Source organism: Trachemys scripta, chromosome 8 (assembly GCF_013100865.1).
Source record: "Trachemys scripta elegans isolate TJP31775 chromosome 8, CAS_Tse_1.0, whole genome shotgun sequence".
NCBI classification, from domain to species: Eukaryota; Metazoa; Chordata; order Testudines; family Emydidae; genus Trachemys; species Trachemys scripta.
The window spans coordinates 90,500,328-90,572,416 of NC_048305.1; the positions used below are offsets into that span (position 1 = coordinate 90,500,328).

General features: G+C 40.1%; 1 protein-coding gene across 3 annotated transcripts; it reads right to left on the reverse strand.

Annotated features, from left to right (window-relative positions):
• Window positions 1-598: 598 nt before the first annotated feature.
• LEPR (leptin receptor) lies at window positions 599-59,937 on the reverse strand. Of its 3 annotated transcripts, none has more exons than XM_034779827.1 (20): window positions 59,648-59,937; window positions 57,686-57,725; window positions 50,249-50,307; window positions 44,698-45,006; window positions 43,302-43,425; window positions 35,337-35,542; window positions 31,175-31,320; window positions 30,277-30,421; window positions 25,741-26,034; window positions 25,440-25,557; window positions 18,647-18,846; window positions 14,062-14,210; window positions 13,619-13,778; window positions 13,446-13,528; window positions 10,937-11,153; window positions 9,144-9,326; window positions 8,097-8,192; window positions 7,295-7,397; window positions 6,236-6,311; window positions 599-1,779 (listed from the first exon to the last, which is right to left on the reverse strand). In XM_034779827.1, exons 2-20 carry the CDS (start codon window positions 57,697-57,699, stop codon window positions 958-960), a joined length of 3,504 nt encoding a protein of 1,167 aa, XP_034635718.1. In that variant the 5' UTR covers window positions 57,700-57,725; window positions 59,648-59,937; the 3' UTR covers window positions 599-957. The 3 variants fall into 3 exon arrangements, with proteins under 3 accessions (XP_034635718.1, XP_034635719.1, XP_034635720.1); XM_034779829.1 differs by lacking the exon at window positions 599-1,779 and adding an exon at window positions 4,014-5,261; XM_034779828.1 differs by lacking the exon at window positions 57,686-57,725.
• Between the last annotated feature and the right edge of the window lie 12,152 nt (window positions 59,938-72,089).

Genomic DNA, 72,089 nt, shown 5'->3' on the forward strand with positions numbered 1-72,089 from the left:
CTCTACTGAGAGTTGTGGTTCCATTGCCAGATGGGTCCTTTGGCCCTGTGTGCTGGGACTGCTGTCTGCTGGGGTGTGGTGTTGGGCAGGCACTACTTCTTCAGTGCCATCACCCAGTTCCTCAGTTGCAATGGGCTCCCCTCTCCCAGAAGGGGAGGGGCTTGGTAGCCATGCACATTTGATGGAATCACCAGTGGTCCAGGACTGCTATAAAGCTGCCAAAAGCCTGTCCCAAGAAAGGCCTTAGACTAGGATCTGGCCTAACAAAGATAAGTTTAAATAAAATGCCACCTTTGGAATCCTTGTCATAAGACCTTTCAAGACCAATTTTCTCATTTGAGTGTCTGCAACAGGACATAGTCTGAGGGTAGGTCTACACTTACCCAGTAGTTCGGCGGCGAGCGATCGAACTTCTGGGTTCGACTTATCGCGTCTTGTCTGGACGAGATAAGTCGAACCCGGAAGTGCTCGCCGTCGACTGCGGTACTCCAGCTAGACGAGAGGAGTACCACGGAGTCGACGGGAGAGCCTGCCTGCCGCGTGTGGACCGAGGTAAGTTCGAACTAAGGTATTTCGAAATTCAGCTACGTTATTCATGTAGCTGAAGTTGCGTACCTTAGTTCGAATTAGGGTTAGTGTAGACCTGGCCTAAGAAACATGTAGAGTAGGCACCACAAATAGCTAATTAAGTACCAAATACTTGAAACAACGAAACGAGGAACTGAAAGCCCTAATCTGAGGTTTTTAAATTAGGCCAATACGTGGAATTCTGTGGAGCCAAAGTGCTGATTTATGTCAGTCAAATGTAGGAGCAGGCATCCAACTTCAAAATGTGGGCATTACATGTTCACTATGCTTGAGAGTTTCCTGTGGGGTGGGTGGGGAAGATATTGACCCTTCTAAAAAAAATACTAACAGTAGCAATCAGGTAGAAATATGGGACTATGCTGTGATGACTTAAGTTTTGGTCTCTGTTGTCTCTTGTACTTTAATGGTGGTGGCCTGAAATTGTGGCATGTATGGTACAAAGGTTTTAACAGAGTTTTCATATTTAAGGCTATTTTTGATAAAGGGATTTAAATCGGAAGAAATATCCTGAAGAAACCCCATGTCTTTGAATAAACCATTTGTGTGAAGATGACACATCACTCTAGAATTTTCTGTTAAAAAAATATCATTTTCATTTTTTTTAATTGATGTTAGCCCTAAGTAATAGAGGCTCCTCTCAGGACTGTCTCCATCACTGAAAGTGTCATCATGGTCTGAAGGTTCTGAAAAGCCCTCAGAAGAAACAACAGAAAGGGATATCGTTTTGCTAGCTTGGCTCGGATGTTGATCAGGTAATATTAGAAATGCCTGATTTCCCACCTCCCATGATCTAGAGAAAGGATCTGTAACTAAGGAATCTTCACCCAGGAAGCATCCATTAAATGAACCACTTAGATTCTTTTGCTCTTCATAAAGCCCACTTGATTTCAAGTTACTGATAATTGTAGCGTACTTAATATTGGACTGTCTCGTAATTCCTTCACTGACTTTGTCATCATGGGAACTCTCAGAAAGGCTGTTACTGAAATGGCTGCTAGAACAAGCTGAGTCATGCTCAGAGTCTTGAATCGTTGTGAACATTGAATCAACTGCTAATAAATCTTGCTTGTCTTCACTTTTCAATGCTTTAGCAACATTGATGTCTTCCAAAACTATTTCTGGCTCCAGAAGAAGAGGCCCAAATGATATTGCTTCAGGATGCTTGATAAAAAGATGCTCAAAAGTTTCAGGCTAGAAGAAAAGATATATTTTAATGCTCATCTATCATTGAATAGCTTTATTTCAATATGAAGTTACTGTACTTAAGAGCCACAGATGAAAACTAGCATATTTTAATATAAAAAGTACATTGATGAAAAACAAACAAAACCTAAGTCTGCTATGTGGCAGGGTATCGAAGGGGGGAATTGGGGATAAAGAAAGCAAACACATGCCTGTGTCTTATGTATGCAGGGAAGGGTTGATCCTGAAAGGTGCTGAGCATTCTGGCTTAATGCAGCAAACTCCATTAATTTCAATGGCACTATTCATGTCCTTAAAATTAAGCTAGTACTTTAGTGCTTTGCAGGATAAAGCCTTATATGCTACAGGATTTTTTGGCATTTTATTTCAATTGCATGAACAATTTGGCATATTAGAAATGAATCAAAATAATTTACAAACAACTGAAATGACTCTGCCTGTTATGATTATACTGTACTATCTAGAGTCAAATCCTACCATCCAATAATTTTTTTAGGCTCTTCACCTGTAAGTAAGGACTGCATGTTTGAAATTCACACCTACCCACCCACCCACTTATTTTAGGGCAATGCGTCCTATCCTACATCATAAAGGATGGGAAATATATATAAACATTTCAAATATACCACAGTATAAATTGTTAATAGGAAACTGGCTTTCCTATTTACTACTAAGAAAAGTTCACTTTAAAGTGTATACCCACTGATGAGTTTAATTAAGACAAATAAAAAACAATTAGTTAAAAACAACAGATTGTATTTATGTTAATAAACCATACAGATATTATATCACAGCAGGAAACCTTCCAAAGTAATGAGGAATATTTCATAATGCTTAGACCGGTGTACATTATAAGAAGGTATGGTACTATTTTATCTATCTTAGGCTAGTGGGTGTTTGTTTAACCTAGAATAGCCATCACCATAGCATTTAAGGCCCTGATTTAGCAAGGTATTTAAGCATGTTTTTAAACTACTCACATATTTAAATGTCAACACTTGCTTTGGTACCTTGCTGAATTGTAGCCTAAATGCTGATTTGGGATAGCTTCTGCATTGCTTGCATGCTCAGAACTCCCATGGACTTCAAAAGTACTGTAAATATGACATTTAAAATTAGCAAACTGATTACTGAAATGAGCTGCAGACAGTTGCTACAATGCATATACCAAGAAATGTCTTTAATTCATATTGAACGTCCCTTGCTGAAATGTATCCTTCCCTAAGACAGATCACCTATGAATCCAGGTAGGAATGTAGGAACTGTTGTAATGAATCAGACCAATGGTCCATCTAGACCAGTATTCTCTCATCAACAGTGGCCCGTATAAGATACTTCAGAGCAGAAACCCCACAGTAGGCAGCTGTGGACCTCTCAGCAAACATGTTTCTTACTGACCACCAATAACTAGAGGTTGACTTAGGCCCTGAAGCATGAGCATAACTCTGGATATGAGTTCTACAGGATCACATTAAGAATACTGCCTATCACGTTTTATCAAATATCAAAAATTAAATGATCAAATACCACTTTTTAAAATAGATTTCAATTAGTAAATGTCACTTTCTGCTGAATCAAACATGTCACCAAGTAAAATATATTAGATGAATATACAAATACAATGAATATACAATCTCCTGAGAAAGATGCAATACAATAATATAATGTAAATAATGACAGAGTAATATGTGTAAATATTGCTGTAAAATATGTTCTCAACATGTGTGTCATATGATTTGTGCAAAAATATCTTATAGCAGTTAACATAATTCTATGAAACCAAAAGGAAATACTCATGGCCTCAAGTGGCACAGACTAAAATTTAATTCACACTCATTTGCCAGACACAAGGAGACTACAAAATATGCTCCCTTCATGATCCTGCAGTCTTTAGGTCCTGCTTAACTTTACTCACTGGGAATAATCATTGAGGTCAATGGGACTACTCACACTACGGGTACGTCTTCACTACCCACCGTATCGGCGGGTAGCAATCGATTTATCTGGGATCGATATATCGCGTCTCATTAAGACGCGATATATCGATCCCCGAACGCGCTCACCGTCGACTCCGGAACTCCACCAGAGCGAGCGGCGGTAGCGCAGTCGACGGGGGAGCCGCGTCCGTCGATACCGCGCCGTGTGGACCCCAGGTAATTCGATCCAAGATACTCCGACTTCAGCTACGCTATTCACGTAGCTGAAGTTGCGTATCTTGGATCGATCCCCCCCCCCCCCGCCCCCAGTGTAGACCAGCCCTATGTAAAGTTAAACATGTGCATACATCTTTTCAGGGATAGTGCCATAGTCATTACTCAGCCATATCTCCCTTGGAAATCATTTGGAGCTTTAGATAAGTAAGGTCTGCAGGATTAGACCCTATGACCCAATCCTGCAAACACTTATTCACATCCTTATCCTTAAGTACAAGAGTCATTTCACTGGAAAATCAGTGGGATCACCCATGATCTTAACATTAAGCACATGTGTACATTTTGCAAGATTGCAGTACAGACGCAGGATTTACTCATCCTATACCGTACTGCATTAATGGTTAAAAATGATAATATTTTGTTAAACTAATACTCCATAAATACAGCCTTGCAGTATCAATCACAGAACAGATATAACTTAGAGAATTTTTTTTCACCCCTAATGTCAGACACTATTATTAAAGTGGCTGTGGGAATAGCTATGTGTTTAAATTATAGTGAGTGAAGTACCTGTCTACACAAAATAACATGGACAATGGTTTTTGTCAGAGAAAACTAAGGCACAATGAACATTTCTAAATTATTTCTGCAAATTCTTTGGACTAAATTCTGCACTCAGATGCATGTGATCAGCTCCCATTGACCTTAATGGGAGTGCTGTGCACATCCAGAGGCTGGGTTTGGTCTCCTCAACATGCCTGAAGTCTGTGGAAATTCCCAAAGCTGTTCAGCATCAAAATCAGGCTAGTTCTTGAATAAACTACCAATAACTCTGTTAAAAAAATATTTTAAGTTGATAACTGGGCAAGTCTTGCACTTAACTAGCTGAATCTCAGACCATTCTGATATTTCTGCTTCTATGGCTCCATCCTCATAGGTGCTGGGCATTCTCAACTCTTATTGAAGTCTAGGAGATGAAAGTGTTCAGCCCTTTGCAAGTCAGAGCCTTAATAAACAGGTCACTAAACAAAGGTTAAAAATGTGATTTCAAGCAAGATTTTTGCCTACATGTGTAGCAAACCCTGCTCTAGGCTGCAATATGGCAATTGTCCCTGATTTTGCATGGGCATCTTAAGTATTGAACAAAACTATTTCCAGGACTATCTTTAAATCAATCATCATGTATTGTATCTGTGTTTCCTGTCTTCTGAATGTAAACAGAAAAATCTTCTAACAATTCTGTATATGAAGTCTGGGAGCTGGCACAATGGTTCAGCAGGAAGTGATCATGATTAGACTTCAAACAATGTCCATTCTCTGTTTAAATGAAATGAAATAAAATAAAAGATGAGAAAAGAAAACTTCATTGGGAATGAAAATTAAATATCTGAAAAAAATCTAAACAGTCGTGGGTCCATTAGATGCATTTTCTTTTTGAAATAATAATCCTGAATTTTTAAGTTACTGTCTCAATGATTACACAATAAGTGTCAAATTCTGGAACTGAGGGACAAATTCTCAGCTAGTCTGAACTGGTGCAAGTCCATTTAAGTCTGTAAATTGGCACAGCACAACTGTAGCTGATCCGGTTTGCACCAGCAAAGAATTTGGCCCTGGGTATGCACATGTGCCCTCCCCACCCCCCAACTTCAAAGGGTGTCATACAACTAATCATCTGGTGGCAGGATTTAGCTCTACTTCACACTAAGCCTGGACTTTGACTCAACTTTGAGTCCTAGCCCCCACTTCCATCTACACAAAAATCAGTTTGACTCAGGTCAGCAAACATACAGGACCTGTGTCCTGGCACGCTGCTGGAGGAGTGGATCAGAGCCCAAGTCCTGCTCTGACTCGAGACCAAGCCCTATCTTTTTGCAGTGTGGACGCAGCTCATGCCGCAGACCAGAGACAGAAGGTCCGCATAAAGCAGTGTGAAGGTATTAACATGGCTGTGAGACCTGGGTCCAGCAACTGTAAGCCCAAGTTTACAATCCCGTGTGGATGCTCAAGTACAGGCTTGGAAACACTGGGTCCACAGACCCAGGTTTACAATGCATACCCTAAGATTGCCCATGAATTTCAAAATAGATCTTGATCCGAGGTTCTGGCCCACATCCAACTGTCAGCTTTCTACAGCTGAAGAAAACTGCATTTTGCCATTCTCAGTGGCTTCAAGATCTTGTGTTTGATTATTTGGATAATTCTTAACAGTTTAACACTTTAAACTGAATGTAAGAGTGTGAAACACATAAACCATATTAAAAAAACGTATCACTATGGAAACCCCATACCTTTTGAAAATTAACTCCTTGTGCCCAGGAGCAGTTCTTGGGGTTTGGAACATCCTCCCAGAACAGTTTCTTCATTCTGAAATGTTTAGACAAAGTATTGATTTAGTACTGAATATACACATTGTATATATGGCCGCGCTCAAGACAGAAATATAGAACTGCTCACTGTCATGGTAGCACAAGGACATAAGCAGAGACACGTTAATGGCCTGAATTTCAAAGGTACTGAACATAGGCATTCAGAAATTTCTAGTTCCCAGTGCTGTGTTCAATCCACTAAACCAGATGTTCTCAAATTGGGGGTTTTATTGTGGGGGGAGGCATGAGGAGCTTTGGGGTGAGGGGGAAGCTTGCTGTGCTCATTTTACCCACAGCAATGAATAACTAACAAAGCTGATTCCTCCAGACATATCAGTCCGCAGACAGTGCTGCGCATTTGACTCTTGATGGCGCTCTGCATTGTGACGGATTTCTGCTAAGCTTGCCTAGCAAATGTATACAAAGTCGTTGCCATCTGTACGTTAATCCGTTTGCTACAATGCGGCCTGCACATTTAATTGTGAGCATCGACCATGATCGCAGTTTTGCTTTTGCTTTTATTACAATGGGTTACTGGCTCATTCGTGCAATTCATGGAATTGCTCTGCTTCAAAAAACAGGCACACCCATCACACTAGTAACAACGGTGTGATGCCAGTAAGCAGGATCTCACTTAAAGGTGACATTACTCTATACTTAAATGGCTCTGTTTGAATCAATGCCTTATAGTTTTTAATATGTAGTGAGAGTTGCATGTTGATTATTTTTTTATCGGTATATCTACTTGTCTAGTGCGGGGGGGATAAACTACTGCAGACACAAAGAAGGGGGGCGCAATCAAATACGTTTGAGAACCATCACACTAGACTATGCTGCCTTTCAGATAATGTACATCTCAAATACATAAATGGTGCCAAAAGCAAACTAGGTATGAGTGTTTCTATAGGCACACACTTTTTAAGCTGCAGTATCTTCTTATAAGCACATTTAGGGAATCATATGTGAAAATAAACAACATGCCTTTGTTGCGAGATCAGCAAAGTTCCAAGCAACAAAACGAAGGATGAAATAACTATTGGTAGAATCACATAGAGGCCTGCATCATTCCGTTTTTCACTCCGATCTGAAAACGAAAGGAATCTGTTTCACACTATTTGCAATATTTTTCCAGTCATCGGTCCTAACTTTATTGCAATTAAAAATATCTATAAATAGAACCGTTTAGATAATGATCAGTATGCATACAAATCAGAAACAAATTATTCGACTGTACATTAGTAGGTTATACATGCCCTTAAGTAAGTTGTACTGTGTCACTCCTGACGTGTGGACAAATACACAGGAGGTGAAATTACTCTAAAAACTCAGTGGCTCCCATGTCTCTGTGGGATTGTCCATTGTTCCCGTTACTCAGAATCATCACCAAGTCAAACAAAGCAAAGGGAGTAGCCCATACACAGAAGAACCATGGGAATATAGGACCTCAGAAACCCCTTGGGACTGTCCCAACATATGTCCCTTCCCTACAGAACACTGTCCCTTTTGAAAATGTGGGTGAAATCTTGAAATGCATTATGGTATTAAATTAAATGTACAGACAGTACCAGGAGAAGTTGGTGGGGGTACTCCACTGACTTCAACTAAGCTATGCCAATTTATACCAACTTGACTAGGGTCCGTTATACTTCAATCACTGTGTTTTCACCACTGTTTTCTTGATGTTTCTCATAAAAACATGAGCAAGAGTCCATTCCATATCCAAATGGAACTTTTACTAACCAGCTGCTGCTTAATAAAAAATAATTAAGATCATATTGGTCACCTTTGATGAATTCATCAGTCGTTTTGGGGTTGCCTACTCCTTCAGGGGATATTGGGTACAGGCTAAACTGGTACTTCTCAATAAGAATAAAATGATCTGGAAAGAAGAAATCAGGCTTTTGATTTAAATTCCAATTTAGTAATACTATAAAATACTAGCCTCTACAGAGGCTTTGATCTCATGCAACAGAGGCTCAAGGCAAGCTAACAGGAAAAAAGAACTATTTCCTCTAGTTTAAAACTTTTAATTTTGGATTCAAATGTAGACCCAACAATCTATTTTGGATATATTAGCAATTTATTCTGATGGAATTATTAGCTTTTGATGAAAAGGTTATAAATATTAAAACCACAGAGCACATATAGTAAAATCTGGATAAATAGTAGATATATGTAATATTTATATTTAACATACATTCAGCATATATTGGTGTTAGCATAACATATATAACTGAGCTTTCCTCTTTATCACTTCCTCACTAGCCAAATACAAACCCACACATGTACAGGATGTAACAAAGATGAAGCATACTTTTTCTCAAGTTCAATATGGTAATGATGATCCTTAAATGGATGTAAATCAGGAGCAACTCCATTCAGATCAAGGCAGTTATATCAGCATGAAGCAGGTGCAAATGAAAGGAGGGTCAGGCCCAGAGTGAGTATACTATATGGAGATTTGCGCAGATCTGAACCGACTAGGCTGTAGTGCCTTTGTGTGCAGCAACTAAGGTGCGCATGGCCTTGTGGACCAATGCCCATGTGACACAAGGTGATATAGGACCAGGGCCTGGGTTTTTAACAGCAATAAGGACCAGTTGGCAATTCTGTATCAGCCCGGCTCATTAGCTCTATAGTTGACCCTCAACTGACAAGTAAGATTCAGTACAGCCAAGAGCAATCTTTAACACTCAAACTATTCTTTCATTAAAAAAGAGAAGGATACAGCAAAGAGGCTGGATTCACGTATCCAGAAAGTACAACCTTTCACCGCACTGTAATACAGGTAAAAAATACCATGTGTGTTTATTTTAAAGTACAAACTCACCATAAATATAGTATTTGCTAATATTTGGAGCAACTCGTATCCATTTCATTTGTTCTTCCTCATTAAGGTTTTTCCATTCGATAACAAAAGACGTTATCACATACATTTGAGGTAAAAGTGTCCAGGTCAGAATTACACAACTGCTGTTTACTGGATAAGCACTGAGTGACTGCACGATATTCACTGATAAAACAGTAAAAAGCATGATTAAAATGAGATCAGCTATACCAAATCAGAGTTGGGATACACATGCTGCATCTCAGATCCAAAGAAAAAGACTATAATGGTTTAGGTTCTCTGTTGTTTATTTTTGCATGTACACTTGTCAATGAAGTGACATTGTTTTACACCAGCATCGGACTTGTCTTCACAGTGGGGTAATGCGCTCTACAGAGGTGTGATTTCTAAAGCACACCAACATGTTGCACATTAATTGTTCCATTCAGATTCTGCCAGTGCACACTGAAGGTACCCTAGTGTGTTTTAACGTAGTTCTGTTTGAAACAGCACTACATTAAAGCACACCAGCAGCATCTACATGGACCGATTAATGTGAAAATTGTTAGTGCACTTGAGAAATCACACCCCTGTAGAGCACATTAGCCCACCGTGTAGACAAGCCCAGAGTATCTGGCTCCAGGTGTTAAACGGATCAAATCTGTGGCTTGTGTTCCCACCACATTTTGCATCGAGTTCTCTCCTTAAGCAATATTCCTGTTTTGAGCAATATTCCTGGTTCTTACCTCGATCTTTCAAATCTTCACTCCTTAGTTAAGACATACCGTAATAGCTAAAACCCATCAAAATGTAGCTAGCAAAACAGAGAATACATCTATGGCTCAAGTGCTGTTACACTCTTCTATGGAACAGGGATAAGAACGTAGGTGGCCAATTTCCATCGCGAGCTCCTGCTGCTAGTTGCAGCCTTTCTGAGGTATGTTCATGCACACCATCAACCAGACTTTGACCCATAAAAAGCACATGCTTTTAACTACTATTTTACAAAATTTCAGCTCTGCCTATAGGTTGCAGTAATGCTTCCCACAACATTTAAATACAGGCTACCGCCTAACAAGGTAGAGTCTGGGTGAATCAACAAAGAGGGCGCTCCTATGAAGTGTAAAGTCAATAATGAGTAAGTGAGCTGTCAGAAAATGCTGAGTCAATGGAAATCAAAATGTTCCACAGGAATGCGTTGATTTCACCAAAAGTCTTGACAGAAGAAGCAGGCCGGCCGGCGAGCCTGCCTGCCTGATTTCCTTCCAGCCCACCTAGCTCCCTAGTTCTCCCACTGCTCATCTGCCGCGGGTTCTCAGAAAGCTGGGGCACGTCAAGCTGCTCAATTTCCTGGGATCTCCAGTTCCCCTGCAGTCCACAGGGTAGGCTGCCAGGCTATCCAGTTCTCTGGGTCCCCCATACTCACACAGCAGGCTGCCAGGGAAATGAATCCCCAGCTGGCTAGGCAGTTGGCAGCCAAGGGAGCCAAGCAGTCCCCGAGGTGAGCAGCCAGGGGTCCTGGGATGCATATTTCATTTCAGAACCACCAAAACGTTCCCGCAGTGGGAATGTTTTGGCGTTGCCGAAACAAAATATTGGGAAATGTCAGTTGTTAAAAATGTGGCATTTCAAGCTTTTCATTCCTATAATAGCAGAGAAAGTCATCATAAGATGTACATTTTCCTTGTTAATAAAGATTTCTTTGTTAAAAGAAAACTGCCAAAAGGCAAGTAGGCATTCCGAATTTTAAACATCTTCTGAATGCATCAGTGTTATTACTAACCTGTTATTCTTACCTGTGCTCATGTGCTGTGACAGAGTTAAATTAAAATTCATTGAGGAAGCTCCAACTGAGTTAACAGCTAGAATTGTAATGGTGTCTGCATCCTCTATCCATGGATATGTATAGGTAGTGCCATTGGTGACATATTCCGTCCAAGTGATGTTTTCTGAAGTGTGATGCTTTACAATATATCCGCACACACTGCATAATGAGTAATTCTTCATCAATGGCTGCAGGAAACATCAGTATATTTTAGTTGGCTGGGTTTGATTTTCTCTGGGCAGTAGAGAACAGCCTTCTAGTTCTGAGAGAGCAGGACCCTAAATGATACCCATCAGTGAGACTACTTTCCTTATACCTAAAATATTGTTGTCCATTTAAACAGGCTAAAGTTTTTCCATAATCACTGATGCCTGACATCTCTACTTACCATAGCTCCTAAGACAAGTGTGATCAAGGAAATGCAAACCTTCAATTTGCTCTGGTAACTCATTGTTTTATCTTATTATTTTTAAAGGATGCAGAGCCAGAAGGAATTGCCATGATCCTAAATTGGGGACGTATTTTCTGTAAAGGAGGCTCAAGACCAGATGCAATAATGCATGCGAGGCTGCAGGCACAGTTACCATGACTACATGTGCAAATAAGGGTAGTCAGTCAATCACCTAACTTATCATTTGCATGTGCAATTACACAGTTTGCATGTAGAGTCATAGCAATTGTACAGGGGATGGTTTACAGGTGCTAGAACAATTCTGCACACAGACCTTGGGCCTCCTTTTCTGAGAATCTGGTAAATGGACACTAACATCTTTCAATATAACTTGCATTCATTGTTTTTAAAGACTCCAAGTCATAGAGTTTAAGGCCAGAAGGGCCTCACAACCAAAATAAGCCCAAAGGAGACTAGATTCTGTGCCACAGGCAAAGAATAAGAGGGACTGAGGTGCAACAATGCCCGAGGGTCCTGCAATGGCAGGGAAATGAATAAGTGAGGTATATCCAGATAATCCTGGAAAGCGAACCACATTCTGCAGAGGAAGGTGAAAATCCCCAAGGTTACTGCCAATCTGACCTGGGGGAAATTCCTTCCTGATGCCACATGTGGTGATCAGTTAGATTCTGAGCATATGAGCAAGAACCAGCCAGCCAAGCCTTGGAAAGAGAGAATTCTCAGTGTCATCTCAGAGCTCTGGCCTACCCTGTCCATGGTCCCATCTCCAACTGTGGCCATCTAGATGCTTCAGAGGAAGGAGACAAAAAACATCACACCAGAATACATGGGGGGGGGGGGAAATGAGGGGACTGGAGATCCCTTCCTGACCCATGCAGGTAGCCAGCTGAAGCCTTTGTTTTTTTGGCACATGTAGCCAAGCATCAGACTCAAGTGCAATATTTACAATAAATAAATAAATAAATAAACAAACAAACAAACAAACAAACAAACAAACAGTACATCTTTGCAATTATATTTTATAGTGTATTGCCTGGTCAAGTCTTAAGACATCATGATTTGATTTATACATATGATATTGGAGCTTCTATTCCTCCAAACTGCTGTGAATCAGTGCAGCCCAGGTGGCAAGATTTGTCCCAACAGGAAGGAGGGTGAGTGCTTTACTCTCTGGATAAAATACTGTCCTTCCTATCCTGGGTGCTGAGAGGCTGGGAAGAGGAGCTGGCCATGCAGTGATTCTTTAGCAGAGCAAAAGGACTTGTTTGCTTTGAGAGGTGGGGATTATGTGCATATGGGCTGTGTGGGTGATGAACGAATACGAGCAGCACATACCCCATCCAGCCTGTGCTACTGATTGCCCCAGGTAACTGCGCTTAGGGTAGAGTCAGATCCTATTCACCCAAGATGGGCCTCTGGTGTGACAACCAGGGCAGTTAGCTGGGACACCACCAAGTGTTCTGCTGAACTGTAAATCTGGAATCCTGCCCTGCTGCTGAATAAAAACGTCTGCTGACTGACTGAGTGAACGGAGAGTCACTGTGTCCTCATAACCATCCAGAGCAACCACACAGCAAAGGGAAGGATTCTGTCCTATTAATAGAATACTATGTCTTATTGGTGAGTAGGGAAGAAAAACAGCTCTGCCAGCTCATGGTAGAAAAGATTTCAGTGTATAAGGAAAAGGGAGAGAGAACTGCAGACAGAAGTAAGGAGAAGAGAGAAAGATATGGGAGGAAAAGAGATAAGAACTGTATTCTGATTATATTGCAGTACGGCCACCAATGTTTTTTAGGAACCTCTATTACCTGACAGCGCTGCTTAGTGAGAGGTGGTAAAATTAATGAAGCTGTGTCCTAACTATTCTGTCTATAAAAGGACCATGAATAATGAATGTTTGAGTCTGTCATTCAGGACCCCACGTGTTTGCTCGATGCCCACCTCCAATAACTCCACCAACACTTTTGAATCATGCATCCCACAAAGCCATCAAACTGTGGCATCATCCATATCATGAGTGAGAAACAGAGACAGTGAGAGACAGAAGCTGAAATACAATTCTTCATACCTTCCAAACTAAAGTAACATTTTTCTGCTTCCTTATGGGATCTTCATTAATAACTCTCCAAAATTCAGGACCTCTCAGGGGAGCTGCAAAATTACATCCATTTTAAGAAGGAGAACAATGTCACACACGCATAAAACTATAATCTTCAGAGTGTATTTATAAACTACACGCACCTTGAATATCCTGTACAATGGTATACGCTGGTTTACTCCAATCACTCCAGTAACCTAATCCATCTAGTCCACTGCAGCGCACCTGAACAATATATACAACACAAAGGTCCAGTACCTTTATCATGACTGATCTTGTTGGTGCATTTGAAACCTCAAATATCTGCAAAAGAATTAAAAATACTTAGAATCGGAACACCACACAGTTTTCTAGGCATCTGATTGAGATCTTAACTTCTCGAACTGGTAAATTCAGACCTCTTGCCCCTAAGTCCAATGAAAGACTGCTCACTAATATAATTTTGCCACAGAAAATAAATTCTAATGAAACTAAAATACTTTATCATATAGAATGAATTCAACATACATTGGTTGATTGACATGGACTTTGCATGCACAAACACTGCAAGGATGAAAACATTATTTTGTATTAAGTATAATCGTACCTCCCATAATATTTCTTCCCTGTTCACAGAGTACCGAATCTGAAACTTAAGATCGCTGTTCGGAAATGCTGGGTTTGTCCAGCTCACATTCAGCAGCCCAACATTCTTGGTGATTTCTGCCTTAACGTTAGAGGGAGGAAACGGCTTCACTAGAAAATTGAAGAGAAAAAGCCACTGAAATGTAGACTCTGAAATTTCTAATTGAAGCCAATGATACTTAATATTCTATTTTTCCCCTCTACATTGGACTGCATTGTGATCTTAGCTACAGCAATGCAAATTCTTCTCTGATATCAGGGGTTATTCCAAGATTTTCTCTGGCTTATCAAATCAAAATCTTCTCAGTTTAACATCTAGTACACCATACAGGTTCGCTTACTCATGCACTACAGATGTAACTAAATTGTAATTGACAAATTGAATATCTGTCCCTGGGATTTTGCCCCAAATCAGGACAAAAAGTTGAAATATCAAAACTTTTCACAGAATGAAAAATTCAGAAAAATGTCAATTCAGAAATGTCAAAACATTTCATTTTGGTTTATCATTGTTTCATGTGGGGACAAGTCAACATTGGTGTCTGCATCCATTTCAGGTGCCATGCTACCTCCTGGAGACTCTACTACAGGGAGCTTGCAGTGGGGCATCATGGAAGATGAAGCAGGGCTAGGGACTGGGGGCCCAAAGGGGAAAATGGGGGCACGAGTAACCCAGAATTACAACTCCCATGATGCACCACAGTGGCTCAGGCAGAAGCAGAAACTAATATGGAGTCAACCTAAAATTCAATGTTTTGATTTTCCAAATGGAAACCTCTGCCAAAATTGCTCTTTTCCTATGAAAAATTTCGATTTCAACAAAGCCCCATTTTGCAACAAGAGAACGTTTTGTTCAAAGTTCTTTGAGCAACCCTACTAAAAAGCAAGAAAAAAAGCTGAAGAAAACAACAGGGTAAGGAGAACTAGAATGACCACTTTGTTAGTAGCACGGTGCAGAGCGTGTTTCACTCACTGTAGCTCAACAGCTTTATCTTATCTCTACTATGTTTAGAGTGATCAGTGTGTAACTCAGACTTTTAAAAACTCTTCAGGCCAAGTATATCTGAAAGCCTTCATTTGCCAGCACGCCTCAATGTACAACGTGTATACTAGAAGTACTCTCCTCTGCCTGAAAACTAATGGATATTTGATCTGTTAGATCCTACTAAGAACTTACATTACTTTAGTAACTTGCAGCTGCTGTGTTGGCAAGTGCAAGATTCTTTTGGCATGCTGTATAGGCAATACAAGTACAGGACCAACACAGCCCTGCATACTCCACTATGTGCAATGGTACACGCATATCTGAGAAAGAGCACCGAAGGCCAGGATTACAATATGTCAGTGTTGCTAACGTCAACTTCAACAGAATCTGCAAACACATTTGTCAAAACAGGATGAAAAGAGTGAATCGTGTTTTTGAACCACAAAGGATCACCTCCTTGATCTGCACTCATTTAAATATGTTTGAATGCTCAAAACTATTTGTGAACTCCAAAAATGGCCACATTGTTAGCCCACGCTGTCACTGTACTATCATTCGTTAACTCGTTGCTCTCTGCAGTGCTTGGGAAAACCAAGTACAAAAAGCAAAATGTAAAACACATTTCTACGTCCCAAAACCCCTTAGGGAAGAGGTATGGCCATAATGCATTGGGGTTTTTCCTTGGGCAATTCCTTTGGTCATTGTTCCCTCCATTTAAATTTTAGCTCGCAATGGAAGATTTGGTTTAATTTATGCTGAAGTCTTACTGTGTGGATTTGGTCTTCTGCTCCCATAACATAATATTTTTACTCTGTTCTATTCTTGCTGTGCTTTAGCAGTCTAGTTGGAAAAAAGAGAGAAGTGCTTGTTCCAAATATTGACTAGAGATGGGTGGGAAAATGCTAGTTCTGCTTTCATATACTGTGTGAAAAATATTTGGGCAGAAATTTTGTCCTTTGGAAAACCTACATGGGGCTTAAGACTTAGATGAGTCCAAACTGTAAACCTTCTCTCTGGACTTTGCAAGGCACCATTCCTGAAAACTCCTAGCAGACATTGGTTTGGCCTGTATTCTCAAGACAAGTTTAAGCAAAGTATTCTGTTAGTGTTACAGAAGAAAGTTTGTTGAACCTAGGGTGACCAGACAGCAAATGTGCAAAATCAGGACGGGGGGGTAATAGGAGCTTATATAAGAAAAAGACCCCAAAATTGGGACTGTCCCTACAAAATCAGGACATCTGGTCACCCTAGCTAAACCTGCAGTCTACACCTGTATCAAAAAAATCCACTTAAGAGATACCGCTTGCTGCAAACCCGCTATGGGGAAACCTTAGTAAGGCCCTGAAATAGCAAAAGCACTTTAGTACATGAAGAATCCCATTGGTTTTAATGGGAACACAAACATGCTTAAAGTTACATGTGTTTAAATGTTTTGCTGGATCAACAATCTAATCTACCAGGGAGTCTAGGACCTCAACTGTACAATGAAATGTTCAAGCTAATAATATGAGCCACAAGGCCTTCACAGAAATGTTTATTCATTGGCGGGGGTTAATTTGCTGTTTTGGTGGTTTTTTTAATTCAAGGCTAGGAGAAATTTAAGGCACAGACTCTTTATGGTTCTTATGTGAGTCTGGCCGGGCAATCAGAAAGAAGTCAATCACAAAACATCGGTTTTCACTGCCAGTTACTTTTCACATGCCAAAACTGGAGCCCCCAAAGCAGAACTGTCAAAAAGCTCAGTTCCCCAGTATCACTTTTGAGTGCAAACTTTTTTTGGAGAATCTGTATTATTAACCTTCATAGCAAAGAATTAAGAGAAGATCTGAAAATATACAGATGCACAGCATAGATATTAAAACAGGAATAAAACCCTATTCAACAGGTAGTTTCAACAGGTATTTAGGGATAGATCAGTTGTTAAAGGAGTAGGTAGCACATAATTAGGGATGGGGGAAAAGGTTTGAGGTTTTATAAGCCTCTTGAGGCATTGTTTAGGGGCCTAATATAACTCCCAGTGACTTCAGAGGGATCTGGATCAGGCCCTGGCTTAGCAAAACTAGTTCTTGTGTGTGAAACTTTTATCCTTAAATTTAAACCCAAGTGTTTTGTAAGGGAAATTCACAATTAAAACAAGTTATTCTAGTGAATGGAACTCTGTGCTATGCAGGGATACATTCGTACTCTCCCCCAAAAGCTATACTGAGGTGAATGAGTGCCTCTGTGTACAGTATTTATAGTTTATTTTTTCAGTAGTCTCTCTCCTCTTTTCTATTTCTGCTCCTTTTTTAAAGCCTCTTCTAAGCAAACGTGAACCCTGTAACATTTGAGTGAAAGTCAAACTTTCAGATCCATGGGGCCCAACTCACTAATGGTCCCTGAAGTCACTCCAACATGAGTTTACCACACCATTTCTAAGTGGATTTGTAATTATTCCCTCTCCTTAGTACTAATCCTGAAATATTAGTTGGGTCTGTTTAGAAACATACATCAGAAGAAACACTGTGCAATGAACTTCTTCAGCCTGTGAGTGAAACTAGGTGATCAATTCTCTTTCAGGTTAGCATTATTATTTTCGTTTGTACTGCGCCTAGAGGCCCCAGTCAGGATTTTAGTCCCACTGTGCTCGTCCTTCTACAAGCACAATAAGAGACAATCTCTGACCCCAAAAGCTTTCAATGTAATTTGAGACAAGGTGCAACAAGTGAGTCTGACAAACAAAAGGAGGGAAGGAGAAATAAGAATTATGGTTACAGAAGTAATAGCCAACTGCTCGGTGATTCCTAGTGGCTCCAGCTAAACTTCATTTTCTTTGTATTTTTTTATTTTTATCTTTTTATTTATTTAAAGGACATCAGCTACCCCGGGCAGCCACAAAATGTAGACATCTGTGCCTGGGTAATTTCTTGTAAACATCACAGCAGAGGGGTGTCTGGGGGAGGGTTTGAAGAAGTAGTCAATAACCGTTATGGACCAATTCAGGAAGGCAGTTCCATGCTTAAAGGCAGCATGGAAGAAAGTGCAGAGACATTTGTAGCAGAAGGTAACAGACAAACAAGACTGACATCACTGGCACAGCAGAGGATAGGGACAACACAATCAGATAAGAGCAAGCACACAGGGAGAGAGGCAGAGCTATGGAGGGACTTCAAGGTAAGGTCGGAGATGATTCCTTCCTTCCCGTACCACTAATAATTGAAAATGCACTTTTTGGTGTGCCATGAATTAAAAACCCCCCCACAAAAACAAAAACTAACAACTTTTTAAATCCAACCTTTCTTGTAAATGTCTCTGCAATAGCCACAAATTGATAAACAAGTAAACACTGGTTCTTTCAGCTGAAAACGTATTGTGCGAAGATAAGGCCTAATCCAAAGCCCCCTGAAGTCAATGGAAAGGGTCTCGTTGACTTCAGTGGTCTTACAATCAGGACCTTGCAGCTACTTCCAGAATCTGAGCTATCCAAAAGGTCATGAAGAACACCTCCACCTACAGCATATAGACATTGCTGCCCAAGACCACTACTGGAAGAAAAAGATATTAAAGAAATCTTTTGACATACCCACATCTGCTGGAATGACACAGGTTGGTGGGGATTCAAGTTTTCCTAGTTGGTGCTTTATCTCTATCCACATGGTATATCCAGATAAAAGAAAAATAGGCTGAAATGTACACTCGTAATAATGATTCCTCTGTAAATGGCATTCTTTTGCCTCCGACTTTGGAGGAATACTTGGAAAGTCAGAACAATAGATACTATTCCTTAAAAAAGATGAAAACATTCAATTAATAATTTTCAACAAAGAGCTGTTTCTGTTATGAATAAAACTCCAAAGAAAAGTTAAGAAAATGCTGAGGCTTAGAAATAATATTGATTGGAAATCTTGAACTTCTCATGCCATGTTTTAAGCTAAAGTCATAACATTTCTTTATAAACTGCTCACTTCCCTTCCCCTCTCCAAAATTACAACAGAGGATCACCCTTTTCAAAGTAACATTGAAACATAAAAAGCAAATGATACTTTCAATTAAACACAGGAAAAAATATTTTATCCTCTTGGTGTTCTAGCTATGCTTACAAAATTAGAACTATTATAATCATTCTTAGCGTTTGAGGGTTTGCTTGGTTTAATTAAAATTGCACTGCGTGGCTCAAGGCAATATGGTAATGAGATACCAAAGATTTTTCCTCTACTTTACCACTTCCAACCCAGCCCATGCCTGACTGAAAGCAGTTATCCGATGGCTGTTGTTGTGGCCTATGTAAAATAAGTTGCTGACCTAGAAGACAGGATTTTCACAGCACTTGATCACCTACACATTTGCCACTCATTAACTGGCAACGTTTTGGGTAGTGTGAGCAGAGAGGTAAAGGAGTTTGGGCCTGATCCAAGGCTCACTAAAGTCAATAGGAGTCCTTCCATTGAAATCAATGGGATTTGGATCAGGCCCTGAAAGGCCCTGTGGATAATGAATTACCTTCTGAGCTCTAGAAGTATTTCCTCCAGAGCACAGTTGAGAATGCTGGCAGTGTAGTGTTAGGAGTTTACACTTTTTTTTTTTAAACTTGATGTAGGGATTTATAGGACTCCCTCCTCCCATTTCTGTAGAATCTGACCACTCCCCACGTATTTAAAAACTGAAGCACCACGAACAATCTCTTTCCTCCTTCCTTCCCAGCCTCCAGAAGAAATGGCAGAGAGTTCCTAGGGGGGATGAGTGTGTGCGCACACGTGTGCTGGGAGGGGGCAGGAGAAGTGATGGAATTACTGAGATAAAGTTGAGTCAAAATAGGATTTGCACATTTAGTTCTGAGTGTGCATGGGCGCTCTCCTCCCGTGACAATGAACTTCATTGTCTAGTTCCAGCGCCTGTGGCAGTTCTGTTGCCTGCACTCAAGAGCCTCTCCCTAGTGAATGACAGTTTCATTGGGCCAGTGGAATATAGCTGTGGTGGGAGGTCATGATCATAAAAAAAGAGCCAACCTCCTTAATAGCTAAGGCCAATCGCACAGAGAGCTTTGACTATCAATAGGGCCATACCAAATTCATGACCATGAAAAACACATCATGGACCGTGAAATTTGGTCTTCTCCCATGAAATCTGGTCTTTTGTGTACTTTTATCGTATAGTATACAGATTTCATGGGGGAGACCAGTGTTTCTCAAATTAGGGTTCTTGACCCAAAAGGGAGTTGCCGGAGGGGGGGGTCACAAGGTTATTTTAGGGGGGTCACAGTATTGCCACTATTACTTCTACACTGCCTTCAGAGCTGGGAGGCCAGAGAGCGGTGCCTGCTTGTTGTCACCCAGCTCTGAAGGCAGCACCCTGCCAGCAGCAGCACAGAAGCAAGGGTGGCAATACTATACCATGCCTTCCTTACTTCTGCGCTGCTGCCTTCAGAGATGGGTGGCCAGAGAATGACGGCTGCTGACTGAGGGCCCAATTCTGCAGGCAGCAGTGCAGAAGTAAGGGTCGCAGTACCACAACCCCGCCACAATTCCTTTGTGGGTCAGGACCCCTACAATTACAACACTGTCAAATTTCAGGTTTAAATAGCTGAAAGCATTAAATTTACAATTTTTAAAATCCTATGACCATGAAATTGACCAAAATGGATTGTGAATTTGGTAGGGCCCTAGCTATCAGGACAAAACATCTTGACCTGAACTCTCTGTTGAATGGGGAAACAGTACAGAGAGCAATGATCTGTTCACAGAAACTAGTATTGCTAAGCATATAGGCAGCTGCATTTGACGCCACTGAGATCTTTTCTCAGGAGTGGGGCTTTTCTCCTAGATACGAGTTGGAATAATAAAGCCCAGAGATCACAAATGCATGGATCACCCTAGCCAAGTCTCTTTGGATACATGGAGGACTTTCGTTTCCAGAGCTATCAATTCAGCACTTTATAAGAACTTAACATTTGTTAAAATAAAGAAATAAAATAAGGGAGAGAGAGCGCTTCTCCAGCCAGTGTGGTGGCCAGTGCTTACTCAGTTATCGTTTTTCAGAATACAACCCCGTGATTCTGTGCACCATTAGAGCCCTTCTACAGCCAACTGTCTTGTTGATTTTTGACACCAAGTATGTAAGACACACTTATACAGAAGATTTCCTTCTATGTCCCAACTACCTGTTCAACTGTAGGAAGGGAAGTAAGTTCTTCTCCTACTCTAGTAAAGACAATCGAGAATGTGGAGGTGAATTTAGGACATAGCAAAAGCACTAACTGGAATGGCCATTGGGACAATACAGAATATCAAAATATGGCTCTTCATTGCCATGTATAAGGTGCATTAGACCAGATATTCAACCTTTTGATGCTGCACGGTGGCTTAAAGACCCACAAAAAGTAGAATACTAACACCTGAAATGTCTGACAGAATTTTTCCCTCGTTGGTTCCCTCTTCCACACCCCTTGTGCCTTTACCCCTCCCTTCCTTCTTAGTTATGTCCTTTTCCTTTCCTTCTCCATCCATTTCCCCTTCCTCTAGACCCCTCCTAACTTTCCCATTCTCTTTCACTTCCTTCCATCTCTGTATTTCCCTCATTCACTCCTTTTTAGATCTCTTGTCCTATACCTTCCCTTTCCCTCCTCTTCTGTACTTCCCATCTCTTTTCTCTTCCTGTCCCTTCTGCCCCTCCTGCCTGTGGTGCAAAAGTGTTGATCATGTAACTCCAATCCACCAAGTCCACTCCACTTCTTCTATTGGAGCCCTGTTCCCTTGGCCTGCAATACATAAAAGGAGTGGGGAATGGAGCAGAGGGGCTGTTGGGAGGTGGGAACCAAACAACCACCTCTCCCCACTGGAAGACCTCCTGGGGACATAGTGCAACAAGACAAAACAGCTAAGGGCTTGTCTACATGGGGACACACAGAAAAGTTTATCCAAATTAACTACAGGTGTGAATTTAAAGTGGATTTGTTAAACTCCATTAAATTCATGTATGGACCTTCGCAGTCAGAATTAATGTGGCCTTAATTCGGTTGAGCTTAAAAGTTAAACAAGCCGTAAGAAAAGAGCCAGGAAGTGGACATGCTGATGGCAGAAAACTTGAGGAGTATGTGTTAGAGGTAAACATCCTGGTTCAGATCCTCAGCTGGTGCAAATGAATATAGTTCCATTGACTTCAATGAGCGTATGCTGATTTGTACCTGCTGAGGGTCTGGCTCCCAAAGGGCAGATTGATGTGTGATGGGTGATTCTGCCTAACTGGACACACATGGCTGGAGCTCCATGAGAATGAAATCCCCTTTAGTAACCTACCAGATAGGGTGGTGTTAAAATAAATCCTGACAGGCTGCCAGCATCCATACCTAGCAATCAGATTCAGATGAATCACAGAGTGGGAACTGGGTGTGGGGGTGGTGCAAAATGCTAATGTGGCTAATGAAAAAGAGGAATGTTTTCAAATTTTCCCTAAGATACTAAAATTTGGATCCAGGCCTGTGCAGCTCAGGCTTTTTGAGCTACTCACCAGAGATGTAACTGGTTATGTAATTGGACTCTAAGAGGTACATTTAGTTATATTTCTCCTGTTAATGTCAATAAAACGAATGCATATTAAATCGCTACATTCTGTTCTGAAGATTTACCCCATCATTCTGGATTTTTATTAGATGGTGTGTGCTGTTTTTGTTGGCAGTGCTGATTTGTAGAGGAAGGTGGAATAACAGCCCCATCAAACAGTGAAAGGGCAAAATATTGCATCACACTAGAGTGTAGAATGGGATTTTATTTGCAGCATTTTAATTGCATCAGTGATTGTGAGGAAAATAGAAACTAGCACAACAGATTCATGCTTCTAGCAAAAAAACAGGAATGATGCAAATACAGCATGTTTAACTCTAACCTTTAGACTCCAATTTTCAGGATGGCCTCGTACCTCCAAAAGGACACTGATAAGCACTACATAGCTATTTCTATATATTAAATTATCTTCACAGTCTTTCTAATATCACCACCTTAGATTATTAAAACAGAAGGAATTTTTCAAATCAAAGGTTATTCTTAAATATTTATGGTGGATGCTTAAACCTGGCATTTCATTCAGTTTGGGCAGTGAAACAAAGTGGTCAGTTTCACTTAGGTTTCTAGCTTATTGTTGGCCAGGTACATTGTGTGTTCTTGTTCACAATGTTGCAGGCAAATGCTGAAAACAACAAAGTTGTCTGTTATTTTAAAGAACCTGGAAATATTGCCATTAGTCAGATTTGTTTAAAATTTATTTTCTACTTTAGTTATTCTCATACAAATTGTTTTATTCTCATTTAGATTTGTATTTTTTTTAATGAAACTTCAACAGAATCAAAACAAAACCAAACAAACAAACAAACAAGAAAGCCGGCATGCACTTATACACCGTGTTAGTGTCAATGCCTGACCTACGCATCAACCTATAACGAGATTATAGATATTAGGAAACACCATTTCTCTCAGGCAAATTTATCAGGCATGTTTGAGACCAACATGGAAAGATGAGAGAAAGAAAGGGGAAGAGCATGAAAAGGTGTTTATTCCAACATAAGTGACTCTAGCAGGTAGTCAAGGCAACATTTAGCCCAAAAGTCAACTAGTCACAATATAGTCCCAGAAAAGGTTTCCATATGAAATCCTAAGGGTTCTGTTTATTGTTCCATCCATCAAAGGCTTCACTATCGTGCCCATCATTTAGTATTTATGGTCCAATCCTACAAATACTGTTGAGTTCAGTGGAACCACTCACACTTCACACTGTGGGGCCCAATTCAGGAAAGCTCTTCACTTAAATCCATCCCTATTCAAGAAAGCATTTAAGCTTTCCTGAATCGTGGCTTAAGTGTGTGCAGGACCGTAAGTGCTGATTTAAGCTTCTTTGCCCAAAGGATTCTCACATATCCCATCTAGTCCAGTAGGGAATAAATCCAATGATTTCCGCTCAGGGAGGTTTTGTTTTTCCATTTTATTTATCCAAGTACTCGCGCAGTTATAGGAATCTTGTGTGTTTAAAATTATTAGACGATGTGAGAGAGACCTTTTCACAGGGCACTCCTGGCACATAGGTATGAATGTTGCATCAACTATACCACACATTTTCCCCCTAGTAGCATTGCTACTCTGTCCAAAGGACAGACAACTTTGGGGACCTAAGGAAGAGACAAAAAGATGTGACGTTCTCTGAAATTATTTGGTACCAGGGGATGACTGCAGAGAAGAACCAATGGCTGGAGAAGCTGATGTAGGGGAAAGGGTTTAGGATATACGAAGCATTGTTCTAACTTCTATGGTGAATGGTCTCCACTTCTGCTAGTGGGAAACCCACCTCTTAGGCCCTACTTAGTGTGGACGGTCAGAATTGTTTTGAATTAGGAAATAAGGGGGAAACCGCAGGAACAAGTGGAAAACTGGGTCTGAACAGAACCTTGCTTCCCCAGCTCTGCAGCAGGGATTTGAATTCTATTGACCAAACGTCTCTATGCAAGAGACCAAATTTGTTACACCAAAGAACATCTATGAAGATTCCAGTATTTGGCTTCTTCACTGGCATAGCGGAGATCAGAATTTGGTCCTAAGCTTGCATGTACCTTCCAGTTCAAATATAAGCCTCAAGGGCCAGGCCAAACCTTCTGAAAATTAGACCATGAATATTAGTAGCAAACTGAAAACTGCTCCAGCCACTAAAGCTGTTAAAACTGTAAAGTAACAACCTCCTTCTGAACAAGATCTTTTTCTTTTGGAATGAGCCAAATTCTGCCGTCATATATTTAATCACTATGTATGTGTAAAGTTGAGTGTAATTTAATATACATGAACAACTAGACTCAGTCATACAAATTATGATTCAAGCAAATTTTCCCATTGTGAAAAGCCATACAAATCAAAATCCATTGTGGCAAAGCAAGGTGGGCATTTGTATTGCAAAACCGGAACAGAGTTTGAAAGAAAACAGAAGGCTTAAAAGGTATATTCAATTTGCTCTGCCAGGACTCAGCCCTGCTGCCTGTGGAATCAAACCAAACTCTCATAGCACAGTTATTTAGTAATATTTTCTGCTTCAGTTTTGAACATGTTTTGTCCACATTTTCAAAGTTGGCCTCCAAAATTGTGTCCACAAGTTTTGCAGGTGCTGAATAATGTGCAAATACAACCCACACTGGGTACTTTGAGCTCTTATGACCTAATTTGTGCACACGTGTGAGATTTGCTGGAACCTGTGGGTTCCATTTTGGAAGCCAGCTGGAAGACCAGGTGAAAGTTTGATCCACAATGGCTCAGATTTTATATTCACTTCTGTGGAGCATCTATTACTGCATTAATATTTCCAAAGTAACAGTTTCCAAACAAATATAATACATTAAAAACTATACACACCTGTAGTATTTTAACTGTAAAGAACTCCCCACAAGCAATGTATTTGTGTTTGCGGACCATCTGCAAGTCATTTTAGTTAAGTACCCATCAGTTTCACATGTGATATTGATATTGACATCTATTTAAAACACATTAAAAATATTAATACAAATAAAGCTACAACTGTTAAGGAGACAAAACTATGCATTATAAATCACTGTTGTCTGCAAAAACCTTCTTGGAATCAAACTGAAATGTTCTGACTTGAAAATATCAAGTATACTGAAGTTTATAAAAAAAGTGAAGTCATCCTGAATCTTACCTACTACATATAATTCAGCATATCGATGATGACATTCCCTGTTTTGATTACAACAGTACAATGCATTATAGAAGAATTTTCCTCTAGGTTTTGTTGCACTCAAGTTGAAAAGAGTAACTCTGCTAACACGATCATTCACAAGTGTATACTGTCTCTCTGGGATTTCTTCTGCTAAATTCAGCCACCAAACAATCTTCTTCGACAAAATCATCTTGTTTTTATCATTATAGAGGCAATGAAAGGAAACATTAGAACCAACACTCGTCAGTATCTTAGGAGGGAAGTACATGACATCTGTTACAGGGAAAGGGAAAAAAACAGAAAAAGAATCTTTAAGCGATATGAAACTTCACACAAAAAAGGTAGCTTTACAAAATTATAGGACAATCAGAAATGCTTATTTCTATCAAAATCTTGCTCCTAAACACAGGAGTCCAACTCTTACAATTTAATGAGTGTTACATGGGTACAGGGACAGCAGCAGAAGAGACCCCCATGACTTATTTTATCATTATTTATATCTATTTGAACATTTATATCTGCATGGACTTTCACCTTTAATATCCTTACTCATGATGGAATAAATGAGATGGAACAAATGCAAGGTCACATAACATACTATATAATCTTACACATGGAGTACATTTTCAGGAGGGTGCACCTGTGTTGCATACACAAACATGCAGTTGTACAACTGGATGGGCAACTGTGTTGGCAAGTGAAAAGGAAATGCTGGGAAACTGCAAGCTGCATGAAGAGTTAGACATTATACTTCAGTGTGTTGATTTGAACATAAAAAGCCTCTGTCAATAGGCGTTCTTTCAAACTTTAGAAAAAACAGTAATAATTTCAGTGTTGTGACAAGAGTTTGCAATATAGAACAGGCCCAGCTATAGAGCACTTGTCACGCAAAAACACATACAAAATATATTGTACAATCACACACCACAAAGGTGCATGTGCTCTCAGTTAACAATGCATACATCATGGTGAGAAGATTCATATTTTAAAGTTTATTTTGAAAAATCCATCCATTATTTGGACCTACGCAAAGAGCATATAATAGGCTGAAGACATGCATCAACTGAACAATTCTCCTTAGTATCTCAAGGAATAATTACACTCATAATGGACCAAGATGCTTCCAAAATACAGTCTCTAGAACAGTGGTGCAAAGCATTCTCTCTTTGTCATCAGCATAGACTTTCCGATTAAATACAGATCAGAGCATAATGCTAATCAGTTGCATAAAAATATAACTGCCTAGTTTCAGCATTTTGTACTCCCAGTGTTAATGTGCTTGCATGAATGCAAAGCAGCCTCTTTGTTGCTACCAACTATCCTGCTGGTTTTACTGTTCTTCCATTGGTTAATGCTAACATTAGCCATTGGGAGAGTAGGCAAATTTGAGCTCCCTGCAGAGAACAAATTACTTTCTTTAAAGTTGTCATCATGCTTATCGCAACATGATTTTTGGCCTGTGAAATGTGTTTAATACAATTAATATCCTACAATAGAATATTAAATAGAGAGAATAACTACTGAATCTCAGTGTTTTCCATTAACTGTACATATTTTTATTTTTATCTGTGCATACAATCTCTCTGAAGGCATGTACGTATGTACACACACACACACACACACACACACCATGTATAGAGGTACAGTGTAAGTTTCCAAATGTGAGTCCCTAAAGTTAGCTACCTAATTCCATATTTACACACCTAAGTAACTGACCTAATAATCAGAAGATGCCAACTCTTTTTGAAGACCACTCCCTCTGAAAAAATCAGGTTAGCTATTTGGGTGCTTAATTTGAGGCACCCAGTTTAGAACATTTTGACCAGTGTTAGTGGAAAGCACACTAATGGGCCCACTCCACTGTCTCCTCTTTGGCCTGGGCTGCCTGGATCGCCTTCATTCATCTCTGGTGGGCCTGCTCCTCTGCCTCTTTGATGGCTTTCTTCTCTGGCATTCTGAGCTCTGCCATCTGCACCTGGTGCTCATACGCCTCCTGGTCTCTGCAGATCGGTAATTGGTCAGCTCTACCAGAGTGGCCCTCTCCTGTAGCGAAGTAAAGTCTGGCTGGTTTCCCAGCCCTGCGTCCTCTCTCTCCTTTTGCTCAAAATACTTCATGAGTGAGTTTTTCAGATCCTCTGCTAATTTCCCCTTGTGGGGTAAACCATATTTCTAACATAAGCTCCCAAGATGCTTTTTATCCACTGTGTCCAAGGATTCTAACTGGCTCATTTTCCCCTTTCTTTGTTCTATTTCTCTTAACCCAAAATAAACAGAAGAAAATAATAAACTTGTACTTTGCTCCCTTGCTTTTGAGTCCGTTACAATCTGTTATTGCAAGTGGTTGGAGCGTGAACCTCCATTCACAGATATTGGGGTGCAATTTCTGCAGTGACTACACCCCTATAATGTTCTTGGGATCACCCAGACCAGTAAGGTGTTGTCACCCCCTGCTTTTTAAATTAATGATATGCTGCTATGTCTCAACAGTAGCCAGCCAACAAAGATTAGGTCCCACCCTGCCTTCCACCAGCCTACTTAATTCTTGTAGGGTAACCTCAACAATCCCTTCTGGCCCAGAGTCCTCGCAGATCCGTCTCCCTGAGTTCTTAACTACCAGACACACAGACTTTTCCCCTCTGGTTCGTCACCCCTGAAGGTGTGAAACTTGCCCCCAATTATCAGTTCACTTTGGTACATACACTCCACACTGTGGCACAACAGAGACCTGCTTGAGGTAAAAATAAACAAAAACTTTATTTAATAGAAAAAACATAGATTCAAAGATAAAATAGGGAGGAAAAACAAACACATACAAGTTACACAGAAAACAAAGACGCAATCTCTGGCTTTACCCTTTTACATTAGCTCAATTCCCTTTTCTAACACAAGTTACCTATTGCCCCAGAACATTTTCCAAGTGTACCCTCTGTCCTAGAGGGGATCCCGTGCTTCACAGACAGCACCCTGCTTAGACTCTAGTCCTCTATTTCTGGATAGCCTGTACTCCAAATACCTTCCCTTTTAACTGCATTTGCAGGTTTGTTATTTTCCCCCACTTGTTCTCAGACTATGGAAATTCCTGGTTATACAGAGCACGGTTTTCCCAGCCGTGGGTTTTCTTTTTAGTTTCAATATTTCCCATTAACTTTAATGGTCTGCCATTGGCTCTTTTGGGCTGGACAATGCTAGGTGTTTGGAGCCGGTGTCCTATAAATACCTGGCCTGACCCTGCCAGATTGCCTCACCACATTACTGGGAGGTGATGCTGTAGTTACTATCGTTACAATTACAATTTGCGACACATATATACATGCATGCATTCAGAACCAGAACCTGTATACAAATCTCCTAATGACTATCAAGTTCAGGACATTACAAGATTTCATAAAAGATCTTACTTGACATGTTTTGTATACACAATAACATTGGCTACAACCATTTGATTCAAGTGCTTATTTTCTGGGTTTCAGACCCCGTCTCCCCTTGGGGTGTCTGGACCTTGATTTTCTCTGTCTCTCTCTCTTTCCACACACATACACCTATATAATTCCTAGGAGGATAACTTTAGCAAAACAGGTTGAAATATCTCCTTTTAAAATAAGAACAGGGGAAACACACTGCAAGAAAATTGTCAGCATCCCCAGACTGACCACACAGGACAATTTACAATACAGTGTTGCTAATTTCTGCCTTCATTCTTAAACAGTAAGTAAAGTTTCTGGCCCTTCTGGCTGCAGAGAAAGCTTCAAAATGTAACCCCAGTGCATCCTAAAGGCTCAAAAAGAAGAGGCAAATAAAAAGAACACCAAATTTATTATTTTTACATAATCTCAAGATTTTAAAGCCAATCTCATGATTTTTGGTGAGGCTGACTCATGATTTTTGAACATTTGAGTTTGGAAACACTGGCAACATAAATGAGCGATCAAGATGAATGGATAATGACTTGCCAAATAAATTCTCTCTCTCACTGTAGACTTTAACAACAGAATACAAGAGGAATTAAGATATTTTCTTTCAGTGGAACCCCCTTTGACTCAACCCATCTGATTGGCCTCAGAGGAGCCACTACCATGCAACATGTCAGGAATCTGTGCTTTCATAACTCAAGTTACTCGCTTAATTGATGTGTGTAATAAACTTCTGTAATTTTGAATTTTACATGCAAGTTTGTGCCAGTTCTGAAACAACTTTACTTATACCGTCTGCTAAAAAAAATTGAGTTTAAATTGCATTACTTAAACTTAGTAAAGGCTCCTCACTGAAGACTGGGAAGCTCCTCTGAATACTCTGTTTTGGGTTGGCATAATGACAATGGAACCTTCAGGTGTAGCAAAATTTTGTTGCACTATTTATAGCATTTACTATGCACTTTTGTTGCCTACATGTGCTGTAAGATTTTGTAGTAGAATGCATATAGACACTTTATCCATGTGTAATACATATCAAATAATATATGCACACATTTATTTCCAGTCCTAACAATGGCTATTTAAATTATTGTAGAGGACATACCTTCTGTGTTTAAATTATAAGGTGTGCTCCAATCACTCCAGAATCCTGGACCATGAAGACTCTTGCACCGTACTTGAACTAAAGATGAAGAACCAGCCAGCATATTGCCTATGATGAGGGAGGTTTCTATGACAATCTCAACCACCTGTTAAATTAGATTAGAAGCCATTAACATTATTATTTTGCACCACTTCAGAAAAATGAGAGAAATCAAAGGAAAGAAGCTGTTTATTTTGAGGGTTAGTAGGACTGCTCAAAAGCATTCAACTTTATCACATCTAAATCAAGTAGGTTAGAAGTTACATACGCCAGCAGAAAATAGCTACAGTATTTTGTTGTGTGCTGTTAAATAGATGCTGCTTTTCACCCCCGAGATAGCTGCATTGTGACAGTGGGAAAAGTGATTCGTTAATAGAACTATATACCACACACACATAGAAATCCTAGCTCCACTGAAGCCAATGGGAGCTTTGTGATTGACTTCAATGGGACCAGGATTTACCTGTTGACAGGGTTTAGTGGTCTGTAAGTGAAACCCATACTATGAGGGGGGCGGGTCTTTGTCCCTGTCTCGTGGCTGCTCCATATATGGGTTTATGAGTCTGCTACTGCTTCCAGCTAAGCAACTTAGTCCTTTTGCTCATTCAGCAAAGGCTAATAATTTCAGTGCTGCAGATCCTGAATTCAAAGTCTGCTGTTGACCCAAGCAGGTTTGGCGAAATGAGCACTACTAGCTGCCCTGAGATTGATTCTTCCCTCAAGTTTTGAGTGGACCACGGCCACTGTGGAATCTAGACAGACAGTTGCAGCAGAGTCTTCTTAAATACAACATTAGAATGATTTCATCTTCAATAAAAATAAATAAATAAAATACTACTAAAAGAACAAGTACACTCACCTGCCAGGCATTTTGAGTAGCGTTCCCAGAAAACTTCACTTCATACTGAAGCGGATATGGTGTTAGTACTGGGTTGGACCAACAGATCTTCAACTGTCCTTTGTCTGTCATTTCTAGTCGCAGGTGCAATGGAGGTTCAGGCTTTACTGTAAAAATATTAAAACCAAGCTTCTATTTTATGTTACAGTTACTGTCAAGGATTGCTGGCCGAGATGTTTGTATTCACCACCATTCAATCAGTGACCTCTCTCTCTTTTAAGACTTGTCCTTAAGCTTTATGTTTTTAGAAGTTACTCTACTCTGATTTAAATATACTTACAGCAAATAATAGAAGCCTAAATTACTCTATAAACGGAATAGCCAGCAGTATTTTAGCAAACATGGTTAACTATTGGGTCATGTTGCAGAGATGACTGGTGCCTGCTGGGGGGAGGGGCACAATTTAAAGGTTCAGCCCCCCACCAGTTTGAGTCACACACACCCTTACCCTCAGTGGCCGCTCTCTGCAGCTCCAAGATGTTAGCTCCAGTGGAGAGGCAGCAGCAAATGCAGTGGCTATTCCTGCAGCTCCCAGCTATTTGCCGCTGCCTCTCCTCACGACCGCAGCTTCCAACTTGCCGGCTCCAGCAGCTGCCATGCAGGGAGCGGACCTGGCAGCATCATGTGACCGAGCGGAGCCAGCAAACCCTGGCAAAAATCTGGGGGAAAGATGATCTGGAGGTCTCAGGGCACGCCTGCTGGGGATCAGGGCTGAAGGCACAAGCCCCAGCAGACGTGCCCCAGCTCTCGAATTTCTGAAGATTGTCATATGCAGCTCGGAGGGTCAGTAAGTTCTGCCACTCCTGGTCTAGTAGTTGCCTTAAACCAGAAACAGCTTCTTGCTATCCAGGGTCCCAATTCTACAAAGCACTCAGACACACGCATAAATGTTTTGCTGAATGGGAGCCAGCTTGTAAAGTAGTCCCATCCATTCTACTATTACTAGGATTTTAGCTATGAAAGGTGGCCTTATAGGAGAGCTGAAATGAGGTGAAGGAAAATGAGGGCTTTGCAGGACTCTAACAGAGATAAAGAGGACATTCCAGAGGGAGGAAATGGACAACTACTTATGAATAATAATCATGCTGGGTAAAAAATCAAGAAGCTTGGATTCTACTTTTACCAGGTACTGAGTAAATTTACTTATCGCTGTTCAATGATGACTGTGGTTGGGTACATTTGTTAAGAAAACATTGAGGTTTTCTCACTCAGGATAAACACCTTTAATAAATGGTGTGGCATTATGCCCCATATTCTTTGTGGTAATATTATTATGATATGAGTATGGAATAATTATGATGTATTTTGCGCAAGATAAGGCATGCAAGATATCATTGAAAAGGTTATGATTTACTGAATCTGATTATCCTACTTGTATGCATGTATCATTTTGGTATCTGAAGTTAGGAGTATTGTCTATGCATCTATTACAAATGTGTTTACCCCTGGGGAACAGCCCCTAGACAGAATGCAATCAGTCTAGATGGCTGGCTGGGAAGGGCCATTGGAGAAAACAATAGGTCTTTGAAGATGCTAATCTCCCACCGGAAAGCCTTCCAAAGGATGCTACTAACAGCCTCCGAGTTATGGCTGCTATGGCCTTACAGAGACATATGACCAAGTCACTGGATACTGGACTCCATTTTGGAATACCAGTGTTTTCTCACTGACCGGGCATGGGAACAAACTGGGAGACAAAGGGTTCCCACCATATGTAAAAGCTATTTAAGGCAGGGGAGTGACATAATCATTGTTTGTTCTTCACTGACTCCCCGCCCAAGAAAGAAGCCTGCTGGAAACACCTGAGAAACAAAAGACTGAACCAGGGGAGATGGGCTGAACTCAGGGTAGAGGGTTTTCTAGCCTGTAAAAGGAATATCTAGAGTTTTAAACTGCAAGTAAGAGCAGCTTGCTTTCAAGAATCTCTGCAATCTGCCTAAAACAAAATTTGGGGTGAGAATTTGTTATTTATATCCAATTTCTTTAGTACATTGATCTTAGATTGCGTGTTTGTTTTATTTGCTAGGTAATCTGCTTTGTTATCCCTTATAAGAACTTAAAATCTACTTATTTTTGTTTTGTCTAAAACCAGTGTATGGAAATCATACTTGGTGCCGAAAGCTATGTATATTCCTCTTCACATTGAGGGAGGGGGCAAATTTCATGAGCTTACGCTGTGCAGATCTCTGTGCAGTGCAAGACAGTATAATTTTGGGTTTGCCCTCTAGAGAGGGGGTGTGCACAGGGCAGTTCCTTAGCTGAGCCTTCCCAGGCAGAGCTGATTTCAGCGTCTGAGTGTTTCTGCACCTGGGTGTGTCCCTACCTGTACGTGTGCTGATAAAGTGCAGTCTGAAGCCTGGGCAGGCTGCCCAGCGGCACAGCGTAAAGGGAACCCAGGCTGGTGGGTCAGGCGGGCTCAGTGGTACCTCAGTTTCAGGCGGCACCTCGGGGGGAACCCATCACAAATGGTATTTTTCAGTTTAGAGTAAACAGCCAAGCATGTGTCTGTAACCTGGAAATGAGGAACTTCTGAGTTGTGTAGTCAGTGCTTCAGAAGGCCATATTAAAGGCAATACTGCATCCTGCAATTCGATCTGCATGCGCAGGCCCCCTGAGCCCACATGCAGCCTCTTTGATTTTAATGGAGCTCTGGTCAAAAACAGGAGTCCACCTGCATGCATCAGATTACAGACTTGGGTCCTTAAATACAAAGGGGTCATTTTCTGATCTGCTTATGCTACAAGTGGTCTCACTGAAATCAATCGGAGTATTCAAGGAGTAAGGAACTACTTAGCTCTGATGACATTATCAGTACCTAGCCCAAATGTATCAATATTTGAGCCAGTGTAAACTAAATAGTTAGGGCCAAATTTCGCGGTGTGTGTGTGGCAGCTCTAATTCAGTCCACATTTTGACTAGCTTCAGTGGAGACGGGCAGGAGCGAAGGATTCAGGATGTGGTCCATTGCTTTTAAAAACTTTATTCTGCCATTTTGATGACAATTTCTTTATGGTAGTACATAAGTCCTCTTTTTAAAAGACTGAACATTACCATATTGTAATCTAAGTGGTTGCATGGGTAGACAATGTTTTCTCATGTTGTTGCCATGTATTCCGTTGCTATGGCTTGTGTGTGCAAAGCAAACAACTCACTTAGCCAATATTCATCTTTTTATTTTAAAACTCATTATTCCTTTTATCAAGCTCACTAATGGCAGAACATATCATTAAAAATTATACATTTAAAAAATGACCTTCTGACCATACTTATTGCTTAGAACATATTTCATGAATTATATCTGTGGTCACCTTTAATATTGGCAGATGCAGCTGTGAAACTTAAATTGATCCTGTTGACATAATTCAAATGAAATCAGTATGTAATCATCAATATAATCACCTCATCTCCAAAAATATTAATTTCATTTGCAACTAAGATGAAGTGTTCATCCAAAAGGTTTTTAATTCTGCTTTCCAAAAAGTAACATTAACAAGAACAAACAAACAAACAAAACAAACAAACAGTTTTTCATTATAGCTAAAAATGTCCCAACTACTCAGAAAATATTTATCAACCATTAATTATGCAGACTGGATGGCAACAAAGTAACATCAAATGTATCTGTCATCTGATTTCACTGAGCTGATGGGCTGGAGAAATAGCAGAAATAAATCTTTCACTTTTAAAAATGCGGAAGTTGTACCTTTAATGAAGGAAGTGTCAAAATGAGCGTGAGAGAATATATGCAAATACTGCTGATGAGAATTTGCAGGTTTATTTTTAAAGCAAATAGCAAAAAGTTTATTTTCTGTTACAAATAAGGTAATAATTATGAACAAAACCATTGCTCTCCACATACTGATCTACCTTCCTGCATTCAAAGTGAATGCTCAGGTGCCCCAAGACATTGTTCCTCCTTCTACCTAGATTTGCACTGAAGAAGGGCGGAGACTAGGAAGGCTGGGGCGGGGGGAAGAGGGAGATACACATCAGCCTGCAGAAGTTACCCTGAAGAATTAACATAGCTACAGCTGAAGTCCTTGCAAAAACTGACTAGTCACAAAATAAGGACTTCCTGTTATTGCTTTCTATAAAAAAGGTGTACAATAAATTGAAAACTTACCAATATTTATGGGTCTGACCGACATTAAAGGTGACTGAAGAAGCGTTACCCCATTTATGATGTTTAACCATGTAATATAAGTGTAGTTGAGTTTCAGTGAAGGTATGTGACATTCGTACTTGTCAGACCCATTGCTGTTGCAGGGAGTAACCATGAAATTGCCTTTTAGAGAACCTGTAGACATGTCTTCCAATGACAACTCTGATCTATATTGGAAAAAAAAATAGATCAATATTTAAAAAGCATCATGTCCTGGACAATCTTCTGCATATTCGATTACTTTGGATTAAACAGTAGAAATAGTACTGCAAACAGCAAAGCACAAGAGACGGATCAGTCTGTGTGCATTTTCTTCAGCTGTACCTTTGGGGGCAGAGAAGGAGCCTAATGAAAGATATTTCTGAGGCCTGATCCAAGAATATCAGAATTGCCAGACTGGGTCAGGCCATCTACTCCAGTATCCTGTCTCGGACAGAGGCCAGAACCAGCTGCATCAGAGGAAGGTTTAAGAAACCCTCCATTTGGCAGCTGTGGGATAATCTGTCACTCATGAAGGTCTCATCTCAATCCCTAATAGTCAGATGCTGATTAAACATGAATTTTTATATCTCTTCCAAAATTTATCGTTAAGTGTTATAATAATAAAAAAATCCTGAAGTTATTCAGGCAAAACCAGAATTTTGTGTGCGCAACAAGCTGCAGAATTTGGTCCATGCTTAGGATATGTTTCTAAATTACTTATCAACTACACACGATTATAACTGATAAATATTGTATATACAAATCACAAAGAATGTACTCTAAAAACCTAACTTTACGTGATTACTTCCAAGATGATGAAGCATTGTTTACTTTGAAGGCATACCATGTTTATTTCTTAGATAATTTGACTTTTTCTTAGCAAAGCAAATCTCATTTAATCCCAGGCATTACTAGTACTATTGCTTTGGACTGGCTCGTGGAAAGTATTTAGTAACTAACTCTTTAGTATTCTGTTTTGTTTCTTTCTAAACTGAAGTGCAGCCCAAGAGACTACTTCTGGCTGAACTCTCCAGATTTGTTTTCATGAATTTTTCACATGTTGGAATACTTTCCTTTAGAGATTAGCATACAAATGAAGATAGTTTTATTACAAAAATATATGGTTTAATAAAACCTTCCAAAATTTTCAACAGAAAGCACTTGATCTGCTAACAAGAAATAAAGATGTTTATTTAACAAAAATAGCTGGATCAATTTTTCCAGTGTTGGAAGAACACATTTATGCTTTCAGAATTTTTTTAAAGGAAACATATGCAATATTTAGGGCATATAGAAATATATCAGCTGTACAATATATTACTGTTGATATGAAGTCTTATGGTGCATACAAATGGAGATGTGTGCCGTCACACTGCATTTTAGGTCAAAACTCATTCAATTCTTACTAGTACCTGATTCAGACAGGCATTATATCACACTTCTAAAGCATATGTAACAATGTTACTTGGGTCACTTTCAAGAAATGGCATCAAGACAACTCATTTTACAAACTTGAGAGGGCAGTGAATATATCTAATGTACACATCACTACACAGGCCCTCGATACATACATTTACATACACACACACACACACACACACGTTGCACTTAAAACACCTAATTCTCCACTCCCTTGCATGTTACATTCATGGAACCCTAATAACTGCAATTTACACTAGTGTTACACAGGGGAAATCAGCCCAAAGGTTTCTTCCATTTTGAGCAATATCAGCAGTATTCCTATTTTAAGTGTAGGAAATCTCTCTAAAACAGAGTATCTTTTAAAATGGAAGAAACTTTAGAAGTGAACCACTGCATACATTCAGTGGTAGACAGAATGCATGACTGTCTAGTACAATTATTTTAATGGCGAGTAACAAAGCCACAGGTGAGTTATACAATTCACCGCAAATGAGTGCCTTTCTATGACCTCCAGCATATCAGCAGTGAACACAGGGCCCTGAGAGCAAGGGTGAAGAAATGATGTCTCTACACAAATGCGATAAGTATGGGAATAAACAGGAAGAACTGGCAGTATTAGCCATAAGCTAAATTCTGACTTATTTGACATCACTGCATGACCAGGATATTTGTATAGAGGAATATAACTTGTTCTGTAAAGACAGGGTAGGAAAAAAGGATGTGCTGTTGCCTTATACATCAAGAATATATACACTTGTTCTGAAGTCCAGAAAGAGGTGAGAGGCAGACCAGTTGAAAGTCCCTGGATGAAAATAAAGGGGGAAAAAACAGGGGTGATGTCATGCTAAAGGTCTACTATAGAACACCAAATCAGGAGAGGAAGGTGGATGAGGCATTATTAGAACAGAAATATCCAAAACAGAAGACACGGTTGTAAAGGGGACACTTTTATTACTCAGATATTTGTTGGAAATTTCCTCCGCCTTCTGAAACAAGAAAATTGTTCCCCAGTACATTCTAAGAACTAGTTGAACATATTGAGTTTGCTATTTTACTTTTCCAAGGGGGCAGCCATTTTAGACCTGATTCTGAACAAGAGGGAGGAATTGGTTGTGAATCTGAAGGTTAATGGCAATGTGGGTGAAAGTGACCTTGAAATGATGATTTCAGGATTCTAAGGAAAAGGAAAGAGTCAGAGCAGTAGAATAAGAACAATGAACTTCAAAAAAGCAGACCCTCAGAAACAGAGAACTAGTAGGTAAGATCCCATTGGAAGAAAATCCAAGGAAAAAGGGAGTTCAGGAGAGCTGGCAGTGTCTTGAGGAGACAATATTAAAGGCATAATAGCAAACTATCCTGATGTGAAGGAAAGATCGGAAGAATAGTAAGAGGCCATATGGCTCTATCGGAGTGCTTTAATTACCTGAAAATCAAAAGTTAATCCTACAAAGAGTGGAAAAATGGACAAATTCATAAGGACAAGTACAAAAAAATAGCACAAGCATGTAGAGACAAAAACAGAAAGGGTAAGATACAAAATGAGTTCCACCTAGCAGGGGAAAGGCAATAAGAAGAAGAGGATCTATAAATATGTTAGGAGCAAGAGAAAGTACAGACCCACTACTTAGCAGGGAAGGAGAGCTAACCAGAGATGGCATCAAGAAGGCAGAGGCATTTAATGCCTATTTTGCTATAATCTCCACTAAAAAAAGGTTAATTATGACCAGATAGTTAACACAATAATATTAACTTCAAGGAGGAGGGAACACAAGCCAGAATAGGGAAAAGAACAGATTAAAAAAATATTTAGAGAAATTAGATGTATTCAAGTCAGCAGAGCCTGAAGAAATTGATCCTAAGGTATTAAAGGAACTAGGCTGGTGCAATCTCAGAACCAGAAGTTGGGAATGGGCAACAGAGGATGGATCACTTGATGGTTACCTGTTCTGTTCATTCCCTCTGAAGCACTTGGCATTGGTCACTGTTGGAAGACAGGATACTAGGCTAGATGGACCTTTGGTCTGACCCAGTATGGCCGTTCTTATGTTCAGAGTGTTCAAAGAACAGCTATGGCCTGGAGCCAACAGCAGAGTAGAAACCCAAGTGCTGTGTTGCCGACTTGCTGATGAAGAGCAGCATGGAGGGAGACTAAGCAAGGTTCAGCCCTTTACAATCTGGATGACTTGGATAATGGTGCAGAAGAGAGTAAAATGCTTTACAAAATTTGTGGAGGACACCACCCTGGGAGAGATTGCAAAACAACCTTGACAAATTGGAGAATTGATCTGAATTCAACAAGATTAAATTTGATAAAGACAAGTGCAAAGTACTTCACTTAGGAAATAAATATAAATAAATATATGGAGATATACCTCTCATAGAGCTGGAAGGGATCCTGTAAGGTCATCGAGTCCAGCCCCCTGCCTTCACTAGCAAGACCAAATACTGACTTTTTGCCCCAGATCCCTAAGTGGCCCCCTCAAGGATTGAACTCACAACCCTGGGTTTAGTAGGCCAATGCTCAAACCACTGAGTTATCCCTCCCTTTGAAAAGTCAAATACACAACTACAAAATGGAGAATAACTGGCAAGGCGGAAGAGGATCTGGGAGTTATAGTGGATCATAAATCGAATGAGTCAACAATGCGATACATATGACACTCCTTTCATTATGTCCCAAAATATTAGTCTTTTTCGCAACTGTAAGACATGGGAGATAACTGTCCCTTTCTACTTGACTCTGATGAGGCCTCACCTGGAGTACCTTGCCCAATTCTGGGTTCCATTCTTTAGGAAAGATGTGGACAACTGGAGAAAGTTCAAAGGAGAGCAACAAAAATGATAAAAGATTTAGAAAAGCTGATCTCTGAGGAAAAATTTAAAAAACTGGGCATGTTTAGTCTTGGGAAAAGATGACTAAGGGGGAACCTGATTACATATTTGAAGACTGTTAAGAGGACGGAGATAATTTATTTTCCATATCCACAAAAAGTAATTGACTCAATCCATAGCAAGGGAGATTTAGGTTAGATATTAGGAAAAACTAACTATACGAAGAATTAAAATCTGGAATAGGCTTCCAAGGGAGGTTGTGGAATCCCTATGATTGGATGTTTTCAAGAACAAGTTAGACAAACACCTGTCTGGGATAGTCTAGGTTTTCCTGTTCCTGCCTCAGCACAGGGGAGCTGGACTAGAGGACCGCTCAAGGTCACTTCCAGCCCTCCATTTTTAAGATTTTATGAAAGCTACAGGGTTAAATAGGTTTCTCCTTCCAAGGAAGTTGTACCATAAAAGGTAGAGGCAGCTCTCTGACAATGATTTCATCTCCATCTTGGCAGCCCTCTTGTTACTAGCATCTTTTCTGCAGTATATTTTCAGAGTCCTATTTGACTGACGTCTATTCTTCAGACCTGCTCTGTAATGGACAGCATGACGCACTTTTTGTTCATGACGTCAGACCAAGCCAATAATACTTGGGGATGGGTGAATCAAAAATCTTTTTTTTAATGCTGAAACACTTGAGCTGTCAAAGGCCATATGTGAACCATTGAGGAGCCTATAACAAAACAAAGCCATTATTTTCATTGCTTGTATGGCCTAAATATGAGAATATTGGCACTTGTTTCAGAATTGAGGCCTCCCAGAGAGAAACAAATGCCATGAAAACATACTTTTAAAACTGGGACTGTTTTCAAACTATTCTGGCCTGCATGTGAAAGGCAGTGAGCCAACAGGGGAAGCTACCCTTTTACCAAAACATGAAATAAACAAGTCAGTTATTCCTTCAGAACATCAGGCTTTGCTAAAGAAAACTATAATTGACCTTCACTCCTGGGAGAAAAAAAAATACTACCACCACATGAGGAATGTTAAATAAGTTTGCTCTATAATAGCAAAAACAATAGCAAAAATACTACTGATAGTCTTTGGAGAGGAGAATGAATGCATTAGCAGTAAGTAAGTCGATAATTTGGAGGAGATGTGTAAATCAACTTACTCAGGGAATCTGGAGTAAAAAGCTGACAAATTTCTTTCAGGGTAAGAATTACAGTAATTTTTTGAAGTGCCAGAGAAAATGATACTGAAGAGAGCAGAACATACAGAGACCTCAAACTTAGGTAATGGTGCAGCTCAAGGCAGTTGTTAACACACTGCTAAATTTCCCAGGGAAAGAGACAGGGAAGAGCTTCGTCTAGAAACTGGAATAAAACTTTAGATCCTTGCAAAAAATCAGAAAATCCTTGTTTTCCTGTACTGCAGGATGAATCTGCAAAAGGATGCAAAATGCTTTTGTACTTTGCAAAACTAAGAGAGGGAAAAAACAGAAAACAGAAGTCTCATCTTTCTAGCCTCTCTCAAAGCTCCACAGGATACTCCATAGGCTGTCAGGTCTTCTTGGCCCCTTTGAGAGTTTCTACTGCAGATTCCTCTGGCCTCCCCCCCCCTCCAAAAAAAAATCAGTTCATCAAGCACTTTAAGCCTTCTGAATCTCTCTTGGTTTTTCTGGGGTGTTCCAGTATGTGTCTCCTTGCTCCCACTGCGTCTTGATGTCTTTGCAGCTCTTCTCACCTCATTTTCTACCTCTTATATGTCTCATCACTTTCACTAACAAGGTGTAAGAGAGTTGTTGATTTTTCTCCTCTTTCAGATGTGGAAGCACACCCCTATCACAAAGCAGTGCTGTGCTTGTGCACCCATTTCACGGATGATTTTTTTCAGAGAGGCACGGCTAGCAGAGAACTCTCGATTACTGGCAGAAATAGGACATTTCTTCTCAAAGATATAAGATGGTCTATCTGTAGACTACTACTACAGGCTGATACCAGAATACTTCACAAGCTATTAGAATACACCACCACAGACATGCACCCATCTGTGGGTGGTAAGAGAGAGCCTAACAGCACACAGTATGCAACATGGCAGCAGCAGGAGACCAAATTTTAGCCATGAGCACCAGGGAAAACCTATTCTTAAAAAGGGGACGGGAGTGTCATGAGGCCTTTAGTCATCCAGGGCCTCTGTTTTTAAGCTCTTATTTGAAAAATGCACAGAGTGAATTTATAGTTCTGAACATATCTGCCTTGGTGAGCTTTTTCAGCTCAGCTGGGATTTGAATCTGTGTTTCCAGGGGGGCTAGGCATGCCTAGTCTACTCAACTATCCCCATCAGCTAAGATTTTTCTATTTAGTGATGAACCCTGGTTGGAAAAGAACAAAAGTGGGAACTATTTTTAGATGTAATGGTACTTGAGACACAGAAAGCATAGAGTCAAGTATCAGAGAGGTAGCTGTGTTAGTCTGGATCTGTAAAAAGCGACAAAGAGTCCTGTGGCACCTTATAGACTAACAGACGTTTTGGAGCATAAGCTTTTGTGGGTCTATTTGATCTATTTATAATATAGTATCCATATGAGACCCAATTAAGAGTCAGATCCCACTAGGATGTAATAAGAGACAGTCTCTACACCAAAGAGCTTACAATCTAAACAGATACAACAAGGGGTGGGAGGGAAGTGCTATTATCCCCATTTTACAGATGGGGAACTGAGGCACAGAGAGCTTAAAGGATTTGCCCAACATCACATAGGAAGTCTGTGGTAGAGAAAGGAACTGAACCCAGAACTTCTGAGTCCAAGTCTATTAGCCACAAGACCATCCTTCCTCTCCATTGTTAGTGGAGACTCCCCTACCTCAAGGTAATATGGAGAGCAGAAGCAGGTGGACTTCCAGATGAGAACATGGTTCCTTACATGAGTACCAACTGTCTGAAAATATTAAATGAAAAGGGAACGCAGAAACTCAAAAGTGCATAAGAGATGTATGCCATTCAATCCAGCAGTAGCCTATAGAGATCAGCGTGCTCTTGAAGTGTAGCCTAACGTTCACATTTAAATCACTGATTTATTCATTTAGTTTCAATATATTAAAAGAGACACCAAAGCTCTAGGTGATGAACATATTTTACCCTCCAAAAGCATGTTTGGAACAGTGGTGACTTCTTTTGTGTCTGTAAGAGGGCTACAGAGTGGTTAACTCTGTAAGATGCATCAAAAATTCTAGTTTTTATATTAGGTATGGTATTAAAAATGACAAAGAAGAATAAATGTCTTAAGGAAAGAATATGATAAAAGGCAAAAACACAAGCAGGCAGAGCTAAAAATCAAGCATTCAACCTTAAAAAATTATGGGTCGCATATTGATTGAGGACGCCTTTGACTTAGTTAAAATAAAATAAGCAGTTTAATAAATATGAGAAAAGGACAGAAAGGACAGGAAATACCCTGTGTTAACCATTCAAGCCCTGAACATATACCTGACTGATATTTTTAGACCACATTTTGATAGGACTGTATGGAATTAAGAACAAATGGACATGTAGTATATTATCCACTTGTACTGACTAATGCTATAACTGTGTTACAGATCACAAATACTATTGTAAGACAACAAACCCATAGGACCTTTACTGGTGTTTTAGGATATCCTTATAAATGGGAAGCTTCCGATATATTTTACTTACAGAACATATAAAAGATTAATCTTAAATTCTCCATTCAAGTACGACTTCTTGTTAGACAATTTCAGGATACAAACGAACTGTTCTAGGTCTCCTTTAGTCCAACATTGAATGTTCCAGCTTAAATCTAAATTTAAAAAGGTAAACATTTTCTGAACCACATTGAAACCAAAGACATTTAAAGAAATAAAATAAAATTTACCAGTAAGTCTTAGAATCATAGAATATCAGGGTTGGAAGGGACCTCAGGAGGTCATTTAGTCCAACCCCCTGCTCAAAGCAGGACCAATCCCCAGACAGATTTTACCCCAGTTCCCTAAATGGCCCCCTCAAGGATTGAACTCACAACCCTGCGTTTAGCAGGCCAATGCTCAAACCACTGAGCTATCCCTAGTATGGAAAAAAATTTAGGCTCCTAAATCCAATGCCTAATGCAAATTTAAAACCCAGATTTTTAAACGTATTTTGTGATCTGGTAGTCTCTTACTATAGAGAATGTACAGAGCTGAACATAAAATTCATGTAAATTATAATCACACAGATTTGTTTAAATAATAAAATTTCTTACTTGAAACTAGTGACAATTTTTAGTGGAGGGGGAGGGGGCAAATGGGCTGTGTTAAGTTTCTGATATTCTTTAATCTTTTTGCTACAGTTCATGACTACAACCTCTATGCAGCATTAGAAAGCAATACAATTATTCGGATTACTTCTTGAAAAGACTACCTGACATATGAGGCAGTGGTAGAAATACAGGGTAAAATCCTGACCATACTTAAGACAATGGGACTTTTGGCATGGCCTTCAGTAGGATCAAGATTTCACACAAAGATACTGACTTTTTTCCCCACCAGGTACATTGTGCGCCGGGGGCGGGAGGAATAACCAACCACATTTCAAATGACAGGATGCAAGATAAAGTCACTGTGAATGATGCAGGTGGGGACAAGCGTTGCTCTCTCAAGCTAAAAATCCATTAAAAACGTCTACATCCTTATCTACAATTTATATTTTTTCAACATTCCTCTGACGACCTAATTCTACCATGATGCTCACAAGGAGTTAGCTGACCAATAAGTGGTAAAGGTAAGGGGGAGGGGGCAACTGAGGATAGTTACCTATATGGCTAACAAAATGGATTTATATTATTAAGATGTAGCCATTCACCACTTCTACCTCCTTATTTGCATGTTGTTCCCCTTTCCCTTACCTTTTGTCTGCCTTTCTACATGGCAACCTCTCCAGGACAGGAATTTTGCCTTCATTTATGTTTGTACAGTACCCCGCACAATCCAGGCACAAATGGAAACAAATAATAGTATTAGGAAAATATTTGAAAAACAAATAAAACGTGATGTCCGTTACTAAGTCACTTTAAATAACTACAGTACAAACCTACCTGTTTGCTGAGGAGCTAAGCTACTTATTTCTGAGGACGTAAATTTTTTTGTTTCCATGCCTGCTGTATACAAAGAACAATTTGCATGTGTTTCACCCCAAAGGCAACAGAGGAAACTTTCTTCAGCCACCAGCACCAGAGAGTTGGTTTCAGCAGTTCCATGCTCTCCGTGCAACCCAGGACCGCTCGCTACAACACCAGCAGTCAAAGGAATGACAGAAGTCTCATTCGGTGACATGCAAGGCAGCATAAAGCTCGACGCTGGAATCTGATGCACCATACAGTGAGCAACTGCCATTCGAATAAAATCTGGAAATACAAAGAAAGAAAGAAGGAAATGAGTTACACTACTTGGAACAATGAAAACAGAGCAGATGCTGTTCTAAAGAAACAAGTGTGATTAGAAATACTGGACAAGAATCTCCAAGTGCCAATCACTTCTGAATTCGTATAGACTATTTTATTCAGTGAGGCTTCCAGAACTCACCCATGTGTCTCAGACTTGACTGAAGTCACCTTGTTCTTTTTTTCCAAAATAACTGCATTTTTTTAAAAAACCCAAGATAGGTCAATACAAGAACTCTAGGGGGAAAAGTGCTCTCCTGGCCGAAATTGGTGTAAATTAATTAAAATCAAACATATTAAACACAGATTGAAGTCAAAGGAGCTGCACTAATTTAGCAGAGAATTTGGCCCTAGATGTGGGCACACAAAAACTCTTGGGTCTTAAAATCCAAACCCAGGTCCACATTTTGCAACTATTTCCTATATTTTTTACAACCTGGATACACCCAACTTTGGGATGTTCACAAGCTTGATATGTTAAATAATATAATATAAAGATATATTTTGTCCTCCTCGCTAATGGATATCATGTGAACACAGAAACTGCATTAAAAATGTTATTTGTAACTTTTTCTAAAGACACGCAAAAACAATCCTATTGTTCACAGCAACAATATAAAAAGCTCTATTCATAATATGTGAATTCCTGGTCCCACTGAAGTCATTGCGAGTTTTGCCATGGAGTTCAATGGGGCCAAGTCATTTAACATATCGGATGTCTTTTCTTCCCTCCCCACTCAATCAGAGGCATCTGATAGGTTTTGTTCATTGTTACAGAGTACATTGTAGTAGTTTTTAAATGCTTTCACAATACTTTTGTTTGTGTTGTTACACCAGAAAGATACTATTTACAATTGTTAAAACCCTAATTAATAGGGTTGCCAGGCCTCTGGTTTTCAACCAGAATACCCGGTCGAAAAGGGACCCTGGTGGCTCTGGTCAGCGCCACTAACCAGGCCACTAAAAGGCTGGTCGGCGGCACAGCAGGTCTAAGGCAGGCTCCCTGCTTGCCCTGGCTGTGCACAGCTCCTGGAAGCAGTGGCATGTCCAGCTCCTAGGCGCATCGGTAGCCATGGGGACTCCGTGTGCTGCCTCCGCCCCAAGCACCGGCTCTGCAGCTCCCATTGGCTGGGAACTGCAGCCAATGGGAGCTGCAGGGGCAGCGCACAGAGCCCCCGGCCCCTCCACCTAGGAACCGGACATGCCACTGCTTACAGAATCCACCTGAAGCAAGCACTGTCTGGCTGGAGCCAGAACCCCAAATCCCCTCCCGCACCCCAACCCCCTGCCCCAGGTCGGAACCCCCCCCCGCCACACTACAAACCTCTTTGCCCCAGCCCTGAGCCTCCTCCCACACCCTAACTCCCTCCCAGAAACCACACATCAACCCGCTGCCCCAGCTTCAGCCCCCTCCCGCACTCAACCTCCCTCCCAGAGCCCACACCTCACACCCCCTCCCGCACACCGAACCCCTTGGCCCCAGCCCTGATCCCCCTCCTGCACCCAAACTCCCTCCCTGAGCCTGCACCCCGGATCCCCTCCTTCACCCCAACCCCCTGCCCCAGCCTGGAGCTCCTCCTGCATCTCTCACCTCTCATCCCCAGCCACACCCCCAGCCAGAGCCCTCACCCCTTCCCACACCCCAACCTCCTGCCTCAGTCCAGAACTTCTCCTGCATTTCACACCCCTCATCCCCAGCCTGACCCCCAGCCGGAACCCTCACCCTTCCCACTCCCCAGCCCCCTGCCCCAGCCCAGAGGCCCCCCCACACCCTGAACCCCTCATTTCTGGCCCAACCCCAGAGCCTGCACCTCCAGCCAGAGCCCTCACCCCCTCCCACACCCCAACTCTCTGCTCCAGCCTGGTGAAAGAGAGTGAGGGTGGGGAAAAGCGAGCGACGGGGGGAGATGGAGTGAGCAGGGTGCAGGGCCTCAGGGAAGGGGCCTCTGGGCAGGGCTGTTCAGTTTTATTCGATTAGAAAGTTGGCAACCCTACTAATTAATGTGTTTTACAATAATACATGGCCAGTTAGGTAAATAGGCCCAAAAGAAGCATTTTCTACAAAATGAGATCTAGTAAAAGGTGATATTTTCTATCAAAACTTAGAAGCCTTGAAAATAAAACCCTATACAATGTAGGAGTACACTTGTTACACTACATGGCTACTGTTCATAGATCAGAGCTTGAAGTGGGCTAATAATACTTCTGATAATGATAAATAGGCCTCTTTGAATTAAAATAGCTTTAGTTATTGAAATGCACGTAACTGATTTGTATGTGTCCTTGTTTTTAGTGTATTGCCTAGAAAATGTATGAATATTTTAAACAGTTTATTACATACAAATTCGTTCTTACTGAATGTCTTGCAAATAGACCCACAATAACAAAAACAAGAGAGAGAATTTGTGTCTTTTGCTTTCACAGGCACAATCTGATTTCAATTTATGTAAATATTTTAGCATAGTAAACCAATGAAAAATAGGTTTCTAAGATGATTAAAAGTAAACTCATGTTATTACTTCTGTGTCTGAGATGTTCAATTTCTTTGGATATACACATTTTCTGATCAGCAGAACCCTCAATGGTATTTTCTCTTGTTTAACAAGGCAGAGTCTGTGCCTTGTTAAACATCAGCTTCATTAGGTTTCCTGGCTCCATGTAGAGGATTCAGTTGACTGAACAGAATATTAGTGCATAATCCGTGATGCGAAAACAAAATGAGGGACATGACTCCTATGGGGCAGGACATATAGCTAATATGCTACCCATTTTACAGCTGGCACTGAAAGAGGATTTCAGTTTGTTTTATACATGCATATCTTAATTTTGAAGGACAAATCACACTGCAGATTCTCACATGACAAACTAACCAAATCCCATAAGATCAGTGTGCCTGCCATTACTATAATATTTTTTTCATTAAAATGTAAATGAAATGAATAAGCTACAATAAAATTGCAATAATATTATTTAGCATAAGATTATATATTTTATATCCCTTAATAAAAACACATAATATTTTTTTATAAATCAGTAGGCTGCATTAAAAATATTCACTTGACACTGATATAGGAATTTATTTACAGAACAGGTACAACACAAACAGCAACAGTGAAAGCTGTTGTACACACAAGCCTACTTAACAGTGACTAAAGACCAGGGTGGATAAAAATCAGTGATTTAAAAAAATAATTGGATTTTTTTTTATTTAAATCAGGTTTTTTTTTTATAAAATGCTTTTTTTGAGGAAAACACTTATCTAAAGATATATTATCTCTCAATTAAAACTATCTCATCAAGGAATAGGGATTATAAATTCTAATTCTATAGTATATATTCATGTAATGTTTAAGAAAAGTTTTGTAAATGAGTTCCAATAGTTCATGGATTAGGGACCCAATTTTATGGGGTTCCACAGGCTTCTGTATAGATTATTTAGGATAATCTTTCTATCTACCCAGTGGGGTTCAGTGCTCAGTCTAGAAGATACCATCAGAGATGCTTAGTTTTGCCGTTCTCAAACTGTGGATTTGTCTCTCCAGAGGTAACATGCTTGTTAACAGCAAAAATGTTTTTAAATAAATAAATAATATATAGAGATGAGAAATAACAGACCTCAACTCTATTGTCCCTTTACAAATTTGTATACACAGAGTCAATCCCTTACCTCTCTCTAAAAGTGCAAAGTTTCAAAAACTTCAATGAATAGAAATTGTTGGGGGCGGAATAGATCTGGACAAGGAGAAGAAGTCTGGAGATAAATGTGAGATGCGAGGGACATGTGCTTGTTTTGTTAAAATATCATATGTTTGCTGTTGAAGAAAAAAAATCCAGAATACATAACTTTGTTGCTTTAGTTAAATAGAACAATTTAAATATCTGTCTGGTGATTTTCTCCTCCTAATACAGCATGGCAAGAAAATCCTCCAAATATTAATAATTAACCTGTTGAATAGGAGATATTTATGAAGCCATTGGGAGGTGAACTATCTGCTTCAATTACCTTTGGTAAGTGAAATAACCAAACAATCATTCATTTTCTGATATAACTGTAAAACTAATCTGAAAAGTTTTCAAAATAAATCACTTTAAAAATGTATAGTGTGTAGGTTTCATTTTTAGAAGGTACATCTCTGAGTTGTGAAGAATATGTATTAAGGTTATAACAACCAACAAGAATGAACTTTTATGTAGAAAACCATGATGAAATTGAGTCTTCCTGACTAGTGATTTAAATTAATTTGATTTAAATCAAATCCACCCTGCTAAAGACAAACAGCTCTGTCTCCCAATGCAAATCCCCTGAGCACTCCAGTTGCCCTGTTAAAAGATACTTCTGTAAATGCAGAGAATTTTTAGGTTATATTAATTAAGTCTCAACTATGTAGTGACCCATTTGATATTGAATGAATAAAGACATGAAGAAATCCTAAGAAAACCTACAATTGCTGCAAAGATTTGAAAGATACAACTTTTGAAACTTAGATTAAAATATCTGGTTTATCTTTCATCAACATCTTTGGAAATTTAGAGGGACTTTTGCCAAATAAACAAAAATTACAGAGAAAATACCAACATTAATGGGTCTGACAAAATTTATGCACGTCTGATTTAATCTACTCTGTTTATTTCTTCTATTTTAGAAAGGAAAACTGAAGTCCTCATATTTGAACTATTATATTTACCATGAATTGAGCACTCATTACAACAATTTTGTATATGAAGCAGGGGGAATGGTTTAGTGCAAAAACATACTTAATAAAATAAACACTTTGTGTAAAATCCTGGCTCCACTGAAGTGAATATGAGTTTTGTTATGACTTCAGTGGAGTCAGGATTTTACCCTCAGTTGTTGGTATTGTCCAGATTGCCCATAAAATTCTAACCTGTATGAATGCTAGTTATACTGACTGCTCTAGCCTGTCTTAATTAACTACATTAACTAACTGTATTACAGTTGCAAGTTTACTATCAAACATCTTTTTTCAAAATAGCTGTGTACTAGATATTGATCAGCTATCACTTGCATTGGTTTTATCATCAGAAGGTTATTGTCTAGTCTGTAAGGTACGGTGCATCCAACATTTTCATGAGAAATGAGGGCACTGAGCATTTTGCAGGATCAAGCTTTTACTTTGTCAAATCAATGGCTACAGATTTTTTTTTTTTTTAAACAGTTTCAATATCATTGTCTCAGGCAACTTACCCAAGTGCAGAAACACAGTCAAAAGTTTATGCGAATACATCTTGTTCTGAACAGTGGATCTAAAAAACAACCAAAATTTAACAAATTAAGAACTGACTGAAGAGATCATTTCCATTTCAGAGGTACGTGTCTATTATTCTACTTGGATCTTCTAAAAGAGTATTCTTTAAAACTTCTGAACTTATATTGAAAATACATTGCCTGAAAACATCAGGAATCTGTGTAATTCTTAAATTTAAAAAATTGTGCGCTTTATTTAAATAAATGTTTGCTCCTTTACAGGAAGGAAGACAAATCAGATAGCATCATAACAAAAAAGTAACACTGCTTAGAGTACTGATTAAATATCAAACAGCCAATCTCTAACCATTACAATTAGGAAGCGCTCTTTAGTCCTCATGTATTTTCTGACTCACCTGGGGCTTATTTCCTGTTCTTCCTCTTCAAGGTATTGTGAATCCACACAGTTAAAAATGACTGTGAGATAATAATTTCCAAAATACAGCCCACATTTGAGCACCATGATTTCTGCAATCCATTTTCACCCAAAAAGTAGTAATTGGAACAGTGGAACTTAGCTAAATACTACAATTAAAACGGATTAGTATCTATGTAAGATAGCTGTAGTTTGGGATTTTTACCAAGCAGTCTCACAAATTCTACTAAAACCCAATCACAAAACACATTTATAATTATGACTGAGGTATCTACTATATTTGCATAGATATGGATTGTTCAACAGAGGTCTTGGGTTTTCAGTTTAAGACTCTTACAACTTGATTGCATAGGCGCCAACTCCGTGGGTACTCCGGGGCTGGTGCACCCAAGGGGAAAAATACACCCACCAGCAGCCAAGCTCCCCATAGCCCCCGCCCCACTTCCTCCTCTTCACCTGAGCGCGCCGCGTCCCTGCTCCTCCGCCTACCTCCCAGCGCTTCCTACCTGGCTGCTGCCAAACAGCTGTTTGGCAGCGTTAGCACGCTCTGTTAGGGAGGGGGAGGTTTTAAAAAACATGAATGTTTAACGAAATTCAAAATTCAAAAATTCATATGCTTGTTTTGTTAAAATATTGTATGTTTCCTGTTGAAGAAAAAAAACCCAGAATACATAATGTTGTTGTTTTAGTTAAATAACTAAATTTAAATGCGTGTCTGGTGATTTTCTCCTCCTAATACAGCATGGCAAGAAAATCCTCCAAATATTAATGATTAACCTGTTGAATTGGAGATATTTATGAAGTCATTAGGAGGTGAACTATCTGCTTCAATTACCTTTGGTAAGTAAAATACCCAAACAGTCATTCATTTTCTGATATAGCCCTAAAACTACTCTGAAAAGTTTTCAAAATAAATCACTTTAAAAATGTATAGTGTGTACCTTCTAAAAATGAAACCTACATCTATCTCTGAGTTGTGAAGAATACGTATTATGGTTATAACAAACAACAAGAATGCACTTTTATGTAGAAATCCATGATTAAATCGAGTCTTCCTGACTAGTAATTTAAATCATGATTTAAATCAATTTGATTTAAATCAAATCCACCCTGGAACAAAGAACTTTATTATAATAAAGAAAACAGTATTATTGCTAACGCTAGCATCGGTCTTCTTTGGCCTCACTGTGGAAAGGTAAAACTTTCTGCAGCCCCTACTGTTGCCTGGCTTCCTGCTACAGACTTAAGAGACAACAGACTCACACTTATCCTGTATAATCAACAATCAATCTTCAACAAGAGTTCAGTTCTATATCCTAAATTATAAATACAAATGAGTCACTGGCTTTATCAGCCATCCAGATCTGATCGTCTACTGACCTTGAGAAAAGTTTAGTTCAATTGATTCACTTGAAATATCAAATTCCCAAAAGAAGTAGACTCCAGTCCAGTAGGTTCAGAACACTTCAACAGGATTATCTTCCTTCATTAAGTCTGTGGTGCCCGTACTCTTCCTACTAGGGCCATTTCTTCTATACCAAGTACCTTGACTACATAGGATTTTGGTTTGCAGCTACATCTGTGACAAGAGCTGAAGATGTACAATTTAAAACTGGATGAAAGAAAAATCAGGGTACATTTTGGGCTGTATCCTAATGATCAAAGAAGAGAGCCCAAGATCTCTTAGATTTAGTGTTTTACTGCCTCTTAGGATAAAGATTTACCTAGTGTACTTCTAATGTGTCAAACCATAAGCAGCTGAGCTGGGCTTACTCTGGGGACTGATGTGGGATTTGCCCTATAGCTCTGCAGAGTTAATGTAGGGTCATATTAACATAGAATACTTATCTATCAGTACTTTTCCCTCCACTAGTCCATCCTCTAATAGGTGAACATGAATACTGGAAGTAATATACTAGCTACAGCTCTTTCTCCAAACTTGTCCAGAATTACCATAGACCTATAATGAAAATTAACCATTCTTTTCTTTATTTCTAACAGATAGAAATAGGGGGGTGTTATGTTTTATATGATATAATCACTAACTACTACTATTTCTGTGTAAACTGGATCACAAAAGGGAAAGGGGGTTCCTCTTTCACAGATGCACCAGGAATTTGTGGTTAGTAGGCCAGCTGTTTCTCAGCGTGAGAAAACAGCCCCTGAAGCACAGAAAATATATTGTGTTTGTTGTACAGTATCAGGAAATCAGACTTATATTGCACTGAAGTACATAATTATTGTTACTATCCATATTTTATAGGTATTATCACAATTGTGCTATAAAAGTATTTCATCTTGACGCTGGCACATCTTGATCTCCTGGTAGGAAATTCCACGGCCAAGAGAACAGGTCCTGACCCAAGTCCCTAGAGTTTCCTCATGAGGACTGTCAGTCACAGAGTTCCCATCAATAATAGCTGCCACAGAGAAGAGGCTGACACACAGATATCTGGGCCCTATCCCATTAAAGGGCTTAAAGATCAGTGCCACTACTCTGGGTTGCATTCGATTCTCATGGTGCTACTTCAAAGTAGATCATGGAGCATCATTGAGATATTTGCTCTCATTTGTCCCTCTTAGTACATAGACCACAGCTTGATGAACTAGGTGCAGCTTCCATGTTGCTTTCACAGTAAAACCTAAGGAGAACACTAAGCAGATTGATGGTGATCCCCACAACTAGATCCGTAACAAAGAAGAAAAGTCATACTTGGCTGGTTAGAGGAATTGACAAAGGAATTTCTGGTCACTCTTTCCATTCTGGGTAACCAGTAATTAATCAAACAGGACTTTGAGATCAGGCACTAACATGACCACCAATGGACAGACGCCCTGGACAGAAAATGAAGTCACAGTTCCAGTCAGTTCCTTAAAATGTTTGCCTTTTCCAACTACCACCACATCCATTTAACTTGGATTTAGTTTGGGCAGCTGTTTTTTATCTTAGTTCCAATAACATTTAGAAACTGGGAAACAGCACTGTGCACATTTGTAAAGCAAACAGAGCTAGGGGTCATCTGCAGATTCACTGAACTCCTCAGAGCTCTGATATAGGGGTTGGGTAAAAAGGGATGACAGGACTGAGCCCTGTGGGATTCCATAGAGGGGCACACTTAGGGTAAGGTAGCAGCTGCTGCTCCTGTTGTGTTAGAGTGGGCCCCGAGGTTAGTGCCTTTTTCCCCCCCTAGTGTGAACAATTACTTTTTTTTTTAAATGAAGAGGACTAAAAAGAGTTAAGGGGGAAAATGCAAATCTTCTAATAACAGTTACAGAAAATAGGGAGCAAAATATAAGCACTCTGAGATAAGCAGGTTTGTTACTTCCTTACTTGGAAATGAAGAGTAATTTTTAATGCTACAGACCTGAAGTTGGATCTTTTATTGTCTCTTACATAATTCTAACCACAATTAATTAGCGGAGAGGAGCAGGGGGAAATCAAACAACTACGGCAACAACAAATGCTACAAGTCATGATCTCCAAGAGACAAAGCAGCACCAGATACTGCAGGAACACTACTGACTACTATCACAAAGGTGCTTTAAGTATTTCTAGTCTAGCCACCTGCTTTTCAGACACTTTTCAAGCTGAAATTTTCCAGCCTTGGCCTCTGTCCAAATAAATTAGTTGGCACTCGGGCTTTATAAAGTGCAATGTTCTGTGGCTTGCCAGAGTAGAGAAACAGGCAGAATAATCAACTTTTCTAAGACCAGGTTCTTCAGGATCCGGGCTTTATTTTGCTAGTGATTTATTTAAACTGGCTAAAGATTGACCAAGCTGGGCTCAGAAGACCCAAGAATCTCTAAGGGCAGATCCCTGCAGAAACATAATTACCTGAATATCAAGTTTCAAGTTTCTCAGTTTTCTTGCATTTGCTTACAAAAAAAATCTAACAGCTGCTAGTTAATGAGAAATGGGAACATAATACTGTGAGCACACAAGCAGTCCCTGCCTTCAAAAATAAAACTCGACCACAGCTGCTTTTAAATATTAAATAGACTTTTAAAAAAAAACCAAAAAACATAGAACATCCTAGAAATAATGCTTAAGCATAGAGGAGGCAGGCTTGATTTTCAAAGGTACTCAGTATGTGCAGCTCCCGTTGAGGACCCCAAGGTCTTGCTGAAGTCAGTCAGCACCTCTGAAAATCAAACCACTGGATTTTTATTAGATTTATTCATTTTTGTAGATGTTCTGAGTAAATGAAATACTTTGGAAAATAGTGGTGAAACTGATTTTTAGTGAAAGTTTTTCTTATGGATTATGCCAAAATTTTTAGTCATAAAGACCAAGGTTCTTCATTTCTCCATACACTAGGTACTATACAGTCAGCATCAGAGCAAGTATCCCAACATCACTTCACCAAAGTGCCTCAGTTCTGAACCTCAAGAAACCAAAGGGCTACCCAGCCTACATGTTCATTCAATACTTAGCCTCTCTTCTAAGACTGCCAACAAGAGCTCCAACTAGTCCCAAACATGGTAGTGGGTTCTCTGAGGCCACCTATTTATTAGGCCACCGGCTCATTTCCTAAACATCTAAAGTGCTGTAACATAACTCTCCTTTAACATTCCACTCCTTGAAATCCAGGCCAAAATTTGATAAAAGAATTTTTGCACTTTCTACTCTGCCTTAAATAAATATTCTCTATAATCTATAGTTTACATCGGCTCATGATGCAAATTCACTGAAGTGACTGCGGTTTCACAAATATTGGTTATTTTAAAGAACTACTAGAGAAAATTGTAACTATTGTTCTTTGCAGGCACAAAATGTTTCCTTCGGCACTTTATTCTGCACTATTGAATGCGTTCACTTTATTCCCTCTATGCAGAGCTGCTGTAACTATTTGACATTTGAAGCTTTCCTGTATAGCTGCACGTGGTAGTTAAGGATTTCTCAGTGTTTTCATTATAAGCGCTATTTATAACTTGTTTGTCAGTAATGAGTGGATTAAATTTCATGTTAAGTACTGTTTTGTCATTATGGACCCTAATGGCTCCTATAGTGTCAGTGATTCACAGATTAATGAACTGTCTACTGCATGTTCATTGAGACTTGTTTTCTGGTGACTTGGACATTAAACCTAACAGGAACCGGGGGGGAAAAGAGTCTGTGGCCTTCTGGACCATGCTAGCCATAGACGCTAACTGTCTTCATGGAAGACTGACATACTATCTAATGCAGAAACAGGTTTAAAAAAAAAAAAATCCACAGGTGTAAGTTGTAGTTCTCACTGGAATACTTACAGATATTTTTAATTTTATATCTCTAAACTGCATATGGGTCCTTTCCTACTTTCCCCAATACTTTTCCCATCAATACTAAGGGAGAAAGAGGTCAATGGATCACATAAAGGGCTCTCTCTGGCCAATTCCTGTAATTGATTTGACGGGTCACTTTTAGGTTACAATTTTGTTAAGAAATTTCTTCAATGGCTAACTAACGAGCAAACAGCACTGAATGTGTACATCTTAAAAGAGCTGCACTACCTCCATTCCTCTTCCCTATAACCCAGACTAACTGTCAGTTACCTCTAAAAAGCAGGTGAGGAGCAGTGCAGCTCTATAATCAAGAACCAACATTTTCTAATTTGGGTGCCTACAATTAAAGGTCTAAATATGAATTTAGGCACCATAGTCAAGGTGGCCTGATTGTTCTAAGATGCTGAGGAGGCATAATTCCCATTGACTTTCTGGGAGATGTGGATGTTCACTACTGAAAAAAATCAAGTCACCTTTATGGATATGCCTAAATTAATAATTTAGATGTATAACTTTAGGCAGCCAAGTTCAGACATTTTTGACAAATGTAAAAAGCCAGGGCACACTTATAGTGACTCCCAGCAGCGTAACTTCTGACCAAGCTATTTCTGAAGAAAAAAAAAAAATATATTATATTTTTATAAATAATCACAGTCTATTTTCATAGAAGAAAGGTCTTTCTGTACAGATACCGACCCCTTTTTTTTTTTTTTTTTGGTAGTGTGCAAGCCCCACATGATGCAAGAAGAGTTAGCCATAATACACTAGGGAACCAAAAAAAAAAACAAAAAACATCATGGAACAGGCCACCTGAATACTCTGAGAGAAATACAGAAAAAGAACCCCCCACCAACCACAGTCCCCTACTTGTCACCTACCACCCCACAGTGGAACTCATACGGGGTCTCATCAAACAATTGCAATCCATATTTGATGGGGGCCTTATCCTGAAATTTTTTCCAAACTTCCTCTTCTGGCCTGCAAACAACCTCCCCCCAATCTCGTCATCAGAAGCATGCTCCCCACAGACCAAGACACACAAACTCATAGAGGCACCAGACTTTGCCAGAACAACAGATGCAAAACCTGTGGACACATCTCTTATGCTACAGTGATCAATACCACCCCCCGACACACACTCACACCTTTCAAAATCCATGGGTCCTACACATGCCTAGCACAACATGTGTACCACCTAATCCAGTGCATCATATATTGCAACAACAAGTATATAGGTGAAACCAGACAAATCCCTACGCTCTTGAATGAGCTCACACAGAAACATGATAAAAGACACACTATCACCCGTGAGTGGATGCTTTTCACAGCGCAAATCACTCCATATCTGATCTATTAGTCCTCATCCTCAAAGGAAATCAGCACGCCTTCAAAAGACCAACATAGGAACTTAAATTCATAACTCTGATAGATACTAAAAATCAAGGTCTCAGTAGAGGCACTGGTTCTATGGCTCATTACAACAATTTGTAACATACTAATGCTCTTTTTTCCTATGACTGCAGAAGTGTTAATTGCCCACTTAAAATTAAGTGGTTTCCTACAACATGTGTTATTCCCTTATGTTTAACAATCTGTCCCACATTGTAGTTAGCTGGTGACACTCTGGTTACTTTTTCAAGACCTGAAGAAGAGCTCTGTTAAGCTCGAAAAACTTGTTTCTTTATCTTCCACCAACAGAAGCTGGTTCAATAAAAGATTTTAATTACCTCACCTACCTTGTCTCTCTCATATCTTGGGACCAACACAGCTACAACACTGCAAACAAAAAAGTAAATATGCAGATCTATTCACTTTCATTTCCAAAGTCCTACTTATAACCCTTTTGAAATTATTTCAAAACTGTCATTTTATAGGCTGTCGTTTTTACAATATTAGCAACACATTACTTTTGCCTTAGGCTTGGTCTACACTACCCCCCTAATTCGAACTAAGGTACGCAACTTCAGCTACGTGAATAACGTAGCTGAAGTTCGAAGTACCTTAGTTCGAATTAGTTCGAACTTACCTTGGTCCACACGCGGCAGGCAGGCTCCCCCGTCGACTCCGCGGTACTCCTCTCGGCGAGCTGGAGTACCGCAGTCGACGGCGAGCACTTCCGGGTTCGACTTATCACGTCCAGACTAGACGCGATAAGTCGAACCCAGAACTTCGATTTCCAGCCGTCGAACTACCGGGTAAGTGTAGCCAAGGCCTTAGATTGTTACTCAGAAAAAAAAAAAATCAAAAACATAGCCTAATAGATTATAAATAGAAAATAAAATAAATCAGATCATGGGCTCTATACATAGATTTGTATTTTTAAGCCACATAAGAGAAAGAGAGAGACAACTTCAGACTTCAAATGTATCTCTTTGGTTAACGTCTGTTGCTGGGACTAATTCCAGGAGAACTCAACACATGTTGGCAAACATCTGGCTCCTTGTGGAATTAAACTCAATAGCAAAGTGGACTCTGACTGTTTTGTTAACATTTTACACACTCCAACGTTTAAGAAAGTATGAAAGAAAGTCTACGGCAAGCTGGTCAAGAAGGTGCAATGCAGAATGTCTTTGTTCCACAAAAACCAAGCTGCACTTTTCATTGCTATGAAGATAAAACGAGGCAAGCTGAATTCACATTTGGTGAAACAAATAAAAATACAGTTCAGTTTTCCTCCTCCATCATTTCATTAATTGGCTGCTAAGAGAACTGGGGCTGAAGGCAGTTTGGAGGAGAACCATCACATACTACTGATATAATATATCATTATAGTTTTTAAGACTATACACCAGGGTGCTGGAACAGTTTTTATAGTGGGGATGCTGAGAGCAATTAAACCAAACTGTAAACACTGTATATAACGGAAATCTCTTCAAGCCAGTGGGTGTTGCAGCATCCCTAGCTCCAACTCCTGTGATAGTCACATATTCCAGTAGTGCCAAAAACAGACATAGAAGCTAGTCTGTCTATAAACAAGAGCCAACCTTACCTGTGGTGCCCATAAATTATACTGTATCTACCGTTTGAACTTGGCTATATTTCCAGGGTATTTTCAGGTTAAGAAGTACAATATTACTTTCCATCAACTCTTTTGTAATCATAGTTCTTAGAATTTTTAAGCAAGCCCAATCCTGACTTCAGTCTCAGGCTGGGCCCGCTACCACATGGCTGAAAGGACTGTGTCAAACTCCCTGACTACCTTTTCCCACACAGATAGTGGTGCAGACTTTTCTGAGAGAGGTAGAGAGTTTGCTAGAAGGCAGATCCTTAGTTGCACTTCTCACGAGTCCCATCTGTCATGAAGCATTCAATCACCTGGACTTCCTGCCTGACAACGGTCCTACAGCTGGACAAAAGTTGCCCAGCTCAGAAAGTGGGACTTGCAGGGGGGTTGTTTTGTTGGAATACCGAGAAGTTAAGTAGGTCCTAAATCCTGGTTTCATTGACCAGGCGGATCCTCATTTGAAGAAGCAGCAGCAAGCTTCTTTTAATGAATGCGACTGCGGTGGCTTCCCCCCACCTCGCTCTCGTCGGGCGAAGGGGCAGTGTCCCAGGGTGGGAAGCATCATGCAGACACCCCGTTAAATGCACGGACTCCCCATGACACGGAGAACCGCTGCCGTGTGGGGCTCGCTCTCCCGCCCTCCCCAGCCCCACGTTCCCGCCAGGGCGCCCAGCAAGCGGGGGCCCGCACGTACCTTTCCCCGGGCACTCAGCCGGGCTCGCTGCGAAGTCAAGACTTCTTTGGGTCGGGCGCCTCAGCCCGGTGTTGCGGCCCCTTCCTCCGCCCGGACTCTCCACGCGTGTCACCCCGCGGGGACCATCTCCCCTGGGACGCCTCGTCCAGCCAGCCGCCTGCTGCCGGGCGGAGCGAGCTGGCAAAGCCCCTTCAGTCCACGCTGTGCAGCGGGGCGTGGGTCCAGCCGCCGGGAGGAGGAGCAGGGAGGCGGCCCGCGGGGCCAGGCGGCGGCTGTTCTCCCCACCTGGGCACGGGGAGCAGCGGCTGCCGCAGCTCCCACTGCCGAGGCGGGAGGAAGCGGCCGCTGGCCAAGCGCTGGAGTGAGCATCACGTGGCGCTCGGCTCTCTGCGGCTCTGGCGCCCGGAGCGCGAACCCCCCGAGCCCGGGCCTGCTTCGGGGGGCCAGCGCGCACGCTGCCCCTTGCCGGTGGTGTCTGGGCTGGCTGCCGCCTCTGTGCGCTCCCGGCTTCAGGCTCAGACCCAGGGCTGCCCCGCTCGGACCACACCCAGCCCGGCCCCTGGACCCGCCAGAGTCACACCCAGCCCTGCAGACTGCCCGCCCGGCTGGGCACGGCCCGGCTGGCACGCTGAGGTGACTGAAGACAAGCACCTCATTTAACCCTGGGCCACCCCACTTCAGAGCGCTCCCTGGGCAGGTGTCAGGGCCTTTCCCACTCTGTTAAAGGGGGAACGAGGGAGCTTTTGTTTTAAACGGGAGATGTTAAATGTCTCCTTTAAATACAGCAAAATCCAGCTCCCTGTGACTGGCATATAACCTCCCACCCCAAACTCCATCTTCACCAGACCTCAGCCACTGAGCTAACAGACTGCTGTTATTGATTGGTATTGGGGGAGCGGCTAGAGGCCCTTGCTAGAGCTGTGCAAATAACTGATCTTTCAGCTTGCTGGCAATTCGGGGGGAGAAATAGAAACAAAAATTGTTGGGGGTCAAATGAAACATTTAGTTTTAACTCAAATTAAGCTTTTCATTTTGAGCTATTGGGTTTTTTTTAATTTCAAATTAATGTTTGATTTCATTAAAACGATTAAAAGTTGCTTCAAATTGACAAATCGAAACGTTTCATGTCAAAACTGCAAAAGCAGAAGGCTTTGGGTTTTTTTTGCTGACTTCATCTATCCAACGCCAATATCTATGAGCCACTGACTTGTGGTTTTTTAGTTTATCTAGCTGAGGTTAGAATTCACTTAATGTCTGTGAGGAAACCACACTTAAATTCAAATAAATGAAGTCAAGGTAATATTTTTGGGTTTTGAGGTTTCTGTTTTTATATTTATTTCCTTAAGGATTGATCACAAACAGTTGACTGCCAATAATAGATACTTTCAGAGTTGTTGAGGTGTAGTATGGTCCTAAGACATTAGGGATACAAGATAGGTGAGGTAATATCTTTTATTTGATCAACTTCCGTTGATGAAAGAGAGAAGCTTTTGAGCTACACAGAGCTCTTCTTCAGGTCTGGGAAAGGTACTCAGAGTGATCAACACTAATATTTAAAATGTAAGCATTTGCTTAAGAGTGTCTGGTCAGTTAAGACACATGCTATTGATGCTGTTCCTCAGTCAGATGAGCACAGAAACGCTTGCACAGGGAAGTGTCCACAAATGCTTGTGTATTCATCTTTGAAATTCTCTTTCTTCAAACATTCATGACATTAATGCCGGACTGGATGACTGGGCAGGGAGTAAGAGGGTAGAAGGAAGAGGGACAAAAAACCCACACAATGTGAGTTTGGCCAAAGCAAATTCATTTAAAAAAAGAAAAAAAAAGTAAATATTCATAGATTATTTTTTTGCAGTATTTCCCTGTTTTAACCATGAATAAGGAAGCAAATGTATTGACAGTACTTATCTTTTTCCTAATGCAGAGTGGGACTGTTTTACCTAAATTGAGAATCTGCTGGAAAGAATCAATGCTGTCTGAATCCATAGTAACATTTATAAAGAATTAAACTAATGTTCTGTTTAAGTATTTTGGTTAATGATTTTAACCAGGCAGCATACACAAATATCCAATTACTAATGTAAAAAGAGATATGGACTAAAATCTGGGGCCTAGAACAGGTTTGCTGTTCTTTAGAACGCCCTTGTAGCAGATTTCCAATTAGAACTAATCTCTGGACCACAGAAAATGTTTTAAAAATAAGAATAATGTTTAGCCTGTTACTCAGCCAATGAGCCATTAGGTTGAAAAATGTAGATAACTTTTTCCCATTAATTTCTAGAACACTCATTTCTATGAACTGTCTGGATACTGAGTGACTTTTTTCATCTCTCCTTTTATGGCCTCTTAACTAATAACATTTGCTATAATATTGCAGACATTTGTGGAAACAATCCATACATTTCTTTTTCTTTTTACTTACAACTCTGCTTCAAATTGGTGAAACCCCACTGGTAGCAAAGAGAAAATTCAGTACCCAGAACTGAATTTAACTATGAATTTAACTTGAATGGTTATAGTAGGTTTTATAAATGCTCTAATTTGTAATGCCCACACCTTTTGCTGAAATTTAAAAGGGGGAGAAAACCTATAGATTATACAATATATAGTTCCCGGTTCTAAAATGAATGATGATACACTGTGGAAGATACATTGTACTTTATCAAAATGACATGCCATATAGCTATATTTAGAAGTCACCTTCAATTAGTAACCCCTGCTCTGATATGTAAATGAAGATACCAAACAAAACAAAACAAAAAAACCCAAACATAACTCTGTTTTATTTTCTACCCATAAGATGTAGTCTTTACGTATAGTATCCTTTATAAATAGGTATTTATTCTATTAACCCATATATCATCAGAACATACATATGAATTGCCATACTGGATCAGGCCCAAGGGTCATCTAGTCCAACCATTCATCTAGTCCAGTATTCATTCATCTGCTCAGCACCAGATGTCTCAGAGGAAGGTGCAAGAAACCCCATAGAAGGCAAATAATAAAAAAAAAATCAACAGTAGGCAGATATCACACAATGCAATTTTCATTGAGACAAATACTAAAGCCACTGCCTTGTATGGAAATTGTACTTGAGGTCTTTATGCTTATACATGTATTTTTTCCATTACATTAAACCTTTTCCACAACTTCCATGGAAAAATATCTGGAATCTGTTCACAAACTACTGCTAAAGTTCCTTCCTTGCTAATCACTCTTTCCATCTCACCTCTCTCTCTGAATCCAGTCACTACCCCGCCTTTTTCACCACATCATATTTATGCTTCTTGTCCTCACCTTACGTTTTTCACAACTTTGCCACCTCAATCTATGCACTCTTGTCTGTTATCATGTCACCTCCTGCCAATGATACCAGCCTTTACTTCCCAGTTGTCCATTTTTCACATCCTGTCTTCAATCCTTCTTCCTGTCACCAATATCATATTAAAAAACCCTCTCTGAACTAGACCACCCTTTCCTTCAAATTCCTCCTCAAGAGCCACTTCTCGCATAATGCATATCGCCATTCTTAGCTGGCTAATTTCTTGGGTAAGAGGTATGGTTGGGGATAGTGGGTTATATGTTAACCTTTTAAATTATATATTTATTCATCTCCCCTACTTATTGCTTGTCTTCTTGGATTGTGAACTCTTTGGACCAGGAACTGTGTCTATGTGTATGCAAAGCAGCTACTAAGCATATTGTAAGTAGTACTACCTTAATACCAATCAAAAGTAATGGATACAATAATATCAAAGCACCAGAATTAAATAAAAGATTCAACACTGTTAGAAAAGCAACCTGTATTATTCCTGGGACATCAAAGTAATATGAGCTTTAATGTTTGATGTTGCTTGTTCTCGTACTTTTTCTCTGCATAAACATAATGTAACAACTGTTAAGAGAAGCAATAAATAGAGAGAAGCAAATCTGAGAGGTGAGCTGTGGAAAAATGTTTTGCTAAATTATTTTTGCTTTTATTTTTAAAAGTAATCTTGTTGAAAAGAAAAAGCAGTGTGCTAGGGGAAAGCACATTTTGTCCACCTACTGCAAGCTATTTTACAGCCTCCTCTTTGTGTATCTTTTCTTAGTAAGTGGGCTTGAACATAACATCACAGTGTCTCCGGACTGTACAAACAAGCCCACTTCAGTCATATAAACAAACAAACCTACTGGCTGATTTTAATTTGTTTATTGACTTTCCATAGTTCATGATCCGTGTACACAGAGTAGTGTTATCTGACTCTGTACTCATTAAAATAGTCACCAACCGTCACTTAATAAAAATTCTATTTTAAAAGTATTCTTGAATTCTAGTATTTAGTATGTTTTATTGTTATAGTCCCCCTTACATTATTGTTGTAACTAAAATAACTTTAATAGTATTTTCTATAAATATATTTATATCCCACTACCCTTTCTTTGAAACCTTTATCTTGCCATCCAGCATACACTGTACTGTCATGCCCTTAAATATTTTTATCTTCATCTTATGTGAAAACTAAGGGGAATTTTTAAGACTTATTCCCCTCCCTTAACAGAATATTTAACTTATTGGGGCAAAGTCCCCCTAGCTCCCAGTCTCCATGTCTAACTAACAGATCATCAGTTGCACAACAAAGAATTTATAGTTGTTGTAAAAATACAATCCAGAGCTTTTCACAAAAAGACAGGGCAGGGGGAATGAAGCAATGTAATAATATTTCCAAAAAAGAGTTGAAGCAAATTATAAAGAAAGAAGGCCTGAAACTTCTATATGAAAAGCTATGGCATCATTTCCCACGTAACGCTGAGATAAAACAAGTTTTCCGAAAGTATTTTTACCAGTTCTTCCTCAGCCTCCATGTTCAGTCTTGAACTCTCTCTCTTGAAAGATTAGATAAAATAGAACAAGCCTCAAGCAGCCTTTCAAACAGTTACACATCAAAGAATGTTCACTATGAAATACCAGATTCCAAGTGTTATTGCAAGGCAATTGAGAAGACTTCAATGGCCTACGCTTACACTTTACAAGGGATTGAGAACAAGAAATATCTGGCTCTAAGCAAAGGTTCACTAACAGAGCAAAGTCTCAGAGCACTTTATTCTGTTTAACCTTGATGATATTTTTAATGATGTGACATACAAACAATCTCATACTTTACACCAGTTCCTTTGGAAATCGGACAGCATGACTGTCTATCGTTGTATCTAAGCACTGCACAAAATTAAGCAGCATAAGTTAAAGGCATGTTGTTCTCTCTGACCTTCTCAGGAAAAGCAGTAAGAATATAGTTTTATATTCAGCGAAATATTATGTTAATGAAAACAACAAGGAGTCCGGTGGCACCTTAAAGACTAACAGATTAATTTGGGCATAAGCTTTCGTGGTCTTACCACAAAAGCTTATGCCCAAATAAATCTGTTAGTCTTTAAGGTGCCACCAGACTCCTTGTTGTTTTTGTGGATACAGACTAACACGGCTACCTCCTGATTAGGCTGACCAGATAGCAAGTGTCAAAAATCGAGACGGGGTGGGGGGTAATAGGCACCAATATAAGCAAAAGCCCCAAATATCAGGACTGTCCCTATAAAATCAGGATATCTGGTCATCCTACTCTTGATACTTGACATTATGTTAATGGTATGCTGTAGTAATATTTGCTGTGGAAATACAGTGTCAGATTGTGCCATTCTTACTTATGTTGAATAGTATTTTTCACCATGAATAATTCATAGATTCTAGGACTGGAAGGGACCTCGAGAGGTCATCGAGTCCAGTCCCCTGCCCGCATGACAGGACCAAATACTGTCTAGACCATCCCTGATAGACATTTATCTAACCTACTCTTAAATATCTCCAGAGAGGGAGATTCCACAACCTCCCTAGGCAATTTATTCCAGTGTTTAACCACCCTGACAGTTAGGAACTTTTTCCTAATGTCCAACCTAGACCTCCCTTGCTTAATTCTATTGAAGTAATTGTTCACTGCCACAAAACTGATTGCAAATAGCCTTGAGTGCAATTTCAGCACCCAGCAAGCCTAACTCCATGGCACACAAGAATACTTGAGGAAATATGACCAACTAACATTCTGAGGTGCATAGCGAACAAGGGCCTTGAGAGGTTAAGGCTAAGGGGGAATTCTAGCCTCCCAAATCAGTGCAGATTTATGTTACCCTCGGCAGCAGGTGCAAACAGGCAGCGTGACCAGACAGAAATTGGCACCTGCTGAAAGGAGCAATGAAGAGAACCCCTGACCTGAAATGCTCTGCTAATGGAAATCCTGCCTTGTGCTGTTACTATTCCTGGTGCAACAAATACACCAGACATGGTCCCCCTCTTTGCACAAGTTGTTGGGTACATAGGCAAGCCAGGTAATGCAATTCCACATGAAGAGGCCTGTGCTTCATCTCAAATCATTATGTTGTGCATCTGATACTGGATACCATCAATACTAGTAAAAAGAACAGGAGTACTTGTGGCACCTTAGAGACTAACAAATTTATTAGAGCATAAGCTTTCGTGGACTACAGCCCACTTCTTCGGATGCATACAGAGTTGTCTTACCAATTCTGAGAGACCAATTAAGTAAGAGAAAAAAAACTTTTGATAAGAATCAAACTGTCTGTACTGGGGTATCTTGATTATCACTTCAAAAGTTTTTTTTCTCTTACTTAATTGGTCTCTCAGAATTGGTAAGACAACTCTGTATGCATCCGAAGAAGTGGGCTGTAGTCCACGAAAGCTTATGCTCTAATAAATTTGTTAGTCTCTAAGGTGCCACAAGTACTCCTGTTCTTTNTCAAAAGTTTTTTTTCTCTTACTTAATTGGTCTCTCAGAATTGGTAAGACAACTCTGTATGCATCCGAAGAAGTGGCTGTAGTTCACGAAAGCTTATGCTCTAATAAATTTGTTAGTCTCTAAGGTGCCACAAGTACTCCTGTTCTTTTTGCGGATACAGACTAACACGGCTGCTACTCTGAAACCTATCAATACTAGTGGATTTCAGTCTGAACTTATTGCAGTGGCAGTTGTAATTCCAAGTCTCATTAGTTCTGTTTTACAACTGCAGTTAATTTGCTGTATCAGTTAATAGCTGCATATTTCTTTTGCACAAGTGTGCAGTGAAAAACAGTTGGTACTGCTTTGAAGATTTTTTTTTTTAAAGTTTACCTGTATTGCATGAGTGGCTTCCAAACTGGGGATGAAACATTCTATTTAAAAAAAAATCTGTTTAGTTCTGAAATGTTCATCTACATGATTTTGCTTCACGTTGGGTAGGATTTTCAAACCATCTAATGGATCCCCCTGAAACATCCATTTTTATTATATGATAAATGCAAAGAAGGGCACTTCCTACTATGGGCTATTTTAATTCAGTAGATAATTTTGATGCTATAAAAGTTTTTTGTACTCAGTCTGTGGCACCCAATTCTGCAGGGCTGGCCTTACCATGAGGCCAACTGAGGCGGCTGCCTCAGGTGCCAGACTGTGGGGGAGCACCACTAGGTCCCAGACTATAGAAAATTGTGTCTGCTGTGGGTGTATATGTATTCTCTCTGCTCTAGATGCACAGAGATGATGGAGTGCTGTGCTGGAGGAAGGAGGGCACAAGAGACATAACAGGCAGGCAGGAGAAAAGGTGAGAGGGAATAACAGAAAGCAGTAGGAGCTGCAGGGAGAGAGAGGAGGAGGAGCCTCTTATGTACCTCTCTAGCACCCCCAGGAGCCTGGACTGATTAACACCAGCTTCTCAGGGAGCTTCCTGTTTCCTGCTGCTTCCCTGAACCCACTTGAGGAGAACAGGCAGTCAGCTGAAGTAGTAGGAGCCAGTTAGGCCCTTAAGATGCTGATATCTTCCCTCACTCAGGCCCTGCTACCAGCCTGCTTATTTGTCCCCTTCAACTGAGTGTTGAGAGCCACTATAGCGGGCACAGAACAACAGTCATAAGTGAAAGAAGAAAACGCCTCTCTGGGGCAGCATTCAGAAAAAGAAAGAAAGCAAAGGAAGCTTGTTATCTAAGCAGGAAGGAGTCTCCTGAGATACATACACATAAAATGTTCACCGTGAGCCTTCCAGCCCCAGTGAGGTTGTGAGTGGTGAGGAGATGCCTGATCTTCCAATTAGTCAGAGTGCAGGTGACCTGGCAGCTACTGCAGCATCCATATCTCCATCTCAAATGGATATAACCATGCACATTCCTGAAGAAAAGTGTTGATCAGAGAAGAGTGTGGTGGAGGCGCAAGAAACAACTGCTGCTGAGTTTAGTTCCTTAAGTCTAGATGATCCAGGACTGTGGGCCCACTTGAGGAGTAGCCTGAGAGACTTCCTTGTACTGCATGGGTCACAGCAAGTGAAAAACTTCATTTTCCCCAAAGACAATGAAAATAGACATTTCCATCCAACACATTACTGGCGTGAAATCCTCAATGGTGACAAAGTGGAGAGGCCATGGCTTATGTACTCAAAACCCCAGAATGCTTTATACTATTTTTGTTGCAAACTCTTCCAGTCTAATGTTCCAGCCACATTGGGTTCTACAGGAACAGAGGACTGGAAAAATCTGGCTAGCCATGAGAAGACTGCAAATCATCAGAGAGCATTCCATAGGTGGAAAGAGCTTGAGATGAGACTAAGGTTAAAGGCCACCATAGATGATCAGCATCAAGAGAAGATTGCATCAGAGTCTCTTTACTGGCAAAATGTTCTGAAAAGGCTCATTGCCATTGTGAGAATGCTTGCTACCCAAAATTTAGCACTGTGTGGCACTTCAGATCAGCTGTATGTGCCAAACAATGGAAACTTCCTTAAAATTGTGGAGCTGATGGCAGAGTTTGATGCTGTACTCCAGGAGCATCTAAGAAGAGTCACTACCCAAGAAATGTACACACACCACTACCTTGGAAAAACAATTCAAAATGAGATTATACAGGTACTGGCAACAAAAGTCTAACAGAAGATTGTGGCAGATCTGAAGTCAGCAAGATATTACTCTGTTATTCTGGACTGCACACCTGACAACAGCCATATGGAACAAATTACTTTAATGGTGCGTTTTGTAACAACAGAACCTAGTGAAAATGTCAGAGAGCATTTTCTAGAATTTATTGACATTGATGATACTACAGGAGCTGGTATGACAAATGTGCTTCTTAAAAAGCTGGAAGATACGGGAATTGTGATAGCTGACATGAGAGGTCAGGGCTATGATAATGGTGCCAACATGAGAGGAAAGAACAGAGGAGTGCAGACACGGATCCGAGAGTTAAACCTTCGAGCGTTTTTTTGTCCCATGCAGTTCTCATTCATTGAACTTGGTGGTCAGTGATGCAGCATCAGCTTCTAGTGAGGTTGCTGAATTTTTTAATGTAATTCAAAGCATCTATGTATTTTTCTCTGCATCAACTCATCAATGGCAAATTTTGAAGCAACATCTGGGAACATCCTCTCTGACACTGAAACCACTTAGTGCCACACGATGGGAAAGTCCAGTGGAGGCAATAAAGCCTATCAAACACCAATTTGGGAAGATAGATGATGCCAGAGTTGCCATTATGGAGGATAATACTATGACAGGAACTGTTTGTGGGAGAACAGTGGCAGAGGGAAATGGAATCACCAGAAACATACATAACTTCAAATTTTTGTGTGGCTTAGTGTTGTGGCATGACATACTGTTTGAAATAAATGTTGTAAGCAAGAGACTACAAGGTGTTGACCTTGATATATCTAGAGCAATGGAACAACTGGACAAATAAAGTCATACTACAGTCTTACCGGTCAGATGAGGGATTTCAAAACATTCTGAAGAGTGCACAGAAGTTGGCAGAGGAACTTCACGCTGAAGCTATTTTCCCACCCATTCAAGAATACAAGAGTCACTGAAGAAGAAGACATTTTGATTACGAGGCATGGGGTAATCCCATAAGAGACCCCAAACAACAATTCAAAGTTGAATTCTTTAACCAGGTGCTGGATTGTGCAATACAGTCAGTTGAAGAACATTTTATGCAGCTCAAGGAACACAGCAGTATATTTGGGATGTTGTATGATATTCCAAAACTCCTCACTATACCTGAAGAAGACCTACATCAGCAATGCAGGGCACTAGAGACAGTGTTGACACATGATGACATATGCGATATTGACACGAGTGATTTAGGTGATGAACTGAAAGCCCTTTCAAGATACATTTCAGCAAGATCAACTCCAAAGGCTGTTCTGGAATATATGTGCACAGATAAGATGACCACCCTCTTTCCAAATGCTTTTGTTGCTCTGCGCATACTTCTAACACTTCCTGTAACAGTTGCCAGTGGAGAACACAGCTTCTCCAAGCTGAAGTTAATAAAAACACATTTACACTCCACAATGACACAAGAGAGGCTGGTCAGCCTTGCAACCATCTCAATAGAGAATGAGCTGGCCCAGACTGTGGACCTTCAGGAAGCAGTTCAAATCTTTGCAACCAAGAAGGCCTGGAAAGCACCACTTTGATTATTCAAACAGATAAAAATGCCAGTGTTTACTATGCAGACAAGAAAAGTTACATTTGCTGTTCAGACGTTTGAAAGTTAAGTGTTACTTAAAATTTTTGAACAAGGCATTTTAAGTTGTTAGTTCTCTTTTATTGGGATAGGTAGCAGAGCAGTACCATGAGAGAAGTAGAACAGGAAGAAGGCAGAATTGACACCTTTCAAAGTTTTGGCCCAAGCGAGGGGGTATGGGGGCGTCATTTGAGCTCCCCGCCTCAGGTGCCAAAATGTTGTGGGCTGGCCCTGCAATTCTGTACAGCTAATCAAGGTTTCACATTAACAATAGAAGCACGATCAGAAACCCAGTTTGTGATAGATAATTTTTGGAATTGAAGGCAATGACAAATAATTGGGTTGAACTCATTTATTTAAATGTTCATGAACCCTCAGAGTTGCTGTCAGCAATCCCCAGTGCAGATTAGAAATAGCGCAGGAGTTTAGGCATGTTCTGCCCAAAAATGCATGCCCTTTCTTGAGGGATTCATCTTCCATTATTCCTCGAGGCTGTACATACATTACAGTCCTGTATCTTTATTTGGTATTATAAACTGGCCCCAAGTTGCAACTGTGGGAAAATGCAAACACAGACTAAGATTGTTTTGGAGCAAAGTCAAACTAAATACACCTATTTTAGCCAGAAGAAAATAGAACTGAGCAAGATTTATTTTTTTAAATGTACTGTATAAGAACATATTGTATCAGACCAATGGTCCATTTAGCCCAGTATCCAGTCTTCTGACAGTGGTCAGTGTCAGATGTTTCAGAAGGAATGAACAGAACAGGACAATTTTGAGTAAGCCATTCTCTGTCGTCTAGTCCAGAAGGCCCTTGGAGATTTAGATACACCCAGATCATGGGGTTTCATCCCTGATCATCTGGCTAATAGTCATTGGTGGACCTATTCCCCATGAACTTATCTAATTCTTTTTTGAACCCAGTTATATGTTTGGCCTTCACAACATCCCCTGGCAATGAGTTCCACAGGTTCACTGTAAGCAGTTTGAAGTACTTCCTTTTGTTTGTTTAAAACCAGCTGCCTATTAATTTCATCAAGTGACTCCTAGTTTTTGTGTTATGTGAAGGGGGTAAATAACCACTTCCCTATTCACTTTCTCCACACTATTCATGATTTTAAAGACCTCGATCATAACCCCCCTTAGTTGTCTCTTTTCTTAGCTGACCAATCTCAGTTTTTTTTACTTTCTCCTCATATGGAAGCTGTGCTATCTCCTTAATCATTTTTGTTATCCTTCCCTGTACCTTTTCTAATTCTAGTATATCTTTTTTGAGATAGAGCAACCTCAATTGCACACAATATTCAAGATATGGGTGAACCAGGGATTTATCTAGTGGCATTATGATATTTTTCAGTCTTCTTCTCTATGCCTTTCTTAATGGTTTCTAACATTCTATTAGCTTTTTTGACTGCTGCTGGACATTGAGTGGATGTTTTCAGAGAACTATCCACGATGACGCCAAGATCTCTTTCTTGAGTGGTAACAGCTAATTTAGACCCCAACATTTTGTATGCATAGTTAGGATTATGTTTTCTAGATGTGGATTACTTTGCACTAAACAACATTGAATTTCATCTGCCCTTTTGTAGCCCAGCCACCCAGTTTTGTGAGATCCCTTTGCAACTTTTTGCAGTCAGCTTTAGACTTAACTATCTTGAGTAATTTTGTATCATCTGCAAATTGACAGTGGATCTAGCACTATCAAATATATCTGTGAAATTAAATGCACAGTGGTGGCTTTTGACTAGGAATTTTATTCTGTTTAGTGTGTAGATTGTACAAGTAAATCTTGATGGGACCTACAGAGTTAAGATAACTTAAAGTAACTAAAAAGCATCAACAAAACAGAATTTCTGTTTTTTCTTCCCTATAAGAAATCCATTCTTTTCTATAATTCAT

Excerpts from the sequence above, each read along its gene's own strand:
- LEPR (XM_034779827.1), bottom strand. Across the intron at positions 14,211-18,646 it reads TGTCATTCCAGCAGATGTGG|TGAAGCCGTTTCCTCCCTCT; the intron begins GTATGTCAAAAG and ends TCAATTTTCTAG. Across the intron at positions 9,327-10,936 it reads GTCACAGCACATGAGCACAG|TGAATATCGTGCAGTCACTC; the intron begins GTAAGAATAACA and ends CTGTTTTATCAG.